General features: G+C 40.8%; 3 protein-coding genes and 1 pseudogene across 4 annotated transcripts; all 4 read right to left on the reverse strand.

Annotated features, from left to right (window-relative positions):
- Positions 1–5,637: 5,637 nt before the first annotated feature.
- LOC307201592 (vomeronasal type-2 receptor 26-like) lies at positions 5,638–25,459 on the reverse strand (annotated as a pseudogene). Its single transcript has 6 exons — positions 25,197–25,459; positions 23,719–24,028; positions 20,283–21,143; positions 19,880–20,107; positions 10,895–11,021; positions 5,638–6,540 (listed from the first exon to the last, which is right to left on the reverse strand). The product of its transcript is annotated as a vomeronasal type-2 receptor 26-like (transcript).
- Positions 25,460–28,089: 2,630 nt separating this feature from the next.
- On the reverse strand, positions 28,090–33,655 carry LOC307201593 (vomeronasal type-2 receptor 26-like; the record flags this gene model as incomplete). The annotated part of the gene is made up of 6 exons (XM_079950873.1): positions 28,090–28,991; positions 29,461–29,587; positions 30,266–30,493; positions 30,810–31,670; positions 31,987–32,293; positions 33,396–33,655. The coding sequence occupies 6 exons, from the start codon at positions 33,653–33,655 to the stop codon at positions 28,090–28,092; spliced, it is 2,685 nt and encodes an 894-aa protein (XP_079806999.1).
- Positions 33,656–36,146: 2,491 nt separating this feature from the next.
- LOC307201594 (vomeronasal type-2 receptor 26-like) lies at positions 36,147–50,795 on the reverse strand (the record flags this gene model as incomplete). The annotated part of the gene is made up of 8 exons (XM_079950874.1): positions 36,147–37,048; positions 37,710–37,836; positions 39,476–39,703; positions 40,065–40,898; positions 41,845–42,136; positions 44,172–44,287; positions 49,669–49,896; positions 50,205–50,795. 8 exons carry the CDS (start codon positions 50,793–50,795, stop codon positions 36,147–36,149), a joined length of 3,318 nt encoding a protein of 1,105 aa, XP_079807000.1.
- A 9,534-nt stretch (positions 50,796–60,329) lies between these two features.
- LOC307201595 (vomeronasal type-2 receptor 26-like) lies at positions 60,330–66,784 on the reverse strand (the record flags this gene model as incomplete). Its single annotated transcript, XM_079950875.1, has 5 exons — positions 60,330–61,231; positions 62,796–62,922; positions 64,768–64,995; positions 65,302–66,153; positions 66,623–66,784. 5 exons carry the CDS (start codon positions 66,782–66,784, stop codon positions 60,330–60,332), a joined length of 2,271 nt encoding a protein of 756 aa, XP_079807001.1.
- Positions 66,785–72,089: the final 5,305 nt, after the last annotated feature.

The following is a 72,089-nucleotide window of genomic DNA, read 5'->3' on the forward strand; positions in this document are numbered from 1 at the left end:
ATCACAACAGAAGTTGGGGACAAACTGTTGTTGTTTGGAAAGCAGGCTCAGGGTGGCTTTATAGGTCATTCTTGCACTGAAGTAGCTATTGAGGATATAGAACCCCAGAGAGACGTTTGATAAGATGCTGGGATTCTCATTGATCTCTTTGACAGCAAATGCTAAAGCCAGAATGTGCTGGTAGTTCTTAGGCAGCGAACTGTAAAAAGAGGTACAACCTGTTTAATAAAACAATAGCCAATGAGCCACAGAAATACATTTGTACACTTCATCATCATTCAACAGCAAACTTCTGATATTGAGATGTAACTCAATACTACAGAAGTTGCAAAACCAAGGAGATAATAGAATAAAGCTAGCAGAAAATATGTGTCAGGAATGAGCCAGCTCCTAGTGGAACTTTACAGCCTGCTGCAGAACAGACAGGTTAGAATTGACACCGGTTGAGCAAAGAATAAAAAAGACAGGGGTGCCTCCTCCAGGCATTGGAATGCCAGTTGCCGAGGAAATGACTGAGAGCGGGCTGGAACACAGCCAAAGCTCCCAGGAAGCTCAATCAGTCACAAACAGGCACAGAGATAGTCTGTCAGAACAGGAAGAGGCTGGAGCTAATCCAATAAGTCTGAAGAGTTGGTGAATGGGAGGGCTGCTGGATAGGAAGCAAAACGAGACGCAAGGGGTGACGGTTCAATATATTCTGTAGAAACTGGAAGGCGTCTTCAGAAGGGTCATCTTGAGTGATAATACCATCGGCTGTGTTAGAGCCGACTGGAGCTATCTGTTTGTTTTTGCAATAAATCCTGCTTTTTAATTACCTATGCTTACTGCGCTATCAAGCTGGGAACCTGGACTCCTGGCAGTAACCTATATGAAACATATAGTTTTCTGATAAATATTTAAATTATCAGAATGTTTTGGGGTCATGTAAGGCCTTACTATACTGTCCCTTGCACTGTTAGATTCGCTTTCTTTACAAAAATAATGTTTTGTCAATGAAACATTACAACAGTAATGTAATGCAATGTAATAAAGGAGGATTTTATTCATGTTTGCTTGAATGTGAATAGAACCCCTCTCACAATCATGTACCATGCCATATTAATCAACAGAGGTACTGGGAGGGCATGATGTATGCAAGGACATTGTGAGTGGGACTTAAATGTGTGCCCGTCCCTTGTCCACCCATTGAGCATTGAACATGCCTAAAAACCTGAAATCCTGAAAGGCAGGGACATATTAATGTAAATTAAATGCATCTACCATTTATCATAAGCATCTTCTCATTTAGGAGTCAGATTTGATTGATGGCCCCAATCCATGGTGCTTTAATATCCAGACACAAAGCCTATATTGTCCCAGTATAAGGTAGTCTCAATGTGTTATAGCATGAAGCAGAAGAAATAATATCTTAATGATGTGCACTCAGATATTGATAACCGAACTATTGTTGAATGAGAGAGAGATGGAAGTTTGTGCGGGAAGGGAGGGGAGGGACAGAGAAGGAAGGAAGGAAGGAAGGAAGGAAGGAAGGAAGGAAGGAAGGAAGGAAATCTTACATGGATTCCTCAATCAAGGCCTGTGCTGGCTGTTCCAAGAAGGAGAGGTTGTTATAAAGGAAGTAGACTTGAGAAACAATCCCACCAATGACAAAATCTCCTGACTGGTAAAATTCATGAGGGATAGGATGAGGATCATTATATATGGAACAATTAATAGAATGAGTCTTGCATACAGTATGACATAGCATTGCAAGCAGCAAAGCTACCACCAATATGATTTTATTGACAAAAAGTCCCCTCCAAACGTATGTTTCCATCTACAGCACATATGATGATGTTACCAGTTTTGCTACAGCCTTCTTAGAATCGTAGTTGATTCTGCTGCTACACTTGGTCACCACGTGGTCTTCTAGGGAATTTGGGTGCCAGTCTTATATTTAAAAGTAGCTCCTTATCAATCTGTGACTTTCAATAGCATATTCTTGTTATCTCCTCCCTGTATTCTTGAAGGGAGATCTTAAGAAGTATGCCTTTTCCTTTTCTTAAAAAATAGCCATGTGCTTCTTTTCACCTACAGGTATCTATTATCTTGTCTTAAAATGTAAGAAAAGAAGTGTAACCTTGAGGATTTTCAATCAGCTTGTCCAAAAGAATGTAAGGTACATTGGGTTGTGGCAGTGTGCAGGAATGAATGTGTAAATCAATAACTAATAAATGCGGGACTTTTTTATAGTAAGAAATTGAGAAGTTGAAGATGAATAAAGCAATAAGAATGAGAACTGGGATACACATACAGTAGTGTTTTTTTGTGGGGGGAAGGGACTTAAAATCATGGCAGGAAAAGGTGATGGATGCAAGGGAAACAAATATAGAGCAAATGATCATAGAAAGAAAATTGGCACCATCTTACCTATGCCGAGATTGTGTTCTTAGTAACATGTGTGATTTATAGCTGTCCTCAGAAGCTGATTGTTCATCTTGCTAATGGACTCTGGATGTCAATTGTATGAGAAGATAAAAATGGTAATTATGATTATATCTTCCCCAGTGTGTTGTTGGTCTCTGCAGCTGCATCATGTGGAACTGCTAGGAGTTTTCCCTATTATAGAACAATCATTTTCTTCTTAGAATGATAATAACTAGTTGGTGGAAATTTGCCAGGTGACCGCAAGTTACCTTTGCCTGGGACTATATCTAAATATGCTGCCAGGTTTTTGGGTTTTTTTTAGTATGCATTTCTCATGATGTACAAATCTTTATGCAATTTTACCTAATATACACGTTTCTGCAATGCAGTGTTCCTTAATATTTTTTTTTTAAATCTTTTCAATAATATATGCATTTCTATGTACACTTTAGTCTAGTCTAGTACACTTTAGTCTATGCATTATTGCACACATTATCTGGCTGCAGAACTGCATTGAAAAATTCAGAAACATGCACATTTTTAAGAATGCTTGTGTTTTGGTCACACATTGTTTCTGTAAATGTGAATTAAGTAGGTTGATATTTAAATGCAAACTAAATTGAATTTATTCCTCATCCCTGGATAAGACTTACATCAAATGTTCAAGCCATGCTCTACTCTGGCCCTGCACACTACTGTGCCCCTGAAAGGTTGCTCATATGCGAATATGGCCCATGGACTGAAAATCCCTGTTCCCCATGGAATTGTGGCAGGGTGGCAGCTGTGGCATGGAGTGGCCATGGTGGAGAGGGCGGCATGACAGGAGGGGTTGCTTCTTCCTCTTGCATCCTGCTAGGTGCCAGGAAATGCATACAGGATTCTGTGAAGTGTGAAATAGACTTCCCTTCATGGGAGGGGTGAGGCCAGTACCAGTTACATGTGCTTGCCTTGCTCTGTTCAAGCCCAGGATAAGTGAAGGAATGGAAGGGACTTGGGAGAGCTCTCTTGCCTGGTCGATCTGCCCCAGCCAGCCCCCCACTTGCACTCCTTCCTCTGATTAAATTGCAGCACGTACCACTATTGACCTGACCCTTGAGCTGGGGAAGCTGTGCAGTTGGTTGCGGACTCTGGGCCTCCTGGCTCTGGAGTCCTGGAGTCTGTACTCTGAAAAGTGGCACCATGGACCTAGAAGGTGCAGGGCTTGTCAGTCCAAACTCTGCAGTCTCATCAGGGTTGGCCTTAAGGCAATTGGAGCAATTTGCCCAAATAGGGCCCTGCAGGCAAGTCGTAAGGGGCCCCCAGCACCAGGGAGGCACTTCATGCACATTATACAATGACCCCTGACAGTGATCAACACCTACTATCAATCAACTGGGTTGGTCGATTTTACAATACACACTCAATGCCTATGCCAAAACTGGCTTACATCTGCAATCAATATAAGTCATGGCCTGATTTGATCCCAATACTGGACACTTGAGTCTTCTTGCATGTCTGCCCCCTTCCCATGGCTCCACTGGAACTTGGCCCACAAATGTTCTTCAGTCCTGCTATATTGACTTATCCAGTTACTCTACTCTCTGTAGTCATGCAAGGAGGAAACACAGTGAACAAAAAGTGGAGGGAAGCACAAGGAAACAGCAGAGAAAGGACTATTGGGAGTGAAATTAATCTATAACAATGGATTAATAATAAAAAAATTACTGTTTTGTGTATATATGAGGACAGTGAAATTATGCAGATATTTCAGAGAAAAGGTGCTTTTCAGGAGGGATTTTCAATCAAAAAGAAATAGCAAGGTGAAACAAGAAGAAATAACAAGGTGAGATACCAACTTTGGGATAAACAAGGAGCACAAATTGAGTAACTGTTTAACTGGTTCTACAACAACTAATAACATTGCTGTCTACTCAGTGTGTATGTGTGCAATTCCTTCTAGTTCCAACCTGGTTTCCAACAGAGAAGCAGATAGGACACAAATATGTAGCTAACGTAACATATAGATTGGCCTTATGTCACTGCTCAGCTCTTAATTGACACAGGTTTTGTGGTATGTTGAGGGAGAATATCCATTCTGAACCATAGGCCCAAGCGAGGGCATGTAGGAGTGGTTGGATGCAGAGATACTAAAGAAGGATGTCAAAAACAACAGAATGGCCTTTCTAGTGCTTTATTTAGAAGGTGTAGACTTAGAGCAAAGCAGCCTTCCAATCTCCTAGGCTTTGTGGACACAGGATGGACATGGCAGCACGGAGATGGCTTGTCCCTGCCCAAGCAAATATGCACATATCCTTTATACACAAAGCAGCATACCAGGCCCATTCTCTTTCCCCTGTCCCACAACCACCAACATCCCTGGAGGGAAAAAGACACCATTTCAGTATAATTGCAGAATCCTTTTCCACTTACACACCAACATGGAAGAAGGAGGGGAATCTGGTGGCCTTTTCCTTTCTTAAAGGAGCCACAGTTGTTGCATGGTCCTCTGTCTGGTAATTTCCAAGACACAGTAAAACATGGTAGGCGAACCTTCATTACATTCTAATATAATTTCCTCATTCATTGAGTGCATGTCCATTTCTGGAAATGGAGTTGTATTTTAAGTTCTTGAAAATTCTGTAAGGCATTTAAAATCAAAGAGATCAAAGTTTTGGTTTGGCAGCATTCAAAATGTCTCTTGGTGCATCTGCCTTTCTTGCTCTAAGGCCTACCCACTCTGTGCACCTGTTCAATGTCAGGGAGAACAATGGGGGCAGGTCTATCTTCAAACTGTCAAAACAACTTAAAATAAAAGCAATAATCTCTCCTCCCTCTTTTTCTGGAATCCTGCATAATTTCACCCCCCCCCCTTTATCTCTATCTGATTGATCTGTGATATGTTCAATTGTCGTTTTGAGTGCTTGCAGCTCGATTTGGATATTTAGGTTGGTGTTAATCGCTTTGTAAAAAAACAATTAAACATCGGTTGAATTAAAACTATATATATAGAAATGATTGAAAACATAAAAAAGTTATAATAAAAACAGCACAGCACCCGCCCTTTCATTACAAGCATTCAGTTTCCAAAAGCCTGTTGGAACAAATAAGTCTTCACTTCCCTGTGGCAGGACAAGAAGTTGGGAACCAGTCTAACCTCTCTAGGAGCAAGTTTCCAAGGGCCTTCCCTGAATATCTCAGAAACTGGGAAGCTTCATAGGAGGGAATACGGTCTTAAAATAAACAGATGAACTTTCATTTTCTCCCCTTTATTAGCTGGTCCCTGTTGTTCAGTTCAGGCCTCAGCACAATGATGTAGCATTTGGGGAAAAAGATGCAACCCAGTAAATCCAGCACTAGAGGACAGGATGGAGAAGATCTCCACAGCCACCATGTATTTTCCTTTGGTGCTCAGGTAAGTTGGAACAAAGGATAACCAAACAGTGCAAAACACCAACATGCTGAAAGTGATGAATTTGGCTTCGTTGAAACTGTCAGGTAACTTCCTAGCCAGGAAAGCAACAATGAAGCTGACAATGGCCAGGAAACCCATATAGCCCAAGACACAGTAAAACATGGTAGCCGAACCCTCATTACATTCCAGGATGATTTCCCCATCCAATGACTGCATGTCCACATCTGGGAATGGAGGAGAAACAAATAGCCAAACTGTGCAAATACCAACTTGAATACAGGAGCAGGAAAGGACAATTGAATTTGCTAGCCCTTTCCCAATCCATTTTCTCATCCTGGATCCTGGTTTGGTTGCCATGAATGCCAGAACCACAGTGATGGTTTTTGCTAAAACGCTGGAAAGGGCCACAGAGAACACAATGCCAAAAATTGTCTGTCGGAGAAGGCAGGTCACCATTCCAGGCTGTCCAATGAAAAGCAAAGAACAAAGGAAGCAAAGGAGGAGGGACATGAGGAGCGTGTAAGTGAGGGTCTGATTGTTGGCTTTGACAATGGGAGTCTTGTTATGCTTCCTAAAAGTCCCCAGAATTAAAATTGTGATCAAAGAGAAAGAAATAATCAAGATAGCTAAGATGATCCCTAAAGATTCTTTGTAAGTGAGATAGTTTGGGACCCTTGGAATGCACTCAGTTTGGTCCTTGTTGGGATACTGATCTTCAGGGCAGTTGACACAGGTGTCCATGTCTGAAAAAAAAGAAGCAATGTTTTAAGTATGTCAAGATTTTGACCAACATTTATAAAAAAAATAACTTTTGCACATAGTGAAAAGACCTTTTCATCCCATTTTGTAAATATCTGACGAACTCTAAGAGTCCCAAAACTTCTAGAACGTTTTTTATGTATGCGACAACAGCAGCAAGAATACTCATCGCAAAGTATTGGAAGACACAAGATTTGCCCACCCTGGAAGAATGGCAGATGCAAGTAATAGACTACATGGAATTGGCAGAAATGACCGGCAGAATCCGTGACCTGGGAGAAGTGGTGGAAGAGGACTGGAAGAAGTTTAAGAACTATCTGCAGAAACACTGTAAAGTGTATGAATGTTAAAATGATGTTGGATATGAAATAACACGGCATCAGTGGTACAGTGTTAAAAAATATGTAAAAAATGTAATAGAAAAAGGGTGAAAAAACAAGGTTATATTATGTCAAAGCAATTAATATGGTAAAGGTGTTTAATTATAAGGAGGAAAGATTGGAGACATAATAGAAGTGATTACAATAACCAGAAATAAGTTTTGAAGAAGGGTAAGGAGTTGCTGTACTTAATTGGACAAAGGGGAATACAAAAAAGGGAGGCGTGAGGAGGTCAAGAAACGAAGCTTTGTAAACATGAGTCTGAAAACTGGAGTTATTGTTTTTAAATTTTTATTTTTTCATGTTTTTTTATTGGATGTATTGTTTTTGTTGTTTTGTGATGTTTTGATGAATTTTTTTTATTTTTGGAAAATAAATAAATATATATATATATATTTTTAAAAAATAAGAGTCCCAAAATTTCAAAGTATGCATCATTTTGTTTAATCTTGGTTCCACAATGGTCATGTGGATTATAGTGAAGTGGCACTGTACATAGCTAATACTCCCCGTCCCCCCCATGCACCAGGAATTTCCTGTTTACTATATCATTTTAAGGCATATCTTCATAAGGCAGCCTTTCACAAATGCCATTCTTTCTCAGTCCTTAATGTGTGTGTCACTATCACAGTCTGAATCCAAGTGACTGGAAAATTATTATGGGCATATGTAAGAATGAGAATCTACAGGTTTTTTTTAAAAAATAATATTTATTACTTTTAAAGCTTACAAAAAAGAAAAGGAAGAAAAAAGACAAAAGAACAAAAAAGAACAAAAAAGAGAAAAAACAACACAATACATAAACAATACAAAACACAACCTTAACAAATTAAACTAACACAATAAACTAAACCAAACCAAACAAAAACAATTTAAAAACATACATTATACCTTTTCCATATTCTATCTTTCATTCCCTTGTATCACTGACCTCCTCTCACCTCCCTCTTTGCATTCCACTTCCATTAATTGTTTCAGCAATTCCTTTCCAACTTTCTCTATTTTCTATCATATAAATGTCTTAACATATTTTTAATCTTATTTCCATTAAAACTAGTATACTTATTTAAGCTTAACTCCTTATAGCATTTCAGCTAAAGCCATAAAATTTCCTTCCAACATTTTTCTATCACTCATTAATTTTACAATATTTCTATATATAGACTTTAAATTTCCAGTCTTCTTCCACCATCTCCTCTCCCCAGTCTCGGACTCTACCAGCCACTTCCGTCAACTCCATACAGTCCATCAACCTGGAGATCTTATGTCCGAGGCTCTTAACTCTTTTCCACATCCCTTCTGCCAGTCTCCTTCATATTCTTTGATGCTAAAGAGCAGATCTTGGGGAAACTCCAATCCAACGATACTTTTATTCCTTCTCGACAGGTCAGCCAGATTTCCATAATTAAAACTAGGATCCATAATGTATTTCCGGGCATGTTTCAAAATTCCTCCAAATCCAAAGGCCCCCAGAACTCCAATCTCCTCCTGACCCAAGTCCATATTCCAAAAGTCAGTTAATCCCTGCATAGAGGGATCTTTCCAACTTTCCTTTTGTAGTCCAGGCCAGGCTCCGATCTTCAAAATCTGACTTTTTCTAGTCTCAGTCATAAAGGGCCTCAACTTGTAGTCCTCAATTTGCCTCTGTAAAGCTAAAGCTCCCCCTTGTATTACTTTAGGTTTGACAACAGCAACTTTCTCCTTCTCCTTTTCAGCAATTTGTCCTGTTGAAATAGATTCCTGTGCCAAATCCTGAATAATTTCTGTATTGGTGCTCACTTTTGGTTCCAAAATGTCAATTTTAGTAGTCATAGCATCCATCTTTTTATGAAGCTGTTCCAACAAGTGGCTTATCTTAGAAAATGCAGTCCATAAGGCTTCTCCTGTCGACATTCTTGAATATCCAAGGTCAATCTCTAGTTCTCACAGTTCTTATCAAGCAGCTGGAGATTCCCCAGCTCCACTCTTGTAACAGTTTCAAAAGCTCCCTCTAGAGGGGAACAGTCTCCACTTGTATCAATCCTTTCCAACACAGATCAAAAAGTAAAGATAGTTTCAATTTTCAGATACTTTCCCTCCCTTTTAAACGCAGAAGCGGACAATGGAAACAATATATTTCTCTTATTTAACTGACTGTCAACATCCGTTCTCTTCGCTGTCAATGAACTCTCCCGAAACATCAATCACTGAGAGCCCATTCCCAGGTTCAGAGCAGTGGTAATTTAATTTTAATCACTCTCTCCTGCAGGATACACAGTCCAAAATTTTCCCCCTCTTCTCCTGCTTCCAAGGGGGGTCTAATAATTTCAATCGATGGAAGTTTAATCCTTTACATAAGGCTTTCCGAGACCTTAACTTGTAAGCTCTTTGCTTCAGTCTATTTACAAAAGGGGAAGGCGGACTTCCTGTTTTGAACCTTCCCCGTTCGATGCCAAATTAAGATATTTAAAGATCCAATTTTCCGTTTTACTCACGGGTTGTAGTTTAAAATCCAATTGTCCACAAGAAAAAGTCAGCGCTCTCCAGCAACAGCAACGCGGCTTCACTCCGTGAAAGAAGCGGTCGATTCAAAGCACCGCGCCGCTCACCCCACGTCGCTCCGGATCCCCAAAACAGGGTTTCCCCGCGAGTAGGGGAGGCGCAAAAGGTGCCAGCCGAATCCCAGGTTCACAAGCTTCTTCCACCTGTGATTTCAATGGGTCTCCGCCTTCGCCGTGGCGGTACAGACCCAACTTTCCACGGAGCAAGTTCCTCTCGATTGGAGGAGCTCCACCTTTGCCGGGGGCGGCAACCCGGAAGTGAGAATCTACAGTTTTAGACTTAACAAAAACTGTGTGTCCAGAGGAAACAGTGGTTGAGAACACAATATGGCTCAGAGATGAAGGAAATGACTTATTACGCATGATGAGCTATAAAAAGAACTAACAAAAGCAAATGTATTTGGAAGAAATGCAATTTCGCTGTTATTTTAAAACAAACAAACAAACAAACAAACAAACAAGAGTCATATATCCCATAAGGCCATGGGTTGGGAAGGCTGCAGCAAGGAGAAAATAGCTCCTTGACACAACTTGGTCTAACCTCAGCTTAGAGAGGAATGTGAGACATATACACCGTTCTCAATTCAGCCAAGAAGGAGCACCAATGAAAAGCAGGTGTGCCCACAGCCTACACAGATTGCACAAACCATCCCTTGGTTATATTATACTAAATTGTATGTATAGCATTTGATTAATTTTGCTCCTGGTGAGTGCCAGAGTCAGATGAGTTGTGTGCTTGCCCAGTTTTGGATGGAGTACCTGTTGCTTCAATTACCCCCCCCCTTCTCTCATGAATATGACCATAATGATGGATACATGTCCTGGTTATATTGAGATGGCATTCTTGCAATATACTCTCGTTGGGGCTGCCTTACACACATTCAAAAATATAGAAGCTAGTGCCTTGACCAGAAATTGTTATTGGGAGAATATATCTGTCCTCTTAAGACAGCTTCACAGTCTTTGGCCATTTCCAGGGCAAAATTCAAAAAACTGGGTGATTAATTTCAACGTCTTTAACACTGTAGGGACATATTATCAAAATGACTATATAGTTCCACATGAATTGATCCATGCCTTAAATTCTGCCAGAGAGGATTTTGACTATTCAGATATGATTGGGTTAGATCCATGTGAATGATCTTTTTTGATGGGTGTGAAAATCCCTTCCAAGGGAGGCCTGCCTTGCTGCCTCTTGGCACTTTTTAAGGATATTTTAAGTCTTTTATAAAATTTTACTCCCACTCTTAAGTTGTACATTGAAACTGCTTTGTGGTTTACTAACTTAAAAATTGTAGTTTAAACTGCCTACATACAGTATATGTTCAAGAGATACAAATAATCCAAAGAAACATCCAACAATCTCCAATGTTACTTTCTAGAAATTTGGCCATATCTTTGTTCTTTATGACACCTACCCTTCTGGTCAGAGATCATCCCTTCCGAGCATGGAGCGCAATCATAGCAGCAGAATAACTCTCCTTCCCTCTTTTTTCGGCTGTTGCCAGGATAGCAGTGATCGTTGCACACAGAAATAGGCAGCACCTACATGGAAATATGCAGGTTAGATAGTTAATAGGATGCAGGAGGAATCCACTGAAAATAAATTCACCAGTAAATTTCCTTCTGCCATCCATTCAGCCCCACATGGGGTCACAGACTGTAAATATAAGCCTGGCTCTAAGAGATTAGATCTTCTTTTCTTCCAAACAACAACAGCTGAAACATTTTGAAGTAAGCAGGGGTATTCTGATAAACAACAGACAAACAGAGTTCAAGGAAAATCACCTTTATTTCATAACTTAAGTTGTGGTCCCCAGTCCAGGCGGACTGAGGCAAAATATGCAGCTCAGTCCAGGCTTATATAGCCTGTAGTCACTCTCCCTCCTCCCTCACAGAGAAGACATGGGAATTTGTTATTGGTCAAAAGACAAGCCATATATGATGTGGAAAGCCCCATTTGGTCAAAAATAAGCCGTCTATGATGTAGGAGCAATTAAAACAACCGTTCTGATATGATTTATGACACGAGATGCACATGCTACAAGTATACAATGCCAGTTTCCCGGATGGCTTCCACCATTCCTTTTTAGATCCTTTGCCAAGATTCTCGCACTGTTCAACTGGTCAGGTGGGCTTAGTTCACTCACAGTTCATTCCTCACGTGTTTCTAGCCTGGGTCTGCATAACCTTTGCATGAACTTTTTACCTTAAAGTGAACTGTAAGATGGAATGTTCTTAGTTTTACATCCTTTTGTTTTACAGGCTTGGGGATCATTTGCACTCAAATTGGTGGTTCAAAATAAATTCTGGTTGACGCCTCCTACATTTTCACAAAATAAGAAGATGTTCTGTGGCATTTTATCAGAAATAAAGCTGGAAAGCAATAAGATATTTCAAAAAAGGAGACTTCCGGGTTAGCGCCTCCGGCAATGGCGGAATTCCTCTGATCGGGAGGAATTTGCTCCGTGGAAATCAGGGTCTGGCCGCCATGGCAAAGGCGGAGACCCACTAAAAATCGCAGGTGGGAGAAGCCTGTGAACGTAGGATTCGGCTGGCACCCTTTGCGCCTCCCCTACTTGTAGGGAGACCTGGTTTCGGGGATCCGGAGTGACGTGGGGTGAGTGGCGCGGTGCTTTGAATTGACTGCTTCTTTCACGGAGTGAAGCCGCGTTGCTGTTGCCGGAGAGCGCTGACTTTTTCCTGTGGACAATTTGATTCTAAACAACTACCTGTGAGTAGAACGGAAAATTGGATTTTTAAACATCTTAATTTGGCACCGAAACAGGGAGGTTTCAAACAGGAAGTCCGCCTTCCCCTTTTGTAAATAGATTGAAGCAAAGAGTTTGCAAGCTAAAGTCTTGGAAAGTCCTATGTAAAGGATTAAACTTCCATCGGTTAAAATCATTAAACCCCCCTTGGAAGCAGGAGAAGAGGGGGAAAATTTTGGATCACGTAAGCCTGCAGGAGAGAGTGAAGAAAGTTAAATTACCACCACTCTGAACCTGGAAACGGGCTGCTAGTAAGACTGACGTTTTTGGGAAAGTTCATTGACTGTGAATAAAACGTCTATTGACAGTTAGTCAAATAAGAGAAATACATTGTTTCCATTGTCTCCTTCTGCGTTTAAAAAGGAGTAAAAGTAACTGAAAATTGAAACTAATTTTACTGCTTGAACTGTGCTTAAAAGGATTGATACAAACAGAAATTGTTTCCCTCTAGAGGGAGCCTTTGAAACTGTTACAAGAGTTGAGCTTTTGGAATCTCCAGCTGCAAGAGAAGAACCGTGAGAACCAGGGATTGACCTTGGATCGCTTAAGAATGTCGACAGAAGAAGCCTTAGTGATCGCACTATGTAAGATAAGCGAGTCATTGGAACAGCTTTACAAGAAGACGGATGTGATGAATATTAAAATTGATATTTTGGGACAAAAAGCGACTAATTTGGGACAAAACTGAACATCTACACAGAAACTATTCAGGAACCGATACAGGAATTTACTTTGACATGCCAAACTGTGGAGAAAGCGAGGGAGAAAGTTGTGGTTGTTGAACCTAAAGTAATACAAGTGGAGAGGGAGAGAGCCCCAGCCTTACAGAGGCAATTTGATGACTACAAGTTGTTGCCCTCTATGACTGAATTCAGAGAAAGTCAGATTTTGAGGATTGGAGCCCTGCTTGGACTGGAGAAGGAAAGTTGGATAGATCATCTCATGCAGGGATTTACTGACCTTTGGGACCTGGACCTGGGTCAGGAGGAAATTGGAGTTGTGGGGACCTTCAGATTTGGAGGGATTTTGAAACACGTCCTGAAATATCTTTTGGATTTTAGTTTTAACCACGGAGATGTGGATGACCTGTCGAGAAGGAATAAAAACATTGCTAGGTTGGAGCTCCCCCGAGACCTACTCTTCAGCATCAATGGAAGGAAATTAAGAACAAGATCAGCAGAAGACAAAGTAAAGTGTATGTATAAATATGAAGAAGACTTGCAGAAGGGACCCGGAAAAGAGTTAAGAGCCTTGGACAGAAGATCACCAGGTTGATGGACTATATGGAATTGACGGAAAAGACTGGCAGAATCCGAGACCAGGGAGAAGAGACGGTGGAAGAAGATTGGAAAAAGTTTAAAGTTTATTTATAGAAATACTGTAAAATTAATGAGTGTCAGAAAAATGTTGGAATGAAATTATATGGCTTTAGTAGAAGTGTTATAAGGAGTTAAGCATAAATAAGTATTATAGTATTAATGGAAAATAAGGTTAAAATAAGTTAAGACAATTATATGACAGAAAATAGAGAAAGATGGAAAGGAATTGCTGAAACAATTAATAGAAGTGGAATACAAAAAGGGAGGTGAGAGGAAGTCAATGAAACAAGGGAATGAAAAATAAGGCATTGAAATGGTATGATGTATGTTTTTAAATTGTTTTTGCTCTGTTTTGCTTAGTTTAATGCGTTAATGTTGTGTGGTGTATTGTTTATATATTGTATTGTATTGTTTTTTCTTTCTTTTCTTTCTTCTTTTTTCTCTCTTCTTTTCTTTTTCTTCTGGTTTGTAAGGTTTAAAAGTAATAAATATTATTTTATACTACCAAGATATTTCAAAAAGGATAAAAAATTGGCTTATATGATCAAACAACAATACAAGAAGTGTATTATTGGGGAGGGAGGGTTTCCTAGTTCCTTGTTTTAAATATGAATTTAAAGATGAATCTGTGAGGTAAAAGATCTACTGCATGCTTCATCAGGCCTATGGTTCAATACTAATATAGTAGACAAGTTTGACTTTGTAAAGCTGCAGTTTGAAAAACTATGGAGAAGGAATTATGATTTTTTTAAAAAAAGTTTTTAAAATGCTAATCACTATCATTCAGCAGCTGAAAATCACTGAGAAAGATGAGTTGCTAAAAATAAACTTATATAGTCAAACATACGCAGCTAGCCTGCCTAATATGAATGTACACTAATACAAATGTGGAAGCAAGATGGCGAGTGGCACCTAGTCAGCGTGAATGTGAGCTCTCTGACTTATTTTTATCTTTTATCCTTCAAATTTGTTTTAATGAGTATAGAAACCTATTAACTTTTAACCTTAGTTTTTAGTTTTTAGTTTTAGTGTTAATTAGTAAGTAGGAGGACGCCTCTTTCTATCGAGGAGACAACCATTGACCCTGAAACTTGGGGCGGCTGCATGAAGAGAGAAATGACTAAGCAATTATACAGCCCTGCTCGTGGGAGAGGAACTGGGAAACGTACCAGAGATTCCAGAGATTTAGACGTCACAGAGGAACTGAGATGCCTGCCTCTTGCTAAACAAACAAAATTTAGTGAATCTGAAAGTACAAAGGGTATTTTTAATATTCTGGTTTCAAACTCTTTCTCACTGCAAGCAGAGATGAATGACAAGGAAACCATTGCGAAAGAACCTTTCGATAACCTGCCTATTAAACCTGCAAGCAATAATAATACTGGTATCCACATGTATGACTGCACTAGAGCCCGTGAAAGTTGTATTGATGAGATACTATTTGAACACTCGACTACTCTAGACCTAGTTGCTAAAACAGTGGACTGTATCTTTAAATACATAAAAGACATCCAAGGATCCTTGGAGAAGATTATCTCGCTTGTATCCCTAACAGGTAAAGACAGTTCCCCTGATGTATCACCTGAGATGAAATCCATACAATTGTCCAGAGCACCCGTTTTACCTCACACCTCCTGTACAATTTCTCAAGTTGTTGGCAATCAGAAAAGTGAGCAAAGTGAGCAAAATAAGAAGGAACAACACTATGCACCTCCTTACAAACTGCTGCTGCAAGCTACTAAAATCTGCTTAACGGTTTGCCCCTTTAGAGGCAAGGTGATAAACTGGCATTATAAGAGTGATATAAGGAGACACCTAGCGGAGCTCCTGGGGGTAATCCCTAGTTCTATTGACCTGAAGCATTCTGACCATATTAGCAGCAGACCTCAGAGGTAGAGAGTGCTGCTCTCCTTTAAAACCAAAAAGCTCCCTGTACTTATTATGTCCTCAAGAAGCCTTCTAATTAACTATGGAATCCTTGCTACAAGAGTCTTTATCAATACCAAGATCTGCCCCCTCTTACCAAACTGCTTGCTCAAAAAGAAAGCAGGCAAGTCTGAGGGTTCGCCAATTGCCACGACTCCAACTCCCCTGGCCGCAGATCTCATTAGCTGGACTGACCCCCCCCCCTGCCTCCACTGACAAAGGCTATACATCTGGAGAATTCTACGGAGCGTGAGTTACTTCTATCCTTCTCCCAATTGCCAAAACTGAAGCGAACAGAGATAACGGACAGACTGGATGAGTTGCTACTCTGTCTCCGTAACTCAGAAGATCATGTTCAGGTAAATAAGATGAATTCCTCACCAATTGAAGAGCAGTCTACACAAGCCCAAGTGGAACCCGTTTTAACGACCTTTGATCGGCAACCTGGCTGTACACGGCCTTGGGATGTCAAGCCCAGGCAGGATACAGTGAAAGATTCGACAACCCTCTGGTCAAACTCGGAAGCTGTGGCAAGACTGAATGCTCTTTTGGAGGCAAACCGAAAAGGATGTCTTCCACCTGCCTTACACTGCATGTTCCCTACAGCAACCGCTGACCCAAAAGGCCCACCCCTCTCAATTTTAGAGCATACCTTAAATGCAGAGTCTATGGACCTGTCGTTAAGTGATACTCCCGTGCACCAGAATCCATCCCTGCAGCCACCAAAAATTAAGCCTCAATCCAAGGCTGCTGCTGCTGCAGTAAATGGTGTTTGGAATTTGCCGGGTAAGCAAGCTACAATTACTTCCTTCTTCCAGCCTATTGCCCCCCCTCGCCGCATGCATTCCCAGGTGGATTCTGCCGTGCTGGTTCCGCAAGGCCCAGCATGACTCGAAGGGGTGACCAGGAGATCACTTACTTTCTTATCCTGGAATGTAGCTGGCATTAAACCTAAGCTGATGGACCCATCCTTCGTCGCCTACATAAAAGGCAGTCGTATTCTTTTACTGCAAGAGACCTGGGCTTCTGAGGGCTTCTCCTTATCAGGGTATAAGGGCTTCTACCTGAATGCACAACAGAACTCACTATCACCTGGTAGACCACAAGGTGGGTTGGCTACCTTAGTTTCTTTGGCTTTAAATCTGCAGGTGGAACAAATTGACATCCAGTCGTCATCCATGCTGGGTGTAAAGCTACAAACAGCAGAGGAAGTGTTCGTGGTGATTAATGTTTATTTGCACCCAACCTACAAGAAAAACCTGGTGGACCAAAGAATTCAACTGACTCTTGAAACTCTCCTAGAGAAATATCCTGAAGCCTCCTTTCTAGTTGCAGGAGATTTCAATGGCCGGTTGTCTCACTCTGATAAACCATTATTTGCTAAATATAATAAATATCCCCCACTACCCATTTTAACTTCAGACCTTTTACCCAGGAATTTTAAAGACAGTGTTGCTACATACGCAAGTTTTAAATGTAGACAAACTTTGATGGCTCTTAATTTTCACCTTCTAAACGGAGCTCTCAGTTCTGATTGCCCTGCCGAATTTACTTTCTGGTCAGGCTCCCGAGCCTCTACCATAGATTTTATTTGGACATCAGTAGACCTAATTCCCAAAATTTCCAACTTTAGGGTGGTAACGAGGCTGGAAAGTGACCATTTTCCATTAGAACTCTCTCTGACCCTGGATGGAGAATTGGCTACCTATTCCTGTGTGCCTATTACAAATAACCAGCTTCAGATGAGGCCCACTGCCTTAAAATGGACCGACAATTTGGCTCAACGGATAAATGAACTCCTTTGGTCTGACCAACTGCAAGAGACAAGGGACTCCCTTGTCCAGGCAGTTGAGCCACTGCCAATATATGACAAGTTAGTAGAACTGCTAAAACCTTCGTTGGCTAAGGCCTCGGTAATGAATAGTAACCATTTCTCTCATAAAAAGTGGTTTGACGAGGAATGTAGACACTTCAAGAACAACCTATATAATGAATTCTTGGCATATAGGGCATCAAATGACCCCGCACCTAGCAGTCACCTTATGAACCTCAAGAAAAGGTATAAAGCACTATTAAAGGAAAAGAAGCTTGCGGCAGAAACAAATGATTGGAACAACCTTCTAAAAGCTGCAGAAAATAGAAATCCCTCCTCCTTTTGGCATCAAATTTCTCAATACCTGGGTAGACCGTGGTCAAGGATAGAACCCCAAATTTCAGCTGACACCTGGGAAAGCTTCTTCTCCAATTTATATGCAGCTCACGCTGCCAGCGGAGGAAGGATAGAATTGGCCCCCTTGCCTGAGTGGGATCCTGTTACCTGCTCTGAATTGGAAACACTTATAGGCCAATTTGAGGCGGGCAAGGCACCCAGAGACGATCTTATTTCCATAGATGTTATTAAAGCCAATAAGGATTGGTGGTGTCCACCCTTAGCAGCTCTTTTTACTTATATAAACAAAACAGCACAATTTCCTCCAAGCTGGAACTCTGCACTGATTGTGTTAATCCACAAGAAAGGGCCGCGCACAGACCCGGCCAATTTTAGACCAATTAGCCTGCTAAATGTTATCGGGAAGATCTATTCAAGATTTCTACTTAACAAATTAACGACCTGGATGGAAAGCAACAACATCATTGCAGAGGAACAGGCGGGTTTCCGCCCTGGAAGATCAACAACAGACCAAATCTTAATCCTAAATCACTTAGCCACCAAGTATGCTGACAATGGCATAAAAGCCCTCCACGTCGCCTTTATAGACTTTAAGCAGGCCTTTGATCTAATTCCCAGGAACCAGCTATGGGCAAAATTGGCAGCGACATCTATCGACCGCCGCCTTCTCCTGCTGATTATTAATTTGCATACAAATACCTTCCTGAGGATTAGGCTAGATAGCAAGGGGCTAGTCTCCAATCCGGTTGCCACCACTAGGGGGGTAAGACAGGGCTGTTTGCTTGCCCCTGCTCTGTTTAATTTCTATATTAATTCGCTAGTGGTGCATATGGCAAATACTGATTTCCATCCACCAAAACTGGCAGGACGAGCCTTGAATGTCCTGCTGTATGCGGACGATGCCACCCTATTAGCTACCTTCCCCATCGGATTAAGGAGGATGCTTCGAGCTCTTCATGAATATGAGACCCAACATGAGCTCCAACTAAATTATGCCAAGACCAAAATAATGGTCTTTGCCGCTTGACCGAAACCTAATTTATGGTCAATTAATGGTATTCCTTTAGAGCAGGTCAGTTGTTACAAATACCTGGGTCAGGTTGTTAGATCAAATAGGTCCTTCTTGGTGCACAGAGAATACATAGCCTCGAACGCATTGAAAGCAGCCTTGGTGATTAGAACCCTGTACTCTAAGAAACAGGCACAAACTGTCCAAGTTGCCTTGCGACTCTTTAAAATGAAAGTCCTCCCTCTTCTACTGGTGGGCATTGCCTTGGGCTCACGTAGGGACTTTGAAAAATTGGAATCTATCCAAACCCAATTCCTCAGGGCCATACTCAGGATCCCCCCCCCCCCCGTGGCAGGTGCGATCATGAGATTGGAAACCGGTTGTCAAGCCTTTAGGTATGTGGCCCTGAAAGCGAAGTTATGGCTATGGCTTAAGCTCTGTTTCAGACCGGTGGGTTTGGCCCCCTTGATTCTGAGGGATAATTTTAAATCTCCATGGGAAGGGGAGATAGTGGAGGAAGTGCAGAAGTGCGGGTTGTCCTCCCTTTATATAGAGTCCATGACGTATAGCCACGCAAAGGCGGTGATCGCCCAAAGATTAAGGGATATTGCCAGACAGGAGGACATAGCCCGTGTGAAACCTGGGTTGTTTCTGGGGGAGCAGATGTACTGAGCTGCTCCAGCTCGCTACCTGGCGGATATCCACTACGTGGAATACCGCAGACTATTTACCATAGCTAGGCTGAATGTTCTTGACTTGGCGGTTCTGAAGGGAAGATATGGAGGAGTCCCATATGACCAGAGATTATGCCATTGTGCGTTGGGTGAGGTAGAATCCACAGAGCACATTTTACTGAGCTGTCCCTTCTACAACGATTTAAGACAGTATCTTATAACCCCATACGTACTCCAGCTTAGTGCCCGACAAAGAGGAAAGCAGACAGCATATCTGCTAAATAAGTCTTCTGGGAAAACAACTTTGTCAGTGGCTAAATTCCTTTTCCTGGCACTCAAGTGTCGAAAACGTATAACTGAATGCCTTGATGTGGGTTATCTGTGAGAGGTTTAGTACTGTGGCCCTACCTTATTTATGTACCCCTTTGATGTTTTAGTTTATAAGTCTGTATTGTGTTTTATTTCTGACTATCAGTCGAATAAAGGAAATTGATTGATTGATTGATTGATTGAACATACGCAGCTATGTCTCACCTGGTTAAAGCTCTGATGCCAGACAATTTGGTCATCATGAATGGTTAACTTGTTGCCTGGAGGAGCCTGAGGATCCAGTTTTCCAACTTTAATTCTAGCCAATGAACCATTGGGGAAAATCACCCAGTTTGTAATATCAAAACCAGCAACTAATTCTCCATTGTCATTAAAGTGCACAGTGTCTCCAACACTGTTGTTGAAGAAGATACTCCTTAGAAAACGATGAACCTAGATTGAAAGGGAATATGAAAAGAGGGTAATCGAAATCTTGAAATTATTTTGTGTTTCACAGTGTATAGTCACCATATGCGGTGTCTATAATTTTACATTTCCATCCATTTGTTTTCATGGGCATTTGCAGAAACAAAGGAGAAAATGTTAAAATGTATTGAGCAGTAATTACCAGCCATGGTTGCATATTCTGAAATCCTTGTTCTTCTCCTTCAGACATTCTTCTATGTTTAGAACTGAATTCGTATATTGCATGTAAAGCATGTGCCACAGCATAGACAGCATTGTAGACATTGTAGCTGTGGCCAGTCATCTTCATTTCAAACAAAATCCCTGAAATGCTGTCCAGCTTTTCTTCCCCAGTGCAGGTTTCATTCTCCTTTTCCTCCTGCCCCTTAGACATTTTTAATGAACAGCTGAATGCCTGTTCCCAGAAGTCCTGGATGAAACCATCTTCTTTGGCCCAGGCAGGTTTTATCATCTGAATAAACTTTTGGAATCCTAAAGGCTGTTTTGAATGAACTGTGAATGATATGGAACCATGGAAGGTTTGAATATCCCAGATCTTCTGAACAGAGAGAGATGCAAAATCCCAGTGGGATGTAATAATCCATACTTTTCCCAGAGGTGGCCATGCCAAGAAGGGTGCTAGAAACAGCAATATCCTCAGAACCTGGAAGGATGGTGGTTCTCCATATACAAAGATTACATTGGCTTTTTTCTCAATTACAGTTACATAAGTTTTCCATTGTTCTAAAATCAAGTTTATCAACTCTTCCACATAGCTCCATTTTGGCAGTCTTACTATGAAGGCATAACAGATGTCATTTTGGGAAAGAATTGGCACCATTGTCTGTAAAAACTGGTCCCCTTTGTCATCATCCACAGCAGCAACACCAACCCATGTCCATCCAAAATGTTGAAGTAATAGCACAACTCCAATGTGTTGGTGGGATTCATTTGGGACCATCTGATACAAAAATGGGAATAGCATTTTGGAAACTTGTAGTGGCAAGAATGATCCATAAGTAAGCTGAAATAAAATGTATAAGCATTTTTCAGAGAATTTAGAGGAGAATGCAAAATCTTAGAAACACTGGATAGGTGGTGTGTCTGTGTCCTGTAACCATGAATTACAATTATTATTATTAAATTTTTATTTATTAAATTTGTATACAGCCCTTCATCTGTAGATCCCAGGGCAGTTCACAAAAGAAAAATACAAGATAAAAATCACAAAATACATAATAAAAATAATAATAAAAACAAACCAAGTACAACATACATCATGATAAATAAAATCCCATCTTATTTTATTATTATGATGTATTTAATTCATTTTAAACAAGACATCATTACATAAAATAGCACACTTAGAAGAAGAAATAACCAATAATCTGAAGACAATGAAATGACTGTTGTTTCTATTAAGCATTTATCCTGACTTACTTGAAAAAGGCTACACAGTAGTTAGACTATGTCCATTATTTATTGACCATTTGTTCTGATTTGTTAGCAGGGAAGTTATACTAGAATGAGCATTCATTCCAATCTCATCCTGATTTGCTTAGGGGATGGTTTACATGTCATCCATGTAAATGATTTATATGTTCATCCCATACTTTTCAATGACTTTCCCATCACTTTACTAACTGAAAATATATGTTGTGGTAGTGCAATGGACTCCACTTTAATTGGGCAAATTTATTCACCAAATGACTGCTGTGGCAGTGTGGCATAGCATAAGATGGGGCTATGGCACAATGGCTGCTACGTTTAAAAAAGCATTAAAAGTGACAGAACTACAAAATGGTGCAGACACACAACGTTGGGTGATGTTAGAAGAACCAGCAGCACAATGACTCTTAGTACATTCCCCCTCCCCCTAAAACAGTCCCACACTTCATCTTAGGATACAGGTTTCAAGCTTTGGTTCATTGGATCTTGAAAGGACATGAGCCCTTCACCTCCAAATTTCTTTTCTTTTTTGCAGACCATTTGCAATTCCCACAGACCCAGAAGATTTCTATAAAGGTAAAAATAAAGGTAAAGGACCCCTGGACAGTTAAGTCCAGCAAAAGGTGACTATGGGGTTGCAGCACTTATCTTGCTTTCAGGCCGAAGAAGCTGGTGTTTGTTCACAGACAGCTTTCCAGGTCATATGGCCAGCATGACTAAACCACTTTTGGCGCATTGGAACACTGAGACAGAAACCAGAGCGCATGGAAACACCATTTTCATTTCTGCCACAGTGGAACCTATTTATCTACTTGCACTGCTGCAGTTTCAACTGCTAGGTTGGCAGGAGCTGGGACAGAGTAACGGGAGCTCACTCCGTCACGGGGATTCGAACCGCCTACCTTCTGATCAGCAAGTCCAAGAGGTTCAGTGGTTTAGACCACAGCAACACCCATGTCCCTATAGATTTCTATACCCTTCCTCTTTCAGCCAATCAATGGGAAGCCACACGTGGACACAATGAAGCAAAAACAGTAGTAGGGTGGTACAAAAGCACTTGAGATATTAGGCAGTGTGGCGTTTGCCCACTCATTATGGAGATGTCGTACTGGGGGAGAGAAAGAAAGGGTTAATAGGCTGACTAATAAGAAAGCCCGGGGCGGAGCCTAACTGTGTTTAAGGCTTATCACAGGGGTTTTGGGCAGTTAGTTCGGTTGGTTTCTTGTGGGTGGGAGGCATAGGAGTCAGAGTGAGTTAGAGACAGAGGGGAGACAGAGAGAGTGAATCGGATTACAGTGTTTAAAACTCATTTGCCTTCACAATAAACTGAAATCTTTGTTAATACGTTACAACCTGACTGAGTCTGAATATATTACTGGGGAAACCTGGTTGGTGGCAGTGGAAGAGATAAGCTGTGGTGGTGCAGGGTCAATAGTCCGTGGAATGACCGGGGGCCCTGTGTGAATGCCACAGGCAGGGAGTACAAAGTAGGTGGGAAGAAAAGTAAGCCGAACTTGCATGAAACAAGCTAAGGGTTGTTAGACTGTCTGTGCGATGACTTGTGGCTTATTTAACAAACTATTACTTAACTTTGGCTTAGTGTGATATATGAACTAGGTCACTGCTTGAATTGGCGGAGTACATTACACATAAAAAAAAATCTATGTGTTTACTGTCATTTTGATCAGGGAGAAAAAGTTTGGCTATTATAAAATCTTTGTTTAAAGCCACAACTCATTTGTTGAAGGTTGGGATATATGTTTTCAGGAAAATATAGGGAAGTATAAATTAAGTAAAAGTTGAAAAATCATGATAGCTGGATTATTTTATTCACACAATGTATTATTTATGTATGATAATCACAGAATTATTATTTTTTGATGGGGGATATTATTAAACTATACAGGACCAGGGACAGATTCCTGTGACACCCATTGTAAATCACATTCCAGGTTGATGAGGAGCCACTGATGAACACCCACTATAATTTCCCAATGACTTCTGAATCCACATGATGGCATTGGCATCTAGTCTTTATATAACCAGTTTGCTAGCCAAGATATCATTAGGAATGTCATCAAATACTTTGCTGAAATCTAAACTGTGTGCCACCATTGCAAAATCTCCATACCCACATGCACATGACTTACCTGTGGAGTCTTGCAAATTGCTGAAATGATGGCAATGTTGGCAGAGATTTCAGAGATGCACCCTCCAATGAGAGCTATCAGATTGTTCTGCTTATGACCCCTGAAGTTGGGAACAAACCTATGCTGGGTGGAATGCAGGCTCAGGGTAGCCTTATATGTCATCTTTGCAGTGTAGTAGCTATTGAGGATGCGGAATCCCAGAGAGATATTTGGCAAGATTTTGGGATTCTCATTGATCTCCTTGACAGCAAATGCTAAGGCCAAGATGTGCTGGTAGTTCTTTGGCACTGAACTGTAAAAAGAGTTACTGCTGTTTAAAGAAGAAGAAGAAGAAGAAGAAGAAGAAGAAGAAGAAGACCACCAAACAGGAGCAGCAATAATGCATTTGTACTCATCATTATCATTCACCTCACCTGCCCACTTTTAAGATCAATATTTGGTTAAAACCATAGAATATAATAGAATGGAATAGAAGTTACTGAATTAGTCTTCACACTATATCACGTCAAAGCAAATTAAAAGAAAACAAAAAGTAATACAGAAAAAAAAATGTTGAAATAAGTTTATACCCTCAAAATTCAGAATCCCCACAGTGGTTGATTGGAACATATTTTCCTGAGTCTGAAAACAATTACAAAAAGACTGGCTAGCCTACAGATCAAGTCACATATTAATTAGTTTCTATTCATAGAAAGCTTAAGTTGTTTTTCACCTACCAAAACTTAATTTTGTTTCCTACTATCAAAATAAATCTACCATTCAAGAACATTGTGGGGAAAATCTTTCAGTGTCACTGCCCCCAAAATACTATATTTTCCCCAGTAACATTCATGTTGTTTCAATCAATACATTCCTATCACTGGGAACTCTGTACTAAGATTCAGTCAAATGAGATATATACAATACTATGCAAGCATTTCATGAACACATTTGGGCACCTGTATTTTGATGCATTTATTACTATAATTGGATAAAGTTAAAGAAACTCATATGATTGCAGCACACACACACACACACACACACACACCATATGCTATGTTATTAGTGCACATTTGCACATAAAATTATGGACAAGGGGGACCAGATAGTGTTTGCAAATGTGTGACTCATACACATAACCTTCTTATGGTATAATATTTAGTTGTGGGACCCTTTCCAGTATGTTGTAAGTTTCAGCACCATCCCTGATGTTGTCTGTGTGTAATATGGAAATAGAGTGGGCAAACTGCAGGGGTGAAAACTCAAGGAAAAATAAAATATTTTTCTAAATCATTTCCCCCCAAAACAAATAAATGAAAATTAAACTAAATATTTTTAAAAACCAAGCTCAAATATTCCTGAATGTCACTTTTCTCATGTCAGAAACTAAAAACAACTTAAGCACAGTGCTGCATATTGACTGGGTTTCCCCCCCAGTTTTACTGGACTGAGCATTTTACAGAACAAGAAAGAGTGAGAGAAAAGAAATAATGACTTACATGGGTTCATTAATTGCAACCTGTGTAGGCTGTTCCATGAAAGAGAGATTATTATAGAGGAAGAAGGCTTGAGAAACAATCTCCCCAATGAGAAGGTCTCCTGGCTGGTAAAATTCATGAACAATAGGGAGAGGATCATCATATATGCTACAATTAATTGAATTTGTCTTGCATACAGTATGACACAGCAGTACAAGCAGCAACACAACCACCAGCATGATCCTGTTGAGAAAACCTTTCCTACACATGTAGAAGTTCCCCATGTTTCCAACTACAACATCATATGTAGCTATTACCAGTTTTACTCCAGCCTTCCTTAAATGGTGGACAGTTCTATTTCTACACTGATTCACAGCTTAGCCTTGTAGGAAATCTGAATGCCAGTATCCTGGTCTTGTAGTTAATAATGGGTCCTTGTCCATCAGTGTCCATAAATAGTATTGCCTCACTTTAAGGAGGAGTGAGGACAGTAAGATTTTTCTCTTTAAAATCCTTGTACAAACTATATATATTTGAGTTCGAAGAGGGAAGATAATGTCATTTATCAAGAGAACCGGAAAACATTTTGTCCAATGGAATATAAGCTATATTACAGTAAAGGAATATGTGCGGTAAGACTTAGGTAATTAATGCTTACTTAATGAGGTTTATTTTTCATATTCAAAAACTTTACAGTGGAAGATCAAATGAATAAGGACAAAGGATGATAATTGGCAGTACTCATGGTATATTATTTAGGCTAAAGACATGGGAAAATCAGCTGGTGGAATCATAGCCTAGCATATTATGGCAAAATGATTATGCAAAAGGATACAGAGCCCTGACTATGCTTATGCCCAGCTCTGAACAATATGAGGATTTCAAAACTCCCCTGCACCCCAATTGATGGTGATTGTTTGTCATGTTAATGGGCTCTTAATGTCCTTTGTGTAAGAGGCTGGAAACCAGTAATTTTGATAATGATAGGGATGATGATCACTTCCTGAGAGTGCCATTGCCCTTAAAAGTTGCATCATGTATTAGGAAGCTGCTAGGAATATTTTACACCTTTGAAACATACACCTTCTCTGAGTGATAATCACAATTCTAGCAGCACAAACCCTTTTGAGCCCCAAAGCAGACTATGCAGGAGTGGGTCAGGGGCCTATGGCCCATGAGGAAACTTTTATGTGTGAAATAAGACATATTATTATGTTTTATATATGCTGTAAGCCACCCAGAGTGGCAAGGTATAAACAACAACAACAACAACAACAACAACAACAACAACAACAACAACATGTGTGTAGTCTCTTTTAATGGATCTTAGAAAAAAACAACACCATTTCAATAAAAACCAGCAGCATTTTGGGCGCCAAAGCTGCAAAGGAGATAGTATGGAAGCACATTTAGATGGACTTACACATTTCCATGTCAACATTCATTAACATTGCCATTGATTTGGCTGGAAGCAGAATTTGGTGCTGATCCCTTTTACAGGCCTTAGCTAGTTATGTGAGAAAATGTACAAAGAAGAAAAGCTACATTACATTCACAAAGGAAACAAATGAAATACATTTTCAACACATCCTAAGCCAATTGGTATGTCTTATGAATAGTAGCCTCATTTTATTTGAACTCTTGAAGATCCTGATTCCCTCTATTGCCTTCTATTCTTTCTTGATACCCCAAGATGCATTGCACATAGTGCCAACAGACCTCTCCTATTTCCTTTGTAAAGGAACCAAGATGCTGTCAGCATAATGCTGATTCTTCCAGGGGTCATCAGGATTGTAATTCAACTTTTACCATCCTTAGAAAAACAGACCGAGTTGAATGAAAACGCCCATGATTCCTTATTGAATAAGACACAATCACTATACTGGCAGAGTCTTCACTTTATATATAATATTGGAGGGAGATGGGGAGCCCTTCCCATTTTGATAGCTACATGAATGCCTATTTAGATGGGCATACACATTCCCCTAGGGACGCGGGTGGCAATGTGGGTTAAACCACAGAGCCTAGGACTTGCTGATCAGAAGCTCGGTGGTTCGAATCTGACAGGGTGAGCTCCCATTGCTCGGTCCCTGCTCCTGCCAACCTAGCAGTTTGAAAGCACGTCAAAGTGCAAGTAGATAAATAGGCGGGAAGTTAAACGGCGTTTCCGTACGCTGCTCTGGTTTGCCAGAAGTGGCTTAGTCATGCTGGCCACATGACCCGGAAGCTGTAAGTCCAGTTCCCTCGGCCAATAAAGCGAGATGAGCGCCGCAACCCCAGAGTCGGTCACGACTGGAGCTAATGGTCAGGGGTCCCTTTAACTTTACCTTACACATTCCCCTAATAGTGCTTTTCTATGCTGCCATTGGATTGGTTGGAAGGATCATTTTATGCAGACACATATTGAGGACCTTAACTAGGCAGGTGTGAGAAAAGGACAGAAGGGGGGAAAAGATATTCCATACAATAAGGAAACAAATTTCTAGCCAGCTCCAAGTCAATTTAAATGCTTTATTTTCCCAGTAGAAGTCTTCAAATATCTGTAAATAGAACAAAATGTTTTCTGCATTATGTCTATTCAGCCAGGAATGACAGAGATGAGTTGTACTGTCTAGCCCCCATGAACCCTGGAGGAAAACAGCATGGGGTCACTATATTGGCAGCATGTTATTTACTTTACATATAGTCATGAAGGAAGGAGGAGAGATTTCATGGACATTTTCCATTCTCATTGGAGCTGCAGCTGTGGCATGCTATCCTATCCTGACCCTTAAGGTCATTTTCCCTCTTGGGGACTAAGCAAGATAACAAGCATCAGAGGTCAGTATGTGCATGAGCATAATTCAGGGGACATAGTAACTGTATAAAACAATAAAATGCATCTTCATTAAAAGATGAAGTTAGATTTTTTTTTTCATACTTTTCTTTGCATTATACGTTCTCTACTATTTAGCTCAGGCCTCAAGACAATTATGTAGCATTTAGGGAAAAAGATGCAAGCCAGTAATCCAGCACTAGAGGACAGGATGGAGAAGATCTCCACAGCCACCATGTATTTTCCTTTGGTGCTTAGGTAGGTTGGTACAAATGATAACCACACACTACAAAACACCAACATGCTGAAAGTTATAAATTTGGCCTCATTGAAACTGTCAGGCAATTTCCTGGCTAGGAAAGCCACAATGAAGGTGACAATGGCCAGGAAGCCAAGATAACTAAGGACACAGTAAAACATGGTAGCCGAACCCTCATTACATTCCAATATGATTTCCCACTTCAATGAGTGCATGTCCACATCTGGGAATGGAGGGTAAATACTTAACCAAATAGTACATATATTAGTTTGAATAAAGGTGCAGGAAAGAACAATCGAATTTGTCAGTCCTTTCCCCACCCATTTTCTTGTTTTAGATCCTGGTTTGGTTGCCATAAATGCGAGAACCACAGTGATAGTCTTTGCCAAAATGGTAGAAAGGGCCACAGTGAACACCATGCCAAAAATGATTTGCCGGAGAAAACAGGCCACCTTTCCAGGCTTGCCAATGAAGAGCAAAGAGCAAAGGAAACAGAGGAGTAGGGAGATGAGGAGGGTGTAAGTGAGAGTCCAGTTGTTGGCTCTGACTATGGGAGTGTCCTTGTATTTCATAAAAGTTTGAAGTATTGCTATTGTGATGAAAGAGAAATAAATGTTTAAGATAGCCAAGACAATCCCCAATTCATCTTTGTAAGACAGGTAGCTTAGAACTTTGGGAATGCATTGAGTTTGGTCCTTGTTGTGATACTGATCTTCTGGGCAATTGACACAGGCGTCCATATCTAGGGGGAAAAGGAAGAGCTTTAAGTGTTTGTTGTTGTTGTTATTATTATTCATTTTATTTTTAAAAAGCTCGGATAAATGTAATTGCATGCATTACAAGCTCCTGGAGAGTTTCTCATTGTGTTGGAGATATGATTGGCTGGGGCATAGGATGGGCATCTCAGTAGCCATATTTAAGCAGCAGAGGGAGGCCTGCTTTGCCCCATCTTCTCTTTTTATTTTTAATAAGCATTTGGTCTGTCATGATGCTGACAGTTTTTATATTTCCTGTATCTTTAATGAATTGTTTCTTTTTGCTTAGTTGCTTGCTGCTTTTTGAAATCAGTGAACCCTAGATTATTCAAGAGATAAACATATGGGAGCCACCCTATATACACATGCAAAGGTTGCACATTCTTCAAATGAGTGCACGATAAGTATGTTGCATTATCAACATTCCTTGATATCACTGTATGTTATGTCTCCTACCCTTCTGGCCTGAGACCATCCCTTCTGGACATAAAGCACAATCGTAGCAGCAAAATTTCTGCCCCTCCTTCTTTTTCCTGCTGTATCCAGGATAGCAGTAGTCATTGCACACTGAAAGCGGCAGCACCTGTACAGAAGTATGAAGGATGATTAGTGTTTCTTGAAACCTCTATATGGTAGGCTGTTGACATTGACTGAGAGCAGAAGAGATGCCAATGAATTTTCCCCAAACTTCAAGCACTTGTTTATACCTGCCTCAACCAGAATTCTCTTTCAGCTTGAAATGAAAAACAGATAAGAAATTCAGTTTCTCTGGCTGACATAAGTTTTGCAGGGGCAAAAAATAAGATATCTCTTAGCCATCCTAGGCATTTTCCAGCCTGGGACAATCTCATCCAGTTGAGTTTTATCAAGTCATGCTAGAGCTCTGCAAAGCTGACCTGCTTGGGCTGCCAGAGATTTCATGATCTGAACGTATTTTAATAGCATTAAAAGGGGAACACAACCAGGTGTTTTATTTTGTTTTATCAACAACCTTATTTAACATAATTTGATCACAAAACAAGTGACATTGTTGGGGAGGAAGGCTTCTTTAAAGAGAAGAAAATAAAGGAATGAACACATGAAGTCAAAAATATATCATGAGCGCACTCAAGAAGCAGAATAATGCAGGTGAAATAAACAAGTTTGATCTATTCACATTTTTCATCATTACCCAGAAAGGGAAAAAAAGGTGTAATTTATTCATTTAAAAAATGCTACCCTGCACAATTCATCACATGAAAAGCAGGCTTTTATGGCTAACCTGGTTAAAGCTTTGATGCCAAACAATTTGGTCGTCATTAATTGTTAACATTTTGTCTGGAGGAGCCTGAGGTTCTAGTCTTCCAACTTTCACTCTGGTTATTGAGCCATTGGGGAACACCACCCAGTTTGTAACATCAAAACCTACAACGAGCTCTCCATTTTCATCAAAACACACAGAATCTCCAGCACTGTTATTGAATATGGTGCTCCTTAGAAAGTGATGGACCAGGTTAAAAAAGAATATGAACAAAGAGACAGCTAAGTCTTGAATGTATTTCAATGGACATCCCATTGAAATATATTTTGAGAGGTTACGGGCAGGTGACGACTTTACAATTCCAATTGATATTCATCTACATTTGCCTCCAAGTGAGTGGCTAAAGAAACATTTTGAATCAAATTGTATTGAAAAACAAAGAAGAAAAGAAGAAAACCACCAATGGATTCTTTAAAGGCTGACTTAAGATTTATCTTTACCTTTGAATAATAAACTAGCCCTTTTTTTTTTTGCTTATTTTTTTTAAGTGTTGAGATGAAATTACCAGCCATGGTTGTACATCTTGCACTGCCAGTCTGTCTCCTTTTATCATTCTTATGTTTTTGGAGCTATATTTGTATATTGCATGTAAAGCATGTGCCACAGCATAGACAGCATTGTAGACATTGTAGCTGTGGCCAGTCATCTTCATTTCAAACAAAACCCCTGAAATGCTGTCCAGCTTTTCCTCCCCAGTGCAGGTTTTGTTCTTCTTTTCATCCAGCCCCTTAGACATTTTTAATGAACAGCTGAATGTCTGTTCCCAGAAGTCTTGGATGAAACCATCTCCTTTGGCCCAGGCAGGTCTTATGATCTGAATGAACCTTTGGAATCCTAATGGTTGATTTGAATGAACCGTCAATGATATGGAACCATGGAAGGTTTGAATATCCCATATCTTCTGAACAGAGAGTGATGCAAAATCCCAGTGGGATGTAATAATCCACACTTTCCCCAGAGGTGGCCATGCCAAGAAGGGTGCTAGAAACAACAACGTTCTCACAACCTGAAAGGATGGAGGTTCTCCATATACAAAAAACACATTGGCTTTTCTTTGAATGACCATTGCATAGCTTTGCCACTGCTGTATAAGCAACTCTATCAACTCATCCACATAATTCCATTTTGGTAGTCTTACTATGAAGTCATAACAAATGCCATTTTGGGAAAGCATTGGTACAACTGTCTGCAAAAACCTATCCCCTCTGTCATCATCCACAGCCAAGAGCCCAATCCATGTCCATTTGAAATGCTGAAGTAACTTCACGACTCCCATTTGCTGGTGGACTTCATTTGGGACCATCTGGTACAAAAATGGGAATTGCATTTTGGATCCTTGTGGTGGTAAAAATGATCCATAAGTGAGCTGAAATAATAATTTAAAAAATCAAATGAATCATAAGAAGATGGATTATGTTGGAATTCTAGAGATTCAAAGGCTTTTGTAGGCCATTTCACCCAGTGTTCCCAGATAATGCAGGAAATCCAGTTTTAGAGCATTCCGATCTGTTGATGAGTACTCTTTGACTAACCTTTTTAAAAACAAGTTATTTACCACTTAATATTGTTTAGCTCATATTTAACCACTCTGTTAACCAAAATATCATGGGAACTTTTTAAATTGCTAGGCAGAAATCAATATGGTATGCAAAAGTTCTGAAATCTGCATACACATAGCTTACCTGTGGTGTCTTTTGAATTGCTGAAACAATGGCCACATTAGCAGAGATTTCAGATATACTTCCTCCAATGAGAGCTATTAGATTCTTGTTGTGACCTTTGAAATTGGGGACAAATCTATGTTGTGCAGAAAACAGATTGAGGGTGGCCTTATAGGTCATCCTTGCAGTGTAGTAGCTATTGAGGATGTGGAATCCCAGAGAGATATTTGGCAAGATTTTGGGATTCTCATTGATCTCTTTGACAGCAAATGCTAATGCCAGGATCTGCTGGTAGTTCTTTGGCACTGAGCTATAAAAAGCGTTGCAGCTGTTTAGTAATACAACAGCAACAGAAATAACAATTGCAAAATGCTTTTGAACTCTTCATAATTCATCTAAGTCATAATTCATCTAAATGCTTTTAAGATAGCTTAATAAGTGAAGTGGAAAAAAGGTAAGACATCAAAAATAGGTATTTCCCCCATGAATTGTAAAGCACAATGTCAGAATGTTTTAGGATTATTCTGGTGCTTAATCAGCTGTTTCCTTTAGTTACTAGTGTCACTCCCTCTGCCTACAATCGATCTGTGGGACCTATGTCTGTCATATCTTGCTCCCATCAACCCTGACATGTAACTAGGATGCTTGTAGTTGATGGGCGTTCAACAACATCCAAAAAGCCACAGGTTCCCCACTCTCCAGTGTCCTCTCCAGTGATGTTCATATTTTTTTCAATCACTACATTCCTACCATTCAGAATCCCTTTAACCACAGATCCAACAAAGGAAGAAATATGCAGTAAGGTAAAATCAGTTACACCCGGAATCATTCATGTTCTTGCCTATTTCTGTGATTCCCACATGACTAAAGGAATCATGTTTGACTCAGGGTACCTCTGAAGTGCACTTCAAATTTCAGCACTTGTCCCTTTGTGAGATGGGAACAGGCTGAGAAACTGTAATGGTGAAAATTACAGGAGAAATTAAACATGGCAATACTTATAAAATATAATATAAAAAGGAAGAAGATTGGGAATGCATGTGAGAGCTTGCAGATGAAGGGAAATAATGAAAGGAAACAAATTGTGGCAAGAACAGAAATGGTTGTCAAACTAACTAAACAAGGACATAATCTTCCATATCCTATAGAAATGCAAAAGGTCCATTCATTTCAAGCGTGCTGGTGGTGGAAAACATACTACTCATTTGTGCTTATCAGTATAATTTAGAAGGCAACATGTTTAGCTATACCTGTCCGACTGTCTTAGCTATCTTCATAGTTATATGGTTAATGTCCAGATGTATCTGCGACTGAATTTTTAGCACACTAAAAAGGAAGGCTGATTCTTAAGTCTGGTGTTTCATAACCATGTGTTCTCAGCGACTTATGTCTAAACATGTTACAGAATGAGAAACAGAGAAACGACTTACATAGGTTCATTGATCAAGATTTGTGCAGGCTGTTCAGTGAAAAGGAGGTCATCATAGAGAAAGATAACTTGAGAAACAATCCCACCAATGATAAGGTCTCCTGGCTGGTAAAATTCATGAGGAATAGGGAGAGGATCATCATATATGCTGCAGTTAATAGAATGTGTCTTGCATACAGAATGACATAACAGTACGAGCAGCAACACAACCACTAGCATGATTCTGATGACAAAATGTCCTTTCCCAACATAGATTCCCATACTTCCCACTATAGCAGTATATATGGGTATTCCCAACTTTGCTACAGCCTTTCTTGAATGGCTGATGATACTGTGGCTACCGTGGTTTTCAGCTTGGTGTGTAACAAAAACTGTGCACTTGTTCTTATTGTTAATAATAACACCTTGTCCATCAGTATCCCTAAACAGTGAATTATCTTTATCTTCTCGCTTTAAAGGTGAGTGAGAACAGTAAGCTTCCCACTCCCCTCTTTTGAAATCCGTATGTATATAGCTCTTCAGCTATAGGTAACAATGGTTTTGCTTTGTTTGCAAAGGAACCCCCCCCCCCCCCCGCAATATTTTCAATCAATCTTTAAATTATGTAAATTAGAATTTTAAAAGCAGTTATGATAAAATAGACAAGATACTGGCCAATAAGAAGAATGCTATGAAGCATTGTACATGGGTGTTCGTGAGTGAATTAAAACCAGCTTAATGAGGTCCTAATTTTCATGGTAAGACACTGGAAAGTGCAACGTCAAGTGGCAAGCGGAAAGGATCAAGTAAAATGGATATTCATAGTATGATCTGAGGAATGAAAAAATAGATGGATTCAGGAGGTGGAAACATATCCTAATATATAAACTGGGAATGTTCAAAGGAAAGAGTGACACAGCTCAGCCTACTCCTAGATTCAGTTCGGATGAAGGTTTTATAACCATGCCCCCCCCTACTGATTGTTGATCATGTTAATGGGCTCCAGATGTCCATAGTGAAAGAAGATGGAAAACTGTAATTTTGGCATAGTTGGAATAATTATCACTTCCCTACTTATCCTTTGCAGTTGGATGATGCATGACAAAATTGCCAGGAGGCCCCACGCCTTTAAATCATACAACTATTATTTTTCTTTGGGAAATAAAATAGAAAGTGACACAAGGCTGAGTTAGCCCAGGCTGCTTCTGTCCAGAGCAAGAGTTAAATTCAACCACACCTCACTCATATTTGATACAGAAGAGAATTAGAGATAGTCTCTCGGGATTCCACTAAGAACAGGCACTGCTGTATACTAATGAAGCTTGGCTGTCACAGAGCCCAGAGTGGCCTAGACCCTCTAACTACAGTCAGTATCATCATCATCATCATCAATAACAACAACAATATCAAAACCAAGAAAGAGGTTCTTCTTTCCATGCTACCCTCCTACAATGATTAACAATGCACTGTCCAGAGTAACAATACATACACATTACCACACTATTGAGAATAAGATGGAAGCCCATATTTAAATTCAGTCATAGCCTTGGGAAGTTGAAGCTTTATGGTAGGTGCATCTCTTTTCTGCAGATCACGTCCCATTGTATATTTCACAATACTTTGTTATTATAAATGAATTAATTTGATTTGCAGATTATATAATTGCAACATATGCTAACATGTTTATTTTTGCTTTCGTTGTGTTGTAGTTATGCATTTTTCTTATTATAAGTCACCTTGAGCATGGTTCAAACTGTGGAAAGGTGGCATACAATTTTTGGTGTGTATGTAGGTATGTAACAAAATTACTCAAAAGGGAGGTAGATGGGGACCCAGATGCCATCCATGGGGCCTCCTTGGCTTTCTAAGCGCTGTCCACTTGACCTCCTGGTATCACTCACTTCACCTCCCAGGTGCCCCACCAGGTCTAGGTTCCACCAGCCTCCACTAATACAAATCAGTTTCACATACGTTTCACAAATGGGGTCAGCCTCAGAGACATGTAGGTATCCATTTTCATTTTGAAAGTAACTCATCCAACTAACTGACTTCAATTAATAATTCAGTACATGTGTAGTAAATGACTTTACTGTGACTGTGACTTTATTGTTTGTAACTGATGTTTGTGAAACCAGGGATTTATGTATTTAGGATAAAGTTAAATTTTTATGGCTTTATGGCTGTGTAACAGAATGCAGGTCCGGCCTCTGTCACTGCCCTCATGATTTGAGATACCTTTCATTCCCAATTTATTCCCATCATGAATTGAGCTATATAAGGATGAGGAAAAACATTACAAGAAGAATCAGCTGTGGGTCCTATTTCAATCTCTCTGGAATTGCATATGTAGATAATTTGTGCACAGAATCAAGATGGGGTCACTATAGGTAATCTGAGCTCAATGATTTGAGCAGGGATGTCTGCATAGGCAAGTATTCCTGCTCTAAGATTTCTAAATTAAAAAGTTCTACATGCAGAATGAAAAGCAGTGGCAAGGGAAAGGGGACTGACACAGTGGACCTGTGTCATTTTGAGAGGAACTGATTGATTGATGCAAGCCTATCCTGGCTTGCATTTCTCACCTTCAGGATAGGGAAGCAGAAAATGACAGCAGAATCAAGAAGGGCAACCTATTAGTGTGGGCTGTGCCTGGTACAAGCCTACCAACAAGAACAGAGATTTTTGCCTCAGCAAATACACATACTCAAATTCTCACAAGATCTGTAGCATCAGCATTTCCATATATGCACAATGAAGAGGTGGGCACATTCTTTCATTTTGCTTTCCTTATTAGCTGCTCCTTGTTGTTCAGCTCTGGCCTCAGCATAATGATGTAGCACTTAGGAACAAAGATACAAACCAGTAAGCCAGCACTGGAGCATAAGATGGAGAAGGTCTCCACAGCCACCATGTATTTTCCTTTGGTACTTAGGTAAGTCGGAATAAATGACAACCAAACACTGCAAAAGACCAACATGCTGAAAGTGATGAATTTTGCTTCATTGAAACTATCTGGCAACCTCCTGGCTAGGAAAGCCACAAAGAAGCTGACAATGGCCAGTGAGCTCATATAGCCCAAGACACAGTAAAACATGGTAACTGAACCCTCATTACATTCCCATACAATTTTGCCATTTATTGAGTGCATGTCCCTATCTGGGAATGGAGGGGAAGTACTTAACCAAAGAGTACAAATGCCTGTTTGAATGGAGGAGCAAGAAAGGACAATAGAATTTGCCAGTCCTTTCCCCACCCATCTTCTCATCCTGGATCCTGGTTTCGTTGCCATGAATGCTAGAACCACTGTTATGGTTTTGGCCAAAATGCTGGAAAGGGCCACAGAGAAGATGATGCCAAAGGCTGATTGTCGGAGAAGGCAGATGACCTTTCTAGGTTGTCCAATGAAGAGGAAGGAGCAGAGGAAGCAAAGGAGGAGGGAGATGAGGAGGGTGTAGGTGATGGTCCGGTTGTTGGCTTTGACTATGGGAGTGTCCTTGTGCTTCACAAAAGTTCCAAATACTAAAGTAGTGATTAAAGAGAAAGAAATGGCAAAGAGCGATAAAATGAACCCCAAAGTTTCTTTGTAAGAGAGGTAGCTTGGCACCCTGGGGAGGCACTGAGTTTGGTCCTTGTTTGCATACTTATCATCAGGACAATTCACACAAGCATCCATATCTGAAAAAGAGGAAGAACTATTTAGATATTTCAATATATTGACAAACATCCATCAAATGGATTCCATAGTAGCAGCCAATGAAAGAGTCTCTTTTCCGCATTCTTGACGTTTTTTAACTTGAGCTGGTGGACTACAGTGATTGAGTGATTTTATGTAGACTAGGAAATCTCTCATTAAATAATAGTTTGTGCTTTCTACATAGATAGTAATTTTATTATGTGGTGAATAATGTTATATTTCAAGCTGTTTCCATTTGATTTTTGAAGAACTTTAGTTTGAATGTACATAAAGCAGCTCCAAGCATACTTGCATGACATGGATTATTTAGATGAATTACAGTCTTGGTTCAGGCCTGTCTTAAAACAGTTATTTTTGTTAAATAAAATAAATAAAAATAACACTGCCATCTTACTGAAGCTGCAGAAGTCCATATCTCAATAGTTATTGGAATGTTGACCACTTGCAAGTCCCATTATCCTTAAACACTCAAACAGAAAACTCTGGACTCTTCTTGCCACATTTGCCTAGAGATACAGCTCTTGCCTAATGCAAAATTCTCTTTGCAAAATGGAAATCATTACACTAGCTTTAAACTTCAATGCATACAAACATTACATTTCATGTATATCAATCTTATGTCTTCAACATTATGTCCCCTACCCTTCTTGTCAGAGATCATCCCTTCTGGACACGGAGCACAACCATAGCAGCAAAATTTCTCTCCCTCCTTTTTTTTCCTGCTGAAGCCTGGATAGCAGTTGTCATTGCACACAGAAAGAGGCAACACCTTCATGAAATCATAAAAGAGAGACTAGCCATGAGAAAATAAGAGCATGTTTTGACAGGAAAGATGCTGTGAAACTTCTCCTAAACCAAGGCAAGATTTGCCAGGAAGAGGAGCATAGGAAGAATCAGATCTTGGGCTCAGGTGGTGTTATGACCCCAGTCCCTGCTCATCCACATATACAAGTAACTTTCTCAGCCAAGGTTCAGTGAGCTGCAGCTGACTGAGCCAATCCATATGTAAGTCCCTCCAAAGGAGCATTTTGGGAGGTGTAGTGGGGGGCAAGACCAGATAGGCAGAACCTAGGCTGGATCTTAAATTCATTCATTTTGGTCATATGACCTGGCAATCAGCACAGAACACTATTTTAAGTGTCTTCTTTCCCCTTTGCTGGGCTTAGAGCAGACCCTCCAAGTGTCCCTATTTTCCAGGGACACCTCTGATTTAGAGAAGCCATCCCGGTTTCTGATTTGATCCCAGAATGTCCTGCTTTTCATTAGGATGTCCCTATTTTCATTGGAGAAATGTTGAAGGGTATGACGCCCCAAGCCGTCTGAAGGCAATCCTGTATAGGGAAGTTTTCTTAATGTTTAATGTTTTCTTATTATTTTATGTATGTTGAAAACTGCTCAGAGTGGCTGGGGCAACCCAGTATGATGTGTGGGGTATAAACAGTAAAATTATGGAACGGGACGTCCCTATTTTCATTGGGTAAATGCTGGAGGGTATGCACAGAGCAGCAGCAGCAGCAGATTTGCTTTAAATCAGGACTTGAATCTGGGATATTTAAAATACAGTTTAAAATACACCAGTGTGCTTTATGCCAGCTTCTTTTATATGCAATTGCTCCCTAAGTTGATATGCGACCTTCAGGAATCTTTAAAGCTTGCCAGAAGGTTTTCTTTGTTTTACTTATATATTTCTGTATTTGCCAGTCCCCACCAGCACTCTTGGCTGCTCTATTTTAGGCCACCTAGAGTTTCCACACTGTCTTTAAATGTAGTCCTCCTGCAAATAATCAATTGCAGTGATACAAGTAGGATGTTACCAGAACATGAATGTGTTGCAAGGCTATCTCTGTCCAAACAGGGTTATAGTTAGTGTAATAAAAGATGGGCTGTACCACTGTGTGCACCTATGCCTGAAGTGAAAAGGTGGGATCAAAGAACACCCCCAAATTATGAATGTGCTCTTCTAGGAGGCGTGCAACCCTGTCCAAGAAAGTGTGAATCCCTCCTAACTGGGTAGACAAACTACATATAAATTGTATTCCATCTTCCCTGGTTGAAGTTCCATTTTATTAGTCCTCATTAATTTGATGGGTCTTCCATGAATAGCATAGAATACATGACAAAACTGAGCATAGAAAACATGCCTTGTAAGTGGAAATATTTAGCCCAGCCTATATATTGCTTTGTATTGAATTTGAATTGGTTTTACATACAAAACTGTTACTAATTGTTTGTACACATGAAAGTCTTTTTTTTATTTAGACGATTTTTTACAGTCTTTTTAATGTATGAAACTGTATAAACATTTTTATTGCTGATGTTCATGTTATTCATGTTATTGCTTTGATTTAATCATTTTATTGCTTTGATTTAACAAATAATTAAGGCAAGGATCCACAATGATATCTTACCTGATTAAATACTTGATGCCAGACAATTTGGCCATCATTAATGGTTAACTGTTTGCCTGGAGGAGCCTGAGGTTCCAACCTTCCAATTTTGACTCTAACCACCGAGCCATTGGGGAACATTACCCAGTTTGTAATATCAAATCCTGTAACCAATTCTCCATTTTTATTGAAGCTTACAGTATCCCCAGCACTGTTATTGAATGAAATACCTTTAAGAAACTGATGGAACTAGATAGGAAGAAAATGCAAACAGGCAGAAGACTCTGAATGAGATTCATGAAACCATGTCTTAACGAACCACTGGATTATTCTTTTTGAATAGTATATGTGGTAACTTCATATATCAAGATAAAATTTCCTTGTATTTCTCCACAAGGGACATTGTGGGTCACCAATTATGTACAGCAGCAACAACAGTAATAATTATATTAAGACAACATTTTGCAATGTGGCTGGAACTACTTATCCAAATTGATTTCCAAACTCCCAGAATGTAGTTGAATTAGTTTAGGAAGCTGTAGAGTTCTACTTCTGCATCATAAGCTAGTTTCTTATTTTCTTTTTAAAAAATATGTTGCATTATAATTACCTGCCATGGTTGCACATTCTGAAATGTCAGTTTCTGCCCTTCCAATCTTCTATGCTTGGATCTGAATTTATTTATGGCATGCAAAGTATGTGCCACAACATAGACAGCATTGTAGACATTGTAGCTATGGCCAGTCATCTTCATTTCAAACAAAACCCCTGAAATGCTGTCCAGCTTCTCCTCCCCAGTGCAGGTTTCGTTCTCCTTTAATGAGCAGCCAAATGCCTGTTCCCAGAAGTCCTGAATAAAGCCATCTCCTTTGGCCCAGGCAGGTCTTACCATCTGAATGAACCTTTGGAATCCCAATGGCTGATTTGAATGAACTGTCAATGATATGGAGCCATGGAATGTCTGTATATCCCAAATCTTTTGAAAAGAAATAGATGCAAAATCCCAGTGGGATGTAATAACCCACACTTTACCCAGAGATGGAAAAGACAAGAAAGGTGCTAGAAACAGCAATGTTCTCAACATTTGAAAGGATGGAGGTTCTCCATATACAAAAAACACATTGGCTTTTCTCTGAGAGACCATTTCATAGTTTTTCCACTGCTGTATGAGCAAATCTACTAGCTCATCCACATAATTCCATTTTGGTATTCTTACTATAAAGGCATCACAGATGCTATTCTGGGAAAGGATTGGCACCATAGTCTGTAAAAACCTGTCCCCTTTGTCATCATCCACAGCAAAGAGTCCAATCCATGTCCATCTGAAATGCTGAAGTAACTGCACAACACCTATGTTTTGTTGGGCTTCATTTGGGACCATCTGGTACAAAAAAGAGAATAGCAGTTTTTCATCCTGGACTGGCAAGAATGATCCATAAGTGAGCTAAAATAAAACATTCCAAGTTATAAGAGTGCTTTATCATTCATTCATAGAATTGCACTAGCTCCTACATCTCATTAAAATCCCTGTATTATGCAGAGTTTTCCACAATTAAACCATACCCAGGAGTTGCCTGAATAATCTCTGCAACAGTCCTCTAGCAAGATGGAGCCCACCTACTTCTTGTCAATTGGTTGACTGTCCTTACTAGATATTTTTCCTCATATTGAATCAAAATCTATATTTATCATCTGCATTTGTAGAAAAAAAGTTTTTACCTCTTCTATGGTTTGGCAATTCAAGTATCTGAAGCTTGTTATATTGGCTCCCCTTAACTCTCTTCTCTTCTTTGCCAAATATACCCAATTCCTTCAACATTTTTCACAGAATGTTGTTCCATTTCCCTGATCATTTTCACAGTCCACTACTGAATCTGTTCCAATTTGTCTACATATCCCTCTTACAGTGTTGTACCAAGAATTGGAAATGTTCTGACTAGTAGAAATAAAGTAAAACCAACACTGCGTGTGATTTGGAAATTATAATTCTACTCAAGTCTACTAAATTTTAATCTAGTAAGATGATTTTGAATTTCATTCCTGCCTCCTGAGGTATCAGCTACCCTTCCCAGTGTTCTGTCATCTAAAAATTTGATGTGTTCCCTTTCCCCTGCCATCTACATCACTGAGATTTTTAAGCTTATCAAGCCCACAACAGATCCCTGTGTCACTCTCCTTGAAACTTGTTTAATGTGGAACTTTTGGTAAGTACTTTTAGAATACTGTTTTCCACTGAGATGTGAATTTATCAGATTATATTATATTTAAGCTCTGATTTAATCAGTTTGCTAACCCAAATGCAACAAGGGATGTGGTAATAAAATATAATAATAAAATAAAATGGTATGCCAACGTTGTGAAATCTTCATATCCCTATGCACATAGCCTACCTGTGGAATCTTTAGGCTTCCTGAAACAATGGCTATATTGGCAGAGATTTCAGAAATACATCCTCCAACGAGAGCTTTCAGATTATTCTGTTTATGACACTTGAAGTTGGGGGCAAAACTATGTTGTGAAGAAAGTAGGCTCAGAGTGGCCTTATAAGTCATTCTTGCAGTGTAGTAGCTATTGAGGATGTGGAATCCCAGAGAGACATTTGATAAAATTGTTGGAGTTTCATTGATCTCTTTGACAGCAAATGCTAAGGCCAGGATGTGCTGGTAGTTTTTAGGCACTGAGCTGCAGAAAGAGTTACAGCAGTTTCATCAAGCAAAAACAAACACATTTGTGGTCTTCTTTATCACTCATCTATGTTCTTTCAAGACCATAACAGAGTGAAATTGTTGCAGGGTCTACTGGGAGGGGCACATCATAAGCATCTTGCTTCAATTGTTATTGCAGACACAAATGCAACTAAACTTTACTCAGAGTATACCCATTGAAATTATTGGTCCTAAGTTAGTTGTATCCATTGATTTAAATGGCTCCTTTCTGAGGATGACTAACATTGCATACAACACTTGGTTAGCATGAAAAACGGACACTTAATATATTGAGGATTGTTTGTTGCTTCAAAGGAAATGTCTTACTCTGAAAAGGTTCTCAGTGGGCTCTCTTCAGTATGTCCTAAATCTCTTCACAAACATTCTACTCTACATTTGGATATATAGCTTCCCTTCTCCCTTCTGCCTTTTCCTGGTTAGGACTCAGCAGTGTAGGAGGCAAGCAGAAAACCACTCAGACCCCAAGGGCATCATCCAGCAAGTAGTTTTTCTACGCAAACTCTATTGCAATACACAGAACCCCCCTGTAAGGTGGGATTTACTAGTGGTTTCTATGCAACAAAATAAGGAGGGTTAAAATAAAGATTAATCAAATGTTGCTGGGATGCCATATTTTTCTCACCTCTCCCCAAAATAAAGAATTATGTAAGCCCCGTGTTGCATAGTTGTGTGTTGTCAGTTACTTTAGTCTGAAAATATGAAAGAGGGAGAGAGAGAGAAATAATGCCTCACATGGGTTCATTAATCAAGACCTGTCCAGGTTGTTCAGTGAAAGAGAGATTATTGTAGAGATAAAGGACTTGAGAAACAATTCCACCGATGAGAAGGTCTCCTGGTTGATAAAAATTATGAGGTATAGGTTGGGGATCATCAAATATGCTGCAGTTAATATGTATCTTGCACACAGAATGACACAGCAGCACCAGCAGTATCACCAACAACAGCATGGTCCGGTTGACAAATTTCCTCCTCCATATATAAATCCCCATGTTTCACCTCAGCATTAGATGTGGCTATTATTTGTTTTGCTGATGGTAAATTATATCATTATACTTATTTACAGCTTGACAACTTGGGGAAGCTGTGTACCTGTGCCCTGATATTATATTTCATATTGCTCCTTGTCCATCAGCACCCCTGAACAACATATTCTTTTTATATTCTCAATTTATCCTCTAGAATTAAGTGAAAACTAGACATTTCCCCCTTCATTTTAGAATCCTCATATATGCCTTTTCAGGAACAAGTACAAATAAATTTAATGTGGTGTGCGAAGAAAAGAAAAGAAACATCAACAACTCTTGGTTAAGTAAATTGACATAATTTTGTACTGGAAAAAAGAAAAAGCAGTTATGATGAAAAACAATACAGCAATGACCTCTATGGAGAGTGGTACAAAATATTTCTCCAAATGAATGAAATATAAATTATGGTAAGGAAACATGCAGGGTGTTAATTAAAACTTTGTTAATGAGATCCAATTGTTACAGGGAAAAAATGGGCAGTTGAAGATTAATTGGTGGAGTAGAAATGATGAGGAACAGAGATATTCATAATATTTGGGCTAAAAATCAGTGAAGAATCATCCGGTGGAAGCATGTCCTTTGGAGGGGGTGACCGTTCAACAGAGTGATAGAACCCTGCATATGCTTAGGTCCAGTTCTGAACAACCTGAGTGTTTTGTAGCTTCTTAAAGATGCTGATTGTTGATCTTGCTAACAGGATCTGAATGCCCATTGTGTCCAAATATGGAAACTTGTGATTCTGATAATGATAGAGATGATTATCATTCCCCCAGTGTGCTGTTTGCCTTTGAAACTGCATAACGTGTGGCAAAACTGCTAGCTTCTCCACTCCCCCATACCTCACCAGGATCTTAAAACTATTAACATCTTAAATCTATTTTTTTTGAGGGATAATTAGAAATCCAGTATCCTCCTATGTCCAGTATGCTTATACCGAGACTTAAAGGTCAGCCACAAAACTCATACTTGACATAACTGGAAGGGCTGGGTTTAAATGCAGAGTCAAATGCCTGGAGGTATTTGAGGTTCATCTTCATGCTGATGAGTACACCTCCTTGAATGACTTCCAATTCCTGTTTGTCCTGTTTATATTTAACATTATTTTTACAGATTATTTAAGCAGTAAAAACCATATGCATGACATAAGAAATAAGCTTATATAGCTCAGTATTGGGACTGACAGCAGGGCTACTAAATTTTCAGGTCAAGGCCCTTCTGCTTAATCCTTCTGACAGGAGCTGGAAGGGCCTCAATGGGCAGGCAAAGGGCCCTGTCAGTGGTGGGGGCTACAATCTACAATCTACAATCCCTTTTCTGCAGTCTTTGGGAGTACAGGGAAAGGAGGAGACAGGAGGAAAAACCAGAGGAGATTGAAATGAGTTAAAAATGCAACAATATATTGTTTGTTAATGAGGAGTTTAGCCCATCTGCCCTTTGGAGTGTGCCCCAAGAAACTTGATTCAAAATCTCCATTTTGTCCAGTATGGAACTGTGAGAACTCTGGACTCTAGTGGAGGAAAGTTGTATTCTCTACTAACTGACCTCATTTTACATGGATCCATCAGTGTGATTCTTGCTCCATATATATAAAAAAATGTGATAACTCAAGAACTTATTTAGAAACCCTGTACTATGTACTGAAGCATTGCCTACTCCTACCAGTAGATACATTTGCATTCATTAGTTTACATTAAGACTAAGAAATAAAAGTATACTGGGGTATAGTGGGGCCAGCTTGTGAGGGTGATGGGGGGGGGGCAACATTGTGTGCACAACATCAAGACATCGGCAGGAGGAAGGGGAGAAGGAACTGGCCACTGGAACTGCGCTATGCACTTTGCCTCTATGCTTTTTGGACATGGGGTGCTGGCCACAACCCCAAAAATATAGGGGGCACAAAACTGCTCAGCCTTCAGGAGCTGACGCCCCTGCTGAGATACTTTATATTATACTGTGATTTATAGAGGTACTGCAGTGTAGAGGTTTAAAATGGTAAGACTGTTGGGCAAGGACTTGAGAGACCTGGATTCTTATTTTGTTGAATGATGTATTCTACGTGTAACAACAACAACAATGGTGATTGTGATCCTGCCCTTTCCCAAACTGCCCTTTCCCAAACTGGGACTCAAGGAGATTTACATAAATTAAAACAACACAAATAAGATACAGAAAGCTAAAAACATATAAAAGACGACTATTTTAAAAAGTGCTTAAAATGTAATATAATGAAACTAATAAAAAATAAATGTATTAAATCTATTAAAATATATGAAATATATTAAAATAAATCTATTAAAATACAGATAACAGCAAAGGACTATTGAAAGCTCTTTCCATACAAAAACAATCCTCTATCTACTAATACGAGATCCTCCCTTAACTGAATAGGGAAATAAGCCACAGAAGGGTTGGCTTAGTATTGCAACAAAATTACTCAAAAGGGAGGAGTCCCCTAAGCCCTGTCCACTTGACTTTCTGGTACCACTCACTTGACCTCCTAGGCGTCCCACCAGGTCTAGGTTCCACCAGCCTCCACTACTACAAATCAGTTTGATATATGAGTTATACTAAATGGGGATGCGGGTGGCGCGGTGGGTTAAACCACAGAGCCTAGGACTTGCCTATCAGAAGGTCAGCGGTTTGAATCCCTGCAACGGGGTGAGCTCCCGTTGCTTGGTCCCTGCTCCTGCCAACCTAGCAGTTCGAAAGCACGTCAAGTGTCAGTAGATAAATAGGTACCGCTCCAGTGGGAAGGTAAACGACGTTTCCGTGCGCTGCTCTGGTTTGCCAGAAGTGGGTTAGTCATGCTGGCCACATGACCTGGAAGCTGTACGCTGGCTCCCTTGGCCAATAAAGCGAGATGAGCACCGCAACCCCAGAGTCGGCCACGACTGGGCCTAATGGTCAGGGGTCCCTTTACCTTTACCTTAAATGGGGTCAGCCTCAGGGACATGTAGGTATCCACTTTCATTTTGAAAGTAACTCATCCAGCTAATTGACTTCAATTAATACTAGAGTACATGTATAGTAAATGACTTTAATGTAACTGTTACTTTTTTGTTTGTAATTGATGTTTGTGAAACCAAAGATTTACATCTTTAGGATAAACTTGAAATGTTAATGGTTTTATGACAAGATGCATGGTTGGTTTGAGATCAGAAAGTTGTGGAAGGTCTGCAGGTCTGGCCTCTGTCACTGCCCTCAGGATTTGAGATGGATTTGAGATACCTTTCATTTCCAATTGATTCCTAACATGCTTCCTGCAAGGAGCTTCCTGCAGCCAATCAGAAGCAGCACTTTAGTTTTCTTTTGTTTCGGAAGTTGGATGGACTTCCGGAATGGATTCTGTTCGACTTCCGAGGTACGACAGTATAAGGATGAGGAAAAACATTAATAAATGAATCAGCTATAGGTCTCATTTAAATTTTTCTGGAACCAGCCAAAATAGGAGCAGGAAGGGTGCTATTTGTGACACATTGACTGTTGTGCCTGCTTCAAGGCTACATGGGGGGGGGGGGTTGACTAATTACGTTTGCCGAAGCATGCACAAAGAAAAGATGGACACACACATATTTTATTTAGTTTTCCTTATTAGTTGTTCCCTACTGTTTAGCTTGGGCCTCAGCACAATGATGTAGCATTTAGGGAAAAAGATGCAACCTAGTAGTCCAGCACTAGAGGACAGGATGGAGAAAACCTCCACAGCTACCATGTATTTTCCTTTGGTGCTCATGTAACTTGGTACAAAAGACAGCCAAACACTGCAAAACACCAGCATGCTGAAAGTGATGAACTTGGCTTCATTGAAACTGTCAGGTAACTTCCTGGCTAGAAAAGCCACAATGAAACTGAGAGTGGCTAAGGAACCCATATAGCCCAGGACACAGTAAAACATGGTGGTTGAATTCTCATTACATTGTAGTATGATTTTCCCATCCAATGAATGCATGTCTGTATCTGGAAAGGGTGGGAAAGTACTTAACCACAGAATACAAACACCAGCTTGGATTAAGGGACAGGAAACTACAATGTAACTTGCTGGTTTTTTGCCAACCCATTTTCTCATCCTGGCTCCTGGTTTGGTTGCCATAAATACCAGAACCACAGTGATGGTCTTTGCCAATACAGAGGAAAGGGCCAAAGAGAAGATGGTGCTGAAACCTGTCTGCCGCAGAAGGCAGGTTGCCTTTCCAGGAAGTCCAATGAAGAGCAAGGATGAAAGGAAGCAAAGGAGGAGGGAGATGAGGAGGATGTAGGTGAGGGTCCGGTTGTTTGCTTTCACTATGGGGGTGTCCTTGTGCTTCAAAAAAATTCCAAGGACTAAAGTTGTGGCAAAAAAGAAAGAAATAGCCAGGATAACTAAGATGATCCCTAAATACTCTTTGTAAGAAAGGTAGCTTATAGCTCTTGGAATACACTGGGTTTGGTCCCTGTTGGGATACTGGTCTTCTGGACATTCGTCACAGGCATCCATGTCTTAAAAAAAAGAAGAGAAGTTTAAACATTTCCAAATGTAGAAGAACAATCTAAAGAAATCAGTTCTAAAAGCTAGTGAAACTGCATCCTTTGGAACTCTTGTAGGTTTTTTTTATCTGTCTGTTAAAAGTTACTTAGCCTGCGTTTCAAATGGATTAAAAAATTATCTGTGGATGTTCTTCAAAAAATATTTATTTGTTTGTAATATGAACCACCATTATATCCTTGATTCTATATATATATTATCATTCTCAGAACAAACAAACAAACAGTATCAAACAATATGGTAACTGTGTGCTATCTCTGTACATTATGCCTCCTACCATTTTGGCAAGAGACCATCCCCTTTGGACACAGAGCACAATCATAGCAGCAAAATTTTTCTCCCTCTTTCTTTTTTCTGCTGTAGCCAGGATAGCAGTTGTCATTGCACACAGAAACTGGCAGCACCTGCACAGAAACATGAAGCATGATCAGAAATCAGGAAAGGGGGGGGGTTGTTTTGAGGATGTTAGGCCTCCAAATAGTGAGCTGAACATTAAAGGTAAAGGTAAAGGTACCCCTGCCCGTACGGGCCAGTCTTGACAGACTCTGGGGTTGTGCGCCCATCTCACTTAAGAGGCCAGGGGCCAGCGCTGTCCGGAGACACTTCCGGGTCACGTGGCCAGCGTGACATCGCTGCTCTGGCGAGCCAGAGCCGCACACGGAAACACCGGTTACCTTCCCGCTGGTAAGCGGTCCCTATTTATCTACTTGCACCCGGAGGTGCTTTCGAACTGCTAGGTTGGCAGGCGCTGGGACCGAGCAGCGGGAGCGCACCCCGCCGCGGGGATTCGAACCGCCGACCTTTCGATCGGCAAGTCCTAGGCGCTGAGGCTTTAACCCACAGCGCCACCTGCGTCCCGAGCAGAACATTAGATACATAAAAAATAAATTATTAAATTTTTATACTGCCCTTCAAGAATACATACCACAATAACAACAACAACAACAAAAACAATAACCACACACAAACACTGTTTAAAAGGCCATAGATTGTTTAACAAGCTAAAGTTCTGGAATAAGAGGAATGTTTTTGCCTGGTGCCTAAGGATATGTAACGAAGGCACCAGGTAAGCCTCCTTAGAGGGAGCATTCCACAAATGGGGAGGCACCTCAGAAAAGACCCATTCTCATGTTGCCACCCTCACAGAGTTGGCACAGGAAGATGGGAAAGAGTTGCTTCTTGAGTTATTGTGGTCCTGAGCCATTTAAGGCTTTATAGAACAAAACCAGAACTTGGACTTGGGCCTGGGAAATAACTGGCAGCCAGTGCAGTCAGGCCAGGATTGGCGTTATATACTCTTGTCCCTCTGAACAGCCAAGTCACTGAATTCTGAACTAGTTTCTGAATCATCTTCAGAGGCAGCCCCATGTATAACATGTTGCAGTAATCTAACCTAGAAGTTACCGCACAACACATAGCATAATGTGATAATACTGCCCCTCCACGGATAATGTTGTTATTGGCTTGTGCTTCAAAAGGAAAACCATAAGTGGCGGTGTGTGATCCTAGGTTTGAGCTGATTTCCCACTCTGAAGAAAGGATTTACCAATGAAAGAAAAGATAGAAAATTTAAAAGTCTAAATCTTTACAGTGTGGCTCTCTCCATTAGAACCAAACTTGATTAATCAGTTTAACCAGATTGATTACAAAGAATACTCCAACCCTGAAGATGACAGTTGAAAATGCATTGTTTTCCTTATTTCCAACACACAGAAATAACTAGGAATATGGCAAAAGCCATTGCAGAATAGACCTAGTTTAGGAAGAGACATCAGAAATTTGGCATTATGTAGGTGAAGTTAAAGTAGGTATCATTATTCATTATGGAAATCTTTAGAAAGGATATACTATAAAAGAAGCCAAAGAAGAATGTCACCAAGCACATTTCAATAAGTCTAAGAGCAGGCAGGATATACTTAATCATTTGTCTCTGTGCCTCACCTGATTAAAACTTTGGTGCCAGACAATTTGGTCATCATGAATGCTCAACACTTTGCCTGGAGGAGCCTGAAGCTCCAATCTTCCAACTTTCACTCTGACCACTGAGCCATTGAGGAACATCATCCAGTTTGTAATATCAAATCCTGAAACTAATTCTCCATTGTTATCAAAATGTATTGTTTCTCCAAGACTATTATTGAATATGATGCTGCTTAAAAAGTGATGGACCTTGATTGAAAGGGAATATATATATAAAAAAGGAAAGCTAGGACATAAAACTATTTCAGTGACCTTCACAAAGGTGTGCTATTGGAAAGCAAATGCAGTGGCTCTATATTACTAGTTGTAATTTTCCTTCATTTATCCCAGTATCAAAACTCCCTGTTTTAAAATGACACTGACATTCATTATCCAAATGGATTCGTATAAAACAACAGCAACAACAGTGACAAGTAACCCAATCAATGTTGATAGGATTGTTCTATGAACACATAGAGTTCCTTTCACTGCTCGATCATATATTGAGTTTTAATTACCTGCCATGTTTGCGCATTCTGAAAAAAGAATCTCTCATCTCGCAACAACCTTCTATGCTTCAATCTCAACCTGTATAGGTGATGCAAAGCATGTGCCACGGCATAGACAGCATTGTAGACACTGTAACTATGGCCAGTCATCTTCATTTCAAACAAAATACCAGGAATGCTCTCCAGCTTCTCTTCCCCAGTGCATGTTTCCTTTTCATCTTCTTCCTGCTTCTTTAATGAACAGCTGAATGCCTGTTCCCAGAAATCCTGGATAAATCCATCGCCTTTCACCCCAAAAGGTGTTATCCCCTCAATAAACTTTTGGAACCCTGGTGGCTGATTTGAGTGAGCAGTGAAGGATATGGAACCATGGAAGGTTTGCATATCCCAAGTCCTTTGAAAGGACACCGAGGTGAAATCCCAGTGAGATGTAACAATCCACACTTTACCAAGAGGTGGCCATGATGCACAGAATGTTGCAAATAGAAATATCCTCACAATCTGAAAAGATGGAGGTTCTCCATATACAAAGAATACATTGGCTTTTGTGTCAGTGAGAATGACATAGTTTTCCAAGTTTTCCAAAAGCACGTCCACCATATTCTCCACATAGCTCCATTTTGGTAGTCTTATTATAAAAGCATAACATATGTCATTCTGGGAAAGCATTGGCACCATTCCTTGTAAAAACCTGTCCCCTTTGTTATCATCCACAGCAGCAACTCCGACCCATTTCCACCCAAAATGCTGAAGTAACCGCACAACTCCCGTTTGCTGGTGGGATTCAGATGGTACCATTTGATATATAAATGGGAATAGCATTTTGGAACTTTGTAGTGGCAAAAATGATCCGTAAGTGATCTGAAATAGTATGTGTAAAAATCTGTTTGTTGAATTATCTATCTTAGAATCATCTTAAAGTGGCATGTCTAAGTGACACCTTACAGTCTTGGATATGCACAGTTATTTTCCGAGGAGAACCATTGCGTGGACAGGTGGAGTTCCCAGATCCCGAGCGGTCCCCCCCGTCATGTGGAATAACGACTCAAGACAACGTGCTATGGGATTAAATTGGCCACAACTTTATTAAATTTCAAATGTGGGTAGACCTTGGCTCAGGCATTGGGCGTTCTCCCTCCCCAGTCCCCAGCCGGGGATCTAGGGAGCATCAGGGTTATCCAGTGTGTGTGGGGGATGGGCCAGCTCTGGAGAGCATATGTTCAAGCAGAGATAGCCGCCCCCGTTACGCCGCCGCTGCAGGGGAGAGCAATGACGACCTTTCGGCGTACGGTCAAAGCCTCCCTTCAGAAACCCCTTTAACGGGGAACCCTGGTATCACCGCCGCAAAGAGGAAGATGGACTAAAGGATTCCGCCCAAGGCCTGATACCGCCAAAGTTGTGACGTTTTGCTACGGGAAAGGCAAAACCTGCCAATGCAGGGAAATTCCTTTCCGGCCCTTTAACAGCGACCTTAACGTAGCAGCGCCCGCAAAACCTGTGAAGAAAAGTTAACCTGCAAAATAAGACATTAACTGAGGGTGGGAGAAGCTCTGGAGCCAAGTGAGGATTCCCAGGTAAGATCCTCCCTCTATTGTTTGGGCAGGTAATCCCTCCCCTACCTGGCCTGGTCTCCTTGGCAACGCTTCCCCCAGGTGGGATTGGACAACTGACTGAGGTAGGCGGAGACCTCCAGGTATCCCACCTGAGGGAACGCAAAGCCAAGCCTATGCTGTTGGAGCCGCTCCAGATCTAGGGGCTGCACGCGTCCACGCAAAGGGCGCCCCCTGTTTTAGGCGGGGAGCGGTCATTACTTCCTTGAAACATTTGCAGATAAAGAATGTGTTGTGTCAAAGCATCAGTATGCAAAGGCAGGAAATGGATTCTAAGAACGGTTTTTCAATGAACCTTACAATCAATAATAGGAAAGCATTACGCCCCCCCCCCCGAATCATCTTAAAGTGTGGCAATGACACCAGGGACTGTAATCTGCACCATCAAAAGGAAGGGAGGCAAGCAATTTAGACAAACCAATCCTTAACTTCGTTAACTGAAGTGACGTAACTTCACCACCAGCCATGGTATGTTTTCTACATTGAACGTGTTCTTAACTCCCTATATTATCTAGAATGTTATGACACTATGGTATGAGGTGAATAGTAAGGCCTTAGTACATGCTTACTTATCTCTGACACCACACTGGTTTGTGGACACAGGGAAAAAGCATCCAGCACATCAGAAAATAGGAAGGAAGGGTGTTGGTAGACCAGTCCTGCAAGCCAGTTGAGATCACAGCAGCCATGAAGGGCATGGTGTAGGTGTGGCTTACTAGCCACCAGCTCAAACACAGTTACAGAGGAATGACAAGACATCAATATCAACATGATGCATGATAGTGGATTGGTGGGCATCTACTGTAACATCCATGAATTCCATCTCAGTCTGAACAAGAGGACTGCTGCTTTCCCCTCCATCTCCACGAGTGGTGGACCTTGGGACCTCAAATTTCAGCAGTGCCCTGTGTGATGCCAAAATTTGGCATCCCCACTCTCACCTTCCATTCTATATTATAGTTGTGGTGCCTCCTGAAGTGCCCCCTAAACCTCCCTCTGATCTCCACCATCCATGATCTTGACAGCTGCAGAAGTGTTTCTGGGTATTTTCACCACAGTGTGAAGGGCAATATGCTGCTGTAGAAGAAGCAGGCGGAGTTAGGGCTCTTACAGCTCTGGCTGGTGTGTGATATGGGCACATTGTGGAATGCCACCTACCTTATGCTTGAGTGTATGGTGGAGCAAAAGATGTGCATGAACTCTCTATTTATGGAGAAGTTATGGTGTAGGTCCCATTAGGAGGCAGAAGTGGGGTGTCATTTCCTAGCTAGTGATGGTTCTCATCCCCTTCCTGGAAGCCACCGAGTCACTGAGCAGCAACAAGGATCTCCTCAGCCAGGTGATCTTCATGATCAGGCATCTCAAGAACTTTCTCAAATGTTATCCTAAAATCAAGATGCTATGTCACAATGGTGAAACCGCCATACCTTCATGCACACAGCTTACTTGTGGAGTCTTGTGAATTTCTGAAATGAAGGCCATATTGGCAGAGATCTCAGAGAAACATCCTCCAATGATGGCTATCAGATTGTTCTGGTCGTGACACCTGAAGTTGGGGGCAAACTTCTGTTGGGTGGAAAGCAGGCTCAGAGTGGCCTTATAAGTCATTCTTGCAGTCAAGTAGCTATTGAGGATGTGAAAACCCAAAGAGATATTTGGCAAGATTTTGGGATTCTCATTGATCTCTTTGACAGCAAATGTTAAGGCCAGAATGTGCTGGTAGTTCTTAGGCACTGAACTGTAATAAGAGTGACAGCTGTTTAATAAAATGAACATGACAATAATAAAAAGGCATTTGTACTCTTCATCATTTAACATCTGTTTGCTTTCATGAAAACTAAGTTGTCTAAATATTTTGGGATCATTCTAGAGCTTAATAAACTGTTCCCTTATCTTATTTTTATGAATACATTTCTTGAAATTTACATTGTTTGATTGGAAAAAACAACAACCTCTCAAAATGGTTTGCAAAAAAGACAAATTGTTAACATTAACAACAGGTAAAATTGACAAAAATAATATAAGACATTTGAAAAGTTAAAATACTCAGAATAACAACCAGCCCAATGGATGAATGTTTATGTATTTTAGAATTGTATGCAATATTAGTCATTCTCAGACAATGACCAGTTGTAATTAAGGGACATGGCTTAATTAGGCATATTAATTTCTATAAATCTACTCTGAGTTTAACTGTGGATACAACTGATGATATCTGTATATTTGGGCAATGCATCTAATTTTGATGAATCCTATATTCTAGGCCAAATCAACCTCATTAGGTGACATTCAGGAGATATCCAATATGAATAAGGTAAAGGGACTCCTTACAGTTAAGTCCAGTCACGAACGACTCTGGGGTCGCAGTGCTCATCTTGCTTTATAGGCCGAGGGAGCTGGTGTTTGTCCGCTTCTGCAGATAGTTTTTCCGGGTTATGTGGCCAGCATGACTAAGCCGCTTCTGGCGAAGCCAGAGCAATGCACGGAAACACCGTTTACCTTCCCGCCGGAGTGGTACTTATTTATCTACTTGCACTGCGTGCTTTCAAACTGTTAGGTTGGCAGGAGCTGGGACTGAAACAATGGGAGCTTACCCCGTCATGGGGCCTCGAACTGCTGACCTTCTGATCTGCAAGTCCAAGCGCACAGTGGTTTAAACCACAGCGCCACCTGCATACCTATACAAATTAGGCTCCTTCTAAATCAAACATGCTGGGACGCAGGTGGCGCTGTGGGTTAAAGCCTCAGCGCCTAGGGCATGCCGATCGAAAGGTCGGCGGTTCGAATCCCTGCGGCGGGGTGCGCTCCCGCTGCTCGGTCCCAGCGCCTGCCAACCTAGCAGTTCGAAAGCACCTCCGGGTGCAAGTAGATAAATAGGGGCCGCTTACCAGCGGGAAGGTAAACGGCGTTTCCGTGTGCGGCTCTGGCTCTGGCCAGAGCAGCGATGTCACGCTGGCCACGTGACCCAGAAGTTTCTCCGGACAGCGCTGGCCCCTGGCCTCTTAAGTGAGATGGGCGCACAACTCCAGAGCCTGTCAAGACTGGCCCGTACGGGCAGGGTTACCTTTACCTTTACCTTTAAATCAAACATAGGTCCACCCAAACTCTTGTGTTCAATTTGAAGGTCAAGGGGTAGGCAACAAAAGAAGAAAAACAAATATTTATTTCCATGCATCCCTTATAATGAAAACACAACTGTGGGACAGTGGGGGAAGGAGAGAATTGAGGTGTAATGTTATAACTTACAGTTCTAGTATCAATCCAGGGAATAATTTCAGCAGGGCTCTTCTTTTTGCATCCAAGCACAATAGTTTGGGAAGGATTTAGAAGAAACCTAGCAGAAGCTGATTCTTTGTTTTCACTGCATTTTGTTTGACTGTGTGATGGTTGTAGTACAGACAACAGGGCCATGAAGACTGGTTGCGTGTGAGGAGTTTCATAATTAGACAAGGCACTAATCATATCATGTGTTTGTGTATCGCAGCCACACACCAAGAACCGCAGTAAACAGTCAATAAAAGGGGGGAATCCTTTTTAAAAATACGCCAGAGGCTTAAAGGCTGTTATTCTACTATACCATTTTTGCACAAGCTCTACAGTGTAAATTTTAATATATTTTCTCAATATATAATTCATCCACTCAAACTCGAATGAAACACTTTCAGTCACGGTCAATTTCTTTGGTGAAGTAAAAACAAAAAAACCCTACCCCCCAGTAATACAAATTCTAATTCATAGTGGCTGTTCAATTTCTCCAACCACTTTGCTGAAATCTTACAAGTTACTTATGACTTATCCTAACAATCTTGTCCACTGAGCATCCATTCTGATATGCTGGTGACACCTTTCAATGCGTTTCCCTGCAATTTTCCGAACTGCAAACGTCTATTTCTTTTTAAAGTGAATTTGGTGTGCAGCTGAAATATTTTGCTAGAAGATACTAAAATCTCAAGTTTATTAGTCTATGTCTCTGTGTGTTTCTTTTTATTCTCTCCAAGTGACATTGCTATAATTTAATACATTTCATATAATGTATTTGTGGTCATTTTGTAAACTGTACAGTGATTGTTCTGATATTAAGCCATTTTCATATTTGATCAAATTAAAAAATAAAACCTGAGAATAATCCTCCATGGTCCTATTCAGTAGAAGGCCAATAACAAGATCCATTCATCCAGTTAGTGATTCATGAGAATGTTTTAAAGAATGAGAAAGAAAACAAAATTAATGCCTTACGTGGGTTCATTAATCAACATCTGTGTAGGCTGCTCTGTGAAATCAAGGTTATCATAGTTGAAGAAGACCTGGGAAACAATCTCTCCAATAATGAAGTCACCTGGCTGGTAAAATTCATGAGGAATATGGAGGGGATCATCATTTATACTGCAGTTAATGGAACGTGTCTTGCACACAGTGTGACACAGCAGTAGAAGCAGCAGCAGCAGCACCACCACCAGCATGACCCTGTTGAAGAAAACTCACCTCCACATGTAGATTTCCATGTTTCTGTCTACAGCACTATATAAAGAGTATATAATCATGCATGAGAAATAGATCCAGTGCTCAACAACGCAAAAGAGAAAAGTATCTCTTCTTTCAGTTTATCTTGCTGATGACACCTGTATATCCATTTTGTAAGAGGATGGAAGCTAGTAATTTTGACAATGATAGGTGTGATGATAATTTCCCCTGTGTGCTGATGCTCCTTGAAGTTGCATCATGTACACAAAAAGTACTAGGACATCCCTCCCTCCCAGACTCTAGCACTATTATTCTCTTTTATGAGGAATAACAATCAGTAAGTTACTCTTAGCCAGGAAGTTGTAGACTTCTTTCATCCTGTACAAATGTTAAGGTCACACAAACAGATCACTCCCCTTTGGCATAATTTGCCTTAAAAGTTGTGAAATTTGAAGCTTGGTGATCATATCCTTTAACAGATCACTTCCAATTCTTGCTTTGTCCTGACAGCAAAATATTCCAACCTTTTCCTTATGCAATTCCCCTGTCTGGAACTTGGCTATATCTTCCCCTGGCTGTAGTTTGCCTTGTGTTCATCAGCTGTGATGCTAAGCTCAAGTATTGCAACTTGCATAATAGCCATAAAGGGCTGTTACATGAAAGATGGTGCAAGCTTGTTTTCTTCAGGGTAGGGCCTGAACCAATAGCTTCAAGTTAGAAGAAAGGAGATTCTGAAAAACACCTGGAATAACTTTCTCTTAATAAGAGCTGTTTGACAGTGGAACAGAGTCCCAAGAGAGGTGATGGACTCTCCTCCCTTGAAGGTTTTTAAGTAAAGGTTGGATGATCATCTGTCATGTATGATTTAGTTGAAGTATGATTTAGCTGAGATTCCTGCATTGCAGGGGGTTAGACTGTATGAGCCTTCCAGCTCTACAATTCTATGATTCACCTAAATATAGGAAGTAGGTGTCAGTGTTTCGGAGTGGAGGTTAATTATTGTGCTGAACCTACCACATTCCTTTTTCAATAAAGGAGTAGAAAAGACCAATAGACTCCCTTTTCTTCACCCATTTCCTCGTTCTGAGTCCACCATCTCACAGTTCACTCATCATCACTCAAACATTATAGTCCTAACTCTGAGCAGGAGCTGGACTTCTTACATGCTACTTTTGAATACAGAACAGGTCAAAATCTCTATTCAGTCCCAATTCCAAAGGAAAAGGCTCACATTTGAAGCTAAGGCAGGATACTTGGTTGTAGTAAAAACTCTTCAAAGATAGAATAGGCTTGGTTGGCCTGCATTCCTTCTTCTACAACTGTTCTTGGAGTGAAGGATATGTAAAGTATAATGTTTCTGTCAGGTTCATGAAAAGAACCAAACAAAAAACAAACAAACAAAATATGTGGGTGGGGAGAGACATCAGAAGAACTGTCCTGGCAGTGACTTCCTTTTTACTAGCAACAGTAGAGCTTTCCTATATTACAAAGAGCTGATAGATGCAACCCTATATCCATCTTTGGTATGGAAGAGTACACAATACAGAAGAATGAAGGCATGGAACCTGTTTAAGGTAGATTGTGCCTGGTTCAAGTCAACTGAGAAGATTTTTAGCAGATATGTTTCCTTGGATCCATTCCAGTCTCACTTAAGGCCTGGTCATGGCACAGAAACTACCTTGGTCACCCTGGTTGATAACATTTATCAGGAGAGAGATGTAGATAGTTCCATCCTGCTTGTTCTCTTTGACCTCCTAATGCATTTTGATGCTGTTGAAACTTCAATTGGTCCAAATTGCAGCAGCAAGATTGCTGGCTGGGAATTCCTTCAGATCTCATATGACCTCTGTTTTAAAACAGCTGAACTGGTTGCCAGTTTGTTTCTTCACCCAATTCAAGGTGCTCACATCAGTGTTTAAAGTCCTAAATTACCCAGGACCCATTCCCTACACTGTAGTGATCAGGTGGGATTGCTATGAGGAATTATAACAAATATAGAGTAAGCCATCTGTGTCAGCAATGAAAGCATTGCGTTGACTGGGTTTAAGCTATTTTGATATGATTCTTGATCAATCCACACCTCTGCATCCCTGTTCCATTTCTCTTTCTTTACAAGTCACGTACCCACTTCGACAGGCAGGTGTCCTGGGTCATCAAAGACAGTGGGCAGTTTCTTTGCTGTAGCTTTTCTGATATGTTAATCTTAGGATGTTAATCTTAGGGCCAGGAAGCAGGTTTCACATAAAGGTGATAATGATAGCTGTCCTCCTGGCCACCCTTCTTATCATGTGTATTGATTGTTTATGACCTCCGGAGTTGCTGAATGCACTCCTTTGTAGTTTTCATTCAACGATGCCTTATGAGGAACGGCTAAGGGAGCTGGGCATGTTTAGCCTGGAGAAGAGCAGGTTAAGGGGTGATATGATAGCCATGTTCAAATATATAAAAGGATGTCACATAGAGGAGGGAGAAAGGTTGTTTTCTGCTGCTCCAGAGAAGTGGACACGGAGCAATGGATCCAAACTACAAGAAAGAAGATTCCACCTAAACATTAGGAAGAACTTCCTGACAGTAAGAGCTGTTTGACAGTGGAATTTGCTGCCAAGGAGTGTGGTGGAGTCTCCTTCTTTGGAGGTCTTTAAGCAGAGGCTTGACAACCATATGTCAGGAGTGCTCTGATGGTGTTTCCTGCTTGGCAGGGGGTTGGATTCGATGGCCCTTGTGGTCTCTTCCAACTCTATGATTCTATGATTCTATGATTTACCCCAAAATATGTATGCCTAACTAGTGTTTGTAGTTTAACTTTGTCCCCACGTGGGGTTTGTTGAAATGCTCAGAAGAAATCTGATTGGTTCTTATGAACACTCTGTAAAAAGTTCTTTTGTGAATAAAACGATCTGGGCTGAGGGGTAGAAGGAGAGAGATTATTATACGCACCCCTCCCAGAGTCTTGCTGGTTCTAGCCTCTGTGTGTATTCTTATTAATCAGAGTTCAATCCTTCCTTTACTTTGAGAACGCCTCACTACACATCCTCTCTGGTACTGAGATTGGTATATTATTCACTCTTGTTATTCCTCCACCCTCATAAGTTTGGTGGCTGGCAGCCTGGGTGAGGGAATTCTGTATTTTTAAAATCTTTTTTAAGGGTAGCTCTCTACTACTGCAGAGAGCCTGCTAAACAGATACAACATGAGCTGAAATTGGTGAGGCCATTCTCTGTAGCAGCCCCTAAGTTGTGGAACTCACTTTCCTCAGAGGGGTTTCTAGCACCGTCATTATACAGCTTTCAGTGAATGCTGGAGATGCACTCGTTCACGCTGGCATCTGATTCTCCTGGTGTCTATTTTTAGGACCCACCTTATCTTTATAATTCTGTTGTTAAACTGTTTTTCATATTGCATACAACTGTGTATTAATATTATCATTGTGTTTTAATAGTTGTAACCAAACCTGGGACCTTAGGGTGAATGGTGGGTAATGTAATAGTAGTAGCATTCTTATATCTCCACCCCCATTGTTCAGCCTGGACACTGAGGTCCTCCTCTGAGGGTCTTCTGCTGGTTCCTTCACTGTGAGAAGCAAACTTACAAGGAATCAGATAGAGGGACTTCTTGGCAGTGGCGCCCTCCCTGTGGAACGCCCTGTTTTAAGATGCCAAGGAGATAAAGAACTATACAACTCTTAGGAGACATCTGAAGGCAGCCCTGTATTGGGAAGGTTTTAATGTTTGATATTTCACTATGTTTTTATATATATGCTCTAAGCTTCACAGAGTGGCTGGGAAATTAAAAAAATATTAGTAGTAGTAGTAATAATAGAAGAAGAAATAGAAATAATCAAGCACCCATGCTTTAATTCACATGAGATCCTTAGCAACAGCATTTCCAATGATACATTTAAGTAGTATTACAATAAAGAAATGGATATATGGTTTCATTTTGTTTTTCTTATAACTTGATCCCTAATGTTCAGATGAGGAGCAGAACTCAGAGAAACTAATAATGGTGGACTTCCAATAAAATGCATCTAAGAGAAAAATAAAAAGATAAAGACAGACCTCTTTCATATTTTCCTTTGCATTATATGTTCTCTACTATTTAGGTCAGGCCTCAGCACAATGATGTAGCATTTAGGGAAAAATATGCAACCCAGTAAGCCAGCAGTGGAGCATAAGATGGAGAAGATCTCCACAGCCACCATGTATTTTCCTTTGGTGCTCAGATAGGTGGGAACAAAGGATAACCACACACTGCAAAACAGCAACATGCTGAAAGTGATGAACTTGGCTTCATTGAAACTGTCAGGTAACTTCCTGGCTAGAAAAGCCACAATGAAACTGATAATGGCTAGAGAGCCCATATAGCCCAAAACACAGTAAAACATGGTAGCTGAATTCTCATTACAAACTAGTATGATTTCCCCATAGAATGAATGTGGGTCTGTATCTGGGAATGGAGGAGCAGTACTTAACCAAAGAGTACAAACACCAGCTTGAATAAAAGTGGAGAGAAAGATAATAGAATTTGCTGTTCTTTTGCCAACCCATTTCCTCATTTTGGCACCTGGTTTGGTTGCCATGAAGGCTAGAACCACAGTGATGGTCTTTGCCAATACAGAAGAGAGGGCCAAAGAGAAGATGATGCCAAAAGCTGTTTGTCGGAGAGGGCAGGTTGCCTTTCCGGGCTGTCCGATGAAGAGCAGGGAACAGAGGAAACAAAGCAGGAGGGAAACAAGAAGGATGTAGGTGAGGTTCCGGTTGTTAGCTTTTACTATTGGACTCTCCTTGTTCTTCATAAAAATTCCAAGAACTAAAGCTGCGACAAAAGAGAGAGAAATAGCCATAATAAATAAGATGATCCCCAAATCTTCGTTGTAAGTAAGGTAGCTTATAATCCTTGGAATGCACTGAGTTTGGTTTTCATTGGCATACTGGTCTTCTGGACAATTGATGCAGCAATCCATGTCTTCAAAAATAAAAGTTAAAGAAGAGGAAGAGTGATTTTAATATTCCCAAATGCAGAACAACATCTGTCTAAGAAATCTTAAAACCTTATGAGAATATATCCCTTTGTTCTCTTGCAGTTCTTTTTTTTTAAAAAAATGTACTGTGTTGTTTGAAAAATATTTATTTAAGATTTAAACCTCCATTATATCCATGCAGTTTACAGTCTCCTAAAAAATAAACACTAGATATCTTTTGTCAATGGGACGCAGGTGGCGCTGTGGGTTACAGCCTCAGCGCCTAGGGCTTGCCGATCGAAAGGTCGGCGTTTCGAATCCCTGCGGCGGGGTGCGCTCCCACTGCTCGGTCCCAGCGCCTGCCAACCTAGCAGTTCGAAAGCACCTCCGGGTGCAAGTAGATAAATAGGGACCGCTTACCAGCGGGAAGGTAAACGGCGTTTCCGTGTGTGGCTCTGGCTCTGGCCAGAGCAGCTTCGTCACGCTGGCCACGTGACCCGGAAGTGTCTCCGGACAGCGCTGGCCCCTGGCCTCTTAAGTGAGATGGGCGCACAACCCCAGAGTCTGTCAAGACTGGCCCGTACGGGCAGGGGTACCTTTACCTTTACCTTTATCTTTTGTCATGAAAATGGCTGGATATTTCTATATATGTATATTTATTTTTTTGACTAGTATTTTCTAAATTAGTTAATTTTATAATTTGTTTTTAAGGGGAGGATGGGAAGGCTGCTATGCGAGTAAGCCATGGTGAACAGAATGGCTGGGGCAGGTTTCAGTAGGGGAGTTGTATTGGGACATCTGATCACAGTGATCACAGGCAGGAAGAGTTGTCTGAGGGCCAGATCATGGCATTACCAAGGAGGTAGGTTTAGTCATTGTCTGAAGACTGTCCCTGCCTCTGTGTCTGATCCTGACCAAAAGAATACATGTATCAACAAGGGTGTCCCATATGACCTTAAAGTGGCACTGTGCTATACAAGGTCAGTGATTCACAAGACCACAGCCATCCAGGGCTGGGCAATGGGCCCTTGCCAGAGTGGTACATACTCTAGTTATCACCCACTTGAATTACTGCAATGCGCTCTGTGTGGCGCTACCTTTGAAGGTGACTCAGAAACTACAACTAATCCAGAATGCAGCAGCTAGACTGGTGACTGGGAGTGGAATCTACATTGGATCACAGTACATTTCCAAGCAAAATTCAACGTCTAAATGGCCTTGGGGCTATATACCCAAAGGAGTGTCTCCATCCTGGCTACTGAGGTTCAGTTTCACGGGCTTTCTGGTACGAAGTGAAGTTACAGGGAACCAGGCAGGGGGCCTTCCTGGTAGAGGCACCTCCCATGTGGAATGCCATCCCATCAGATGTTAAGGAAAATTTTGTCTTTTAGAAGACTCCTGCTACCCTGCATAGTGAGGTTTGTCATGTTTGATTTTTTTTGTATTTTTAATTTTTTGAAGGGAGCCACCCAGAGTGGCTGGGACAACCCAGTCAGATGGGTGGCATATAAATACTAACCTTATTGTTATTGTTATTTTTATTGTTTTTGCTATTATTCTGTCTCCCACCTTTCTTATCAGATATCATCCCTTCTGGACATGGCACACAATCATAGCAGCAAAATTTTGCTCCCTCCTTCTTTTTCCTGTTGTAGCCAGGATAGCAGTTGTCATTACACACAGAAACTGGTAGTACCTGCACAGAAACATGATGGATGTTCAGAAATAATGTGAAGATGGGGAGTTGTTTGTTTTTTGCAAATAGGGAAAGAAGGGAGCTTTAGTTCATCCAATCTTACAGTTCTGTACATTTACTGAAGCTATCGGTATAGGACTGAGCTTCAGGGGGAAACCATAAGTGAGGGTGTTATGTGATTCCATGTCTGAGCTATTTCTTTTCCTGTACGGACATGATTTACCAATGAAATGAAATGAAATGAAATGACATTTCTAAAGCCTAAACCTATTCAGAGCTGCTCTCCCCACACCCAGTTAAACATGATTAACTAGAATAATACTCCTGAGGATGACCCTTTAAACTATATTGCTGCTCTTATGCCCAGAACATAGACATAGGCCCCTTGTAATTGAGAATGAGTTTAGGAAGTATGAAGAGATTTCAGTGATCTTTTTCAATAAGATGTAACAAAAACAATTGAATCTGCTTCACATGAAATAACCTGGTTATACAGGAGCAATTCTAACAGCAATTTGCAGGGGTGTGTGTCTCAAGATATCCTGTTTATTAAAAAACTGAAAAAATCCAATAAACTGGAAGATTCTCTGAAAAATGCAGGTAAAGATCAAAGAGATGTCACTAGTCTGTCTATACATCTTTAGAAAGAAAGGGAGGATCTTTAGAGTACCCGGCATATTTTGGTACCTAAAGCGGAGTCAGGAGAATGAACTGGTATGATGAACGTTTTGTCTCTTACTGTATATACCGTACTTTTCTCTCTATAACACACAGATTTTTTCTCCTAAAAAGTACGGGGAAATGTCTGTGCGTGTTATTGAGTGAATGTGTGGTCCCTGGAGCCGACTGGCCCGAGCGCAGGGGCAAAAATCAGGTAAAAATCCAATCGCGCGAGAGAGGAAGCTGTTGCTTTCCTGCATTCTGCCTCAGGGTCTTACTGCCCACCCGCTTCTGTTTCAGTTGCTGTGTGCTCAAACTGAACAAAGAGCAGGCAAATCCCCTCTCCTCCAGGCAAGCAGAGGGGAAAGGAAAGGATCGCATCCTTCCTTCTAATTCCATTCCGTGCTCCGGTGCTGCTGCGTCCAGGGAAGCATTTTAGGGACTCGCAGGCAGCCGGAAAACATGCAGGTGGGGGAGAGAGAGGGCTGGCTTGGGTGGCTGGGGGGGAAAAAAACTTTTGCCTTCCTTTCCTCCCTCCCGTTAAACCCCTCTCCTGCATTCTTAGCCAGCTGCTTCTCTGCACACCCCTCTTGTGCTCCTTGTCCCTTCTGTGTTTTTCTTTCCCTCCCCACTTAAAACATGGTTACAAAGCACGGATCCACACGGATCCTCAGGATCTTTGCATTGGGTCACCCCAAATTCACCATCAGATCACATTACATGTCCATGGCTATAGCCTGCACCAAAAAAATCATGCACCCACTGTTGCCTGGGGCTGCAGTGGTGCAAAAACGTGGTTACAAAGCATGGATCCACATGGATCCTCAGGATCTTTGCATTGGGTCACCCCAAATTCACCATCAGATCACATAGCATGTCCATGGCTACAGCCTACACCAAAAAAACATGTACCCACTGTTGCCTGGGGCCACAAAGGTGCAAAAACGTGGTTACAAAGCACAGATCCACGGGGATTCTCGGGATCTTTGCATTGGGTCACCCCAAATTCACAATCAGATCACATGTCTGTGGCCACAGCATGAAGCACAAAAATGATACATCCACTGTTTCTTCAGAATTCCCCCCCCCTTGTTTTCCTCCTCTAAAAACGATGTGCGTGTTATGGTCAGGTGCGTGTTATAAAGCGAAAAATAAGGCACTCAATAGTTTTTCAGTATGTCTCACCTGATTAAAGCTTTGGTGCCAGACAATTTGGTCATCATGAATGGTTAACTCTTTGCCTCGAGGAGCCTGAGGATCTAGTGTTCCAACTTTTACTCTAACCACTGATGCATTCAGAAACATCATCCAATTTGTAACATCAAAGCCTGTTATTAATTCTCCATTGTCATCAAAATGTATTGTTTCTCCAACACTGTTATTGAACATGATGAGCTTTAGAAAGTGATGGATCTGTATTCAAAGACAATCCGAAGACAGGAAGAACTAGGTCTTTGAAATGATTTCATTGAGGTTTACAAAGGCCTATCATACTACATTTTATTTTTGGACAGTATTTGTTGTGATTCTATGTTTCTAGTTGTCTTCATTTGTCGCAATTTCAACCTTCACTATTTTATAATGAAACTATCATTAATTATCCATATGGATTCATAAATGAGAACAGCATAAAACAGAAAGAACACCCAAATATTTTGAGTGAATAGTGTGAGAGAAAGAGAAAGAGAGAGAGAGAGAATGAATGAGAGTTGTAATGACCTGCCATGGTTGCACCTTCTGCAACACCAATCTCCAATCTTCTAACAACCTTCTCTGCTTCAATCTCAACCTGTATAGGTCATGCAAAGCATGTGCCACAGCATAGACAGCATTGTAGACACTGTAACTATGGCCAGTCATCTTCATTTCAAACAAAATCCCAGGAATGCTCTCCAGCTTCTCCTTCCCAGTGCATGTTTCCTTATAGGCTTCCTCCTGCTTCTTTAATGAACAGCTGAATGCCTGTTCCCAGAAGTCCTGGATAAATCCATCGCCTTTCACCCCAAAAGGTGTTATCTCCTTAATAAATTTTTGAAAGCTTGGTGGCTGATTTGAGTGAGCAGTGAAGGATATGGAACCATGGAAGGTTTGCATATCCCATGTCTTCTGAATTGTCACTGATGTGAAATCCCAGTGGGATGTAACAATCCACACTTTACCAAGGGGAGGCCATTCCATATAGGTTGCTAGAAAAATAAATATCCTCACAATCTGAAAGGATGGAGGTTCTCCATAAACAAAAAATATATTGGCATTATTCTCAAAGATAACTTCATAATTTTTAAACTGCTTTAAAATCAAGTCTATCATCTCCTCCACATAATCCCATTTTGGCATTCTTACTATGAAGGCATAACAGATTCCATTTTGAGCAAGCATTGGCATCATTGTCTGTAAAAACCTGTCCCCTTTGTCATCATTCACAGCACCAACCCCAACCCATTTCCATCCAAAATGCTGAAGTAATCTTACAACTCCCATTTGCTGGTAGGATTCAGTTGGGACCATTTGGTACAGAAAAGGGAATAGCATTCTAGAACCTTTTAATGGCAAGAAGGATCCGTAAGGGAGCTGAAATAAAATGTATAAGAATTTTTGGAATTAATCTTATCCCTTAGAATTATAGGATTGTAGTGGATTGCGATATCCAATTGTCATTCATGTATGTCAGCAAACATGGTCATTTGGGTTTTCAAATACAAGCAAAAGGAATTTTTGAAGTTTTGTATTTCTGGATCACAAGCCAGGCATTGGGCTGGAATTGAATAATCTCAGGGAGAGTTGAGACTGATTCAGCAAACTGAACTATTACTATCCAGAATAGGACTAGAGGGGCATGTCCAGTCCTAGCAGCTGACAAACAGTTATTGAGTAAACCTTTCAAAGTAGCTGTGAGTCCACCTGCAGTTTTCATAATCAAGACTCAATTTAAACAATCTGCTTACCAAAATATCACTAGGAGTATGGTTAAAACTGCTTTCATAAGAGCAATATACTACGCCATATGTGCACGCTTCATACCTTCATACACACAGCTTACCTGTGGAGTTTTGTGGGTGGCTGAAATGAAAGCCATATTGACAGAGATCTCAGAGAAACATCCTCCAATGATAGCTATCAGTTGGTTCTGCCTGTCACAAGTGAAGTTGGGAACAAACATCTTTTGTGTGGAAAGCAGGCTCAGTGTGGCCTTATAAGTCATTCTTGCAGTCAAGTAACTATTGAGGATGCGGATACCCAGAGAGACGTTTGGCAAGATGTTGGGATTCTCATTGATCTCTTTGACAGCAAATGCTAAGGCCAGGATGTGCTGGTAGTTCTTAGGCACTGAACTGTAATAAAGGTGACAGCTGTTTAATAAAATCACCACCACCACAACAAAATGCATTTGTACTCTTCAGCATCTTTTATCCAAATGTTTCCGAGATGGTGGCAAACTTTAGAACGATAGAAAATAATGGACTTAAAAAGAATTGAGATTTAAAATACATTCTGTAGACTGAAAGGGAGAGAAAACAGAATTTGTCTTACACAGGTTCATCGACCCATATCTGTGTAGGTTGTTCCTTGAAACTGAGGCTCTCATAGTTTAAGAAGACTTGGGAAACCACCTCCCCAATGATGAGGTCACCAGGCTGGTAAAATTCATGTGGAATAGGGAGAGGATCATCATATATGCTGCAGTTAATGGAATACTTCTTGCATACAGCATGAGACAGAAGTACAAGCAGCAACACCACCAGAAGCATGTTCCTATTGAAAAAGTTTCACCTCCAAATGTACATTCTCATGTTTACATCTACAGCAGTATATGTAGCTATTTTCTTTTTACCTACAGACTGACGTGGATGTATCTAATGGTATCTGTAAACCATCTCCTGGTTTTATATTCAATAATGGTTCTCTTTAATGAATATTTCCAAACAGCATACTCTATTTATCTCTGCACTTTCCCCTCTGTATGAATTCAAACCTTCTTATGTTACTGTTCAAGTAGAAATATCAAAGGTTTTCATTGGTGTACAAATAAAGGAAGTGTAACACTGATGATTCTCTATGAGTTTGTCCAAAAGAATGTGAAATTCCTTATAGTGAGGTGGTGTTATGGTTCAGAATGTGTCCATGTGCTTTTATTCATACCTAACCAAAGAGGTGAAGATTTGCCCAGAAAATATTTGGGAACTGGATTATTCAGTTGGTAAGGAGAAAGGATGAGGACAGGAATATTCCCACTATACTTTTTGGCACTTAAAATTGTGACAGAATCAGTTGATGAGAAACATACTCTAACATGTGTAGGGGAAATAATCATAAAAGAAAATGACAGAGCCCTGCCCATGCCTATATTAGGTGCTCAAGAATACAAGGTATTTATATGTTCTTTTCCAGATACTGATTGTTGATCTTGCTGAAGACATCTGTCCCTCCATTGTGTAAGAGGATGGATGCCAATAATTTTGACAATGATTGGTGTGATTAAAATCTCCCCTGTGTATTGATGTTCCTTGAAGTTGTGCCATGAATAACAAGAGTACTACGTGTATTTTTCTACCAGAACTCTACAGACATTCTTTTCTTTTCTGAGGGGTAACAAGTGGCCAGTAGCAGTTAGCCAGAAAGTTGTACACTCCTTTTGTCCTGGACTAGAGTTAAATTCACACAAACAGACCACTCGCTTAAAGGCCAAGAAATCTAACACTGTTATCATGATGGGAATATCTTTTTTTATCAGATCACTTCAAATTCTTGCTTTACCCATTTATTGTTGTCAATAATGTAATCTTTTCATTATTAATAGTATTTATTTTTTTATGCTGTACTATATGTGTTTCTTCATTTGTTCGTTATATTTATATACCACCATTATCTTCCAAGGATCTCAGCGTGGTGCATATAGTTTTCCTCCCCCCATTTCATCTTCACATCAACCCTGTGAGGTAGGTTGGACTAAGAGATGGTGACTGCTCCAAGGTCCCCCAGTGAAGTTCATGGATGAGTAGGGATTCAAACCCTGCTCTCACAGTTCTTAGTCTAACACTCTAACCATTACATCACACTGTGTGGCCATTGGAAAACTTCAGGAAGAAAATCTTCAAGCAATTGTCGGGGGACTTCTGGGCTAGCGCCTCCAGTAATGGCGGAATTCCTCTGATCGGGAGGAATTTACTTCGTGGAAATTCAGGTCTGGCCGCCACGGCAAAGGCGGAGACCCACTAAAAATCACAGGCGGGTGAAGCCTGTGAATGTGGGATTCGGCTGGCACCTGTTGCGCCTCCTCTACTCACGGGGAAACCCGGTTTTGGGGATCCGGAGCGACGTGGGGTGAGCGGCGCGGTGCTTCGAATTGACTGCTTCTTCCACGGAGCGAAGCCGCATAGCTGTTGCCGGAGAGCGCTGACTTTTTCCTGTGGACACTTTGCTCTTAAAGCAACTACCCATGAGTAGAGCGGAGAATTGGATTTTTAAATATCTTAATTTGGCACCGAAACGGGGAGGCTCAAAACAGGAAGTCCACCTTCCCCTTTTGTAAATAGATTGCAGCAAAGAGGCTGTAAGCTAAAGTCTTGGAAAGCCTACTGTAAAGGACTAAATTTCCATCGGTAGAAAGCACTAAACCCCCTTGGAAGCAGGAGAAGGGGGGGAGTTTTGGATTGTGTGTGCCTGCAGGAGAGAGTGAAGAAAGTCAAAATACCACCGCTCCGAACCTGCAAACGGGCTGCTAGTAAGACTGACGTTTTTGGATTGTTTGTGGACAGTGAATAGAACGATCGCTGACAGCTAGCTAAATAAGAGAGATACATTGTTTCTATTCTCTCCGTCTGCTCTTAAAAAGGAGTAAAAGTAACTGAAAATTGAAACTAACTTTACTGTTTGAACTGTGCTTAAAAGGATTAATACAAATAGAAACTGTTTCCCTCCAGAGGAAGCCTTTGAAACTGTTACAAGTGCTGAGCTGGGTGAAATTCCAGCTGCAAGATAAAGCCGTGAGACTTTGGGAAAGACCTTGAATCAGTTAAGAATGTCGACAGAAGAGGCCTTAGTGGCTGTGCTATGTAAGATAAATGATTCATTGGAACAGCTTCACAAGAAGGTGGATTTTTTGGGACAAAAGGTGAACACCAATACAGAAACTATCCAGAAATTGACACAGGAATCTACCTTGACTTGGCAAATTGTGGAGAAGGCTAGGGAGAAAGCTGTTGCCGTCAAACCTAAAGTAACACAATTGGAGAGAGAAAGAGTCCCAGCCTCACACATGCAATTTGATGATCATAAGCTGATGCCTGTTATGATTGAATCTAAAGGAAAACAGACTTTGAGGATCAGGGCCCTGCCTGAACTGGAGAGGGAAGGTTTGATGGACTTTCCTATACAGGAATCTGCTGATTTTTGGGACCTGGACTTGGGCCAAGAAGAGACTAATATTGTGAGGGTTTTCAGGCTTTACCAGAAGAACTTAGAAGAACAACAGTCAAGAGAGGAAATTTTTAAAGACATCCTGAAATACCTTTTGGATCTTAGGTTTAACTATGGAGATTTGGTTGCCCTGTCGAGAAGGAACAAAATCATTTTTAAGTGGGAGTTTCCCCGAGATCTACTCTTCAGCCTCAAAGGAAGGAAAACAAAAATAAGATCAGTAGAAGACAAAGCAAAGTTCTTGTATAAGTACGAAGAAGACCCGCAGAAGGGACTTGGAAAAAAGTTAAGAGCATCGGACAGAAGATCACCAGGTTGATGGACTATATGGAATTGGCAGAAAGGACTGGCAGAATCCGAGACCAGGGAGAAGAGACGGTGGAAGAAGATTGGAAAAAGTTTAAAGACTATTTATAGAAATAATGTAAAATTAATGAGTGTTAGAAAAATGTTGGAATGAAGTTATATGGCTTTAGTAGAAATGTTATAAGGAATTAAGTATATATAGATTATTAGAGTATTAAAGGGAAAATAAGGTTAAAATATGTTAAGACAATTATATAACAGAAATAGAGGAAGATAGAAAGGATTTGCTGAGAAGGTCGATGAAACAAGGGAATGAAAGTTAAGATATTGGTATGGTAAGAAGTGTGTTTTAAATTGTTTTTGTTTGGTTATGTTTAGTTTATTGTGTTAGTGTTGTGTATTATTTATATATTGTATTGTTTTTTTCTCTCTTCTCTTCTTATTCTTCTTCTTTGCAATGTTCAAAAGCAACAATTTTTTTTTTAAAGAAAAATCTTCAAGCAATTGTCAATCAGGTGGTAATAGATGAATGTAAAATACAGAAGGGAACAAGACAGGGAGGTCCGTTATCACCTTTATTATTTATTTTGGTCCTAGAAGTCCTGATGAGAAACGTAAGGGCAGTGTAATGGTTCTAGGGGGTTGCTCGTGCGTAAGTCGTTACCACACCTGGGTGAACCCTTTCTGTCCGGACAGCCACCCATCCGTGGCTGTCTCAATCGCTGGCAGAATCCATCAGTGGGCATTTCTTAAACTTCTTCCAGCAAAGAAGTTCTTTGACGCCAAGTCTCCTCCTACTCTCCCTGCGCGGAAGTCTTCTGCACAGGGAGGGTGTGGGCAGTGGAGTACCCGTGCTCTCCCCACTTTTCTCCGGTGAAGAGTCCTGGAGCCTTCTCTCCGATTCCCCCATTTGCCCCCCTTCACCCCTGGTGTTACGCTGATTTTCTTCCCCAGCAGATGGGCTGCCTCTCTCCTTGCTGGGACCCTCTCCGGCATCGCTCTGGAGCCTACCCTTCGCCTCTGGCTCCAATGGCAGTTCCCTGACATCCACCTCCCCCCCAGGACCCCCTCCACCCCCGGCCCGACCTTCTGATCCAACTTCGTCTCTTTCCTTGGCCGATGATGCGGGGAATCCCCTGAAGGAGCTGTCGCCATCCTCTGAGGATTCAAAACCCGCTTCCCACCCGCTCTGATCTCTTCCCGCGGGGTGGGCCTCCCAGTCTGATTCCTCTCCCTCAGACTCCTCCCCTCCCTCATCTTCAGGGGCAGGAAAACCCACAAAGTCCTCTTCATCGTCTGTGGTTCCAAATTCTTCCTCCCAGAATCTTGCTAGTGGTTTTGGTTTATCTGGGAACAGGCTGTGGAATTCTTCCACCAGATACCCCTCATTGATTGCCTCAGCAGGGACCCACGTGTTTTGTGACCTGGGTTCTCCCTCCCAAGCTACCAAGTACTCCACCTGGCGACCTCGCCACCTTGAATCGAGTATTTCCATGGCTTGGTTGTGGTGTTCCCTCTCCTCTACCCGCAGGTGGGTGGTGACTCCTCCCTCCCGCCCCAGAAATTCCCGCCCCTCCCTGTACGGTGAGAGTAGGGACCTATGGAACACCGGATGTATGTTCATGCTGTCAGGTAACTTGAGCTTGAATGCCACGGGGTTCACCTGCTGTGTTACCTCAAAAGGTCCCAGCTGCCTTAGTTGCAACTTCTTGCACCCTCCCTTCAGGGGTAACCCTTGGGTTGACAACCACACCCAGTCTCGCACCCGTATGGCTTCCCCCTCC

This window comes from Podarcis cretensis (assembly GCF_951804945.1).
Source record: "Podarcis cretensis genome assembly, chromosome: 13".
Classification (NCBI taxonomy): domain Eukaryota; kingdom Metazoa; phylum Chordata; class Lepidosauria; order Squamata; family Lacertidae; genus Podarcis; species Podarcis cretensis.